Raw genomic sequence first — 72089 nt, forward strand, 5'->3', positions numbered from 1 at the left:
ATTATGACACAATGTCACAGGAAGCACAGAATTTTGTAACATTGTGTCAAAATATATCACGCCGCAAGATCTTTAAAAAAGTAAAAAATAAAGGAAGTAAAAGATGAGAATAAGCTTCCCCTGAACACTTCACTGTTACTGCTTGTCAAGTAAAAATACAGCATTAAGCATCTTTTACAAGATAAAAATACGACTGAGCCCTTGTGGGTTGCACCTGGTGTTCGCGTTGCCACAAAATGGAATTTGGTTGCTGAGAGAACACTTCTTGTCAGCCATAGAGGGCGGAATTGATTAATGGTAAATTAGATGGTGGCACAAGTTATTTTCCAAAAATTAGTCACCCTCAGACTGAACTTAACGTTTATGAGCATAATGTCTGTATTGTATCAAGTGTGAAGCAAATATTAGCAGAGAAGTAGCTAATGGCAAATGACACCAGTATGGTTATCACAAGGTCATAAGCAGCAGGATCAGGAGTAGGCCATTCGGCCCATCAAGCCTGCTTCACCGCCATTCAATCAGATCACGGCTGCTCTGACTGTGACTTGAATTCCGCTTCCCTGTCTGCCCACCACAACAGGAATTGTGGCAGGCGGGACGTGGATCATGCAAAGGTCCATTGACCTCGGGCGGGATTTTCCGACCTTGAGGGCGAGTGGGCCAGAAAATCCTGTCCCTTGACTGCCTTGTAGATCAAAAATCTGTCGAACCCATCCTTGAATACATTCAATTACCCAGCCTCCCACTGCTCTCTGAGGAAGAGAATCCCAAAGACCATTGCCCTGAAAGAAGAAATTCCTCCTCCCTTAAATGGGAGACTCCTTATTTTTAAACGGTGCACCCAAGTTCGAGATTCCCCCATAATGAAAAGCATCCTCTCGGCATTTACTCTGTCAAGCCCGCCCAGAATCTTACATGTTTTCAATGAGTTCACCTCTCAACCTTCTAAACTCCAAGGAGTCCAAATATTGTGGACCAATAGCTGTTCAGGTTTGAATCTTAGCCTTCTATTCAGTAACCTGTGTTTTGTAAGATGCTAAACCCTGACTCTGGAGTAATAATTTTTAAAAATGCCCATTTAACAAACACAGATGCATTATTAATTATGTTAGGCCTTCAATAAACAAAACGATCTGTGCAGAACACAAACCTAAATGCTGATTTAAGATGGACAGATAATTGAAGTGAGGTCAATAATAAGAACATAAGAACAAGGAGCAGGAGTAGGCCATTCGGCCCCTCGAGCCTGCTCCGCCATTCAATAAGACCATGGCTGATCTTTTCATGGACTCAGCTTCACTTACCCGCCCGCTCACCATAACCCTTAATTCCTTTACTGTTCAAAAATTTATCTATCCTTGCCTTAAAAACATTCAATGAGGTCGCCTCAACTGCTTCATTGGGCAGGAAATTCCATAGCTTCACAACCCTTTGGGTTAAGAAGTTCTTCCTCAACTCAGTCCAAAACCTGCTCCCCCTTATTTTGAGGCCATGCCCCCTAGTTCCAGTATTTAATAGTAATATAGTAATATTGAAATAAAACTTGTTATCCCTGTAAATTAGACACATTCCATGTAGCAACAACATTTGGTTATATGTGGTTCTTATTGGAGAATTGTCCCCATGTTATCCTTGATATATGGCGAGAGTTCCAAGAGTTTTGGTCAATATTCACTGATTTGCTTGAGTTGGTAAGTTTAACTGTTGTTTAACACACATTGTAAACATCTGCAGGAATCTTTTTTTTCAAAACTGCACCATAAAGTAAGAGTAAAGAGTGAATGCTGAAGAAAAGTTGCTTTTTTCAATAAAATAACCATGAAATAATTGAAAGAAGGCTTGACACTAACAACAGCTTTGGCGAAGGGTCATCCAGACCGAAAACGTTGGCTCTATTCTCTCCACAGAAGCTGTCAGACCTGCTGAGATTTTCTGTTTTTTTGCTCCAACACAAATCATCCTCCTTCCCCAAAAAGTCTGTGGCTGTTGAGAAACAACAAACTAGAGCTTTCAGGACTGAGGTTGATTTGCGTTTGCTAAGAGTATCCAGGGATATGGAGTTGTGATACAGATCACACGGGCAGCACGGTGACACAATGGTTAGCACTGCTGCCTCACAACGCAAGGGACCTGGGTTTGATTCCCGGTTTGGGTCACTGTCTGTGTGGAGTTTGCACATTCTCCTCGTGTCTGCGTGGGTTTCCTCCGGGTACTCTGGTTTCGTCCCGCAGTCTGAAAGATGTGCTGGTTAGGTGGGATTGGCCATGCTAAATTGCCTCTTAGTGTCAGGGGGGCTAGCTAGGGTAAATGCATGGGGTTATGGGGATGGGGCCTGGGTAGGGTTATGGTCAATGCAGACTTGATGGGCCGAATGGCCTCCTCCTGCACTGTAGGATTCTATGATCAGCCATGACCATGAAAGGCTGAGCAGGCTTGAGTGGCTGAATGACCTACTGTTATTCCCATGATTTTAATTGCTACTGGATAGATACTACTTTCGGGCTTTAGTTTGTGAGTCAGGCTTAAAAAGACAAAGCATTTTTCTTGATTGCTCTGTGCAGTGACAGCACAGCGCAGTGAATGCCTTTATAACCGTTTGGTACATCAAACACATGGAGCAAGCATGCACCAAAGTTTGTGTGATCAAACATGTGTGAACTCAGTCTGTTTCCTCTTTGTTGCTTTCTTATTTGAAGCCACTGAGAGTCTCCACACAGTAAAAAAAAGAGTGCTAGACTTCAACACATTTATACTTCGGGGTAGACTCCTACACTGTCATGGTGATGACTTCATGTGGGAAAATCAGCAGTCAACCAACCTGATATCATATATATGCATATAGCATGTCATCATCCTCATTCTGTGCTCAGTTCTTGATGGTGCTTATAAAGGCATCTTCATATTTGCATACAAATAAACATATCAGTTGTCAACATTATTTGTTAAAAATGTGATAGAATTTTTCAGTTCTTTTAAAATACTTAATGCATGAATGGGATATTCTAATTCATGATCCAATGAGTGCTAAGGTAATTATAATGGTTGTCATACCAAAGTCGTTATTCTTCATGGTATTTATTTTCAAATCATACAAAATTTCAAGATAAAAGCTTATCCAATCTCCAATCCTGGAAGCAGATTGTACTCGGCCACAGGGGTAGTTGAGTGCTGAAGTGGGCTGCTTAGAAGGCACAGTAAGTAGTCCCACAACACTAGGTTAAAGTCCAACAGGTTTATTTGGTAGCAAAAGCTTTCGGAGCGCTGCTCCTTCATCAGGTGAGTGGGAGTTGCGTTCACAAACATGGCATATATAGACACAAACTCAATTACAAGATAATGGTTGGAATGCGAGTCTTAACAGGTAATCAAGTCTTTACAAGTGCAGACAATGCGAGTGGAGAGAGGGATAAGCACAGGTTAAAGAGGTGTGAATTGTCTCAAGCCAGGACAGTTAGTGAGATTTTGCAAGCCCAGGCAAGTCGTGGGGGTTACAGATAGTGTGACATGAACTCAAGATCCCAGTTGAGGCCGTCCTCATGTGTGCGGAACTTGGCTATCAGTTTCTGCTCAGCGATTCTGCATTGTCGTGTGTCTTGAAGGCCGCCTTGGAGAACGCTCACCCAAAGATCAGAGGCTGAATGCCCTTGACTGTTGAAGTGTTCTCCAACAGGAAGGGAACACTCCTGCCTGGTAATTATCGAACGGTGTCCATTCGTCCGTTGTCGTAGTGTCTGCTAAGAACATAAGAACATAAGAAGTAGGAGCAGAAGTCGGCCATCCGGCCCCTCGAGCCTACCCCGCCATTCAATAAGACCATGGCTGATCTTTTTGTGGACTCAGCTCCACTTACCCGCCCGCTCACCAAAACCATTAATTCCTTCACTATTCAAAACTTTATCTATCCTTGCCTTAAAAATCGTTCAATGAGGTAGCCTCAATTGCTTCACTGGGCAGGGAATTCCACAGATTCACAACGCTTTGTGTGAAGAAGTTCCTCCTCAACCCAGTTCTAAATCTGCTCCCCCTTATTTTGAGGCCATGCCCCCAAGTTCAAGTTTCACCTGCCAGTGGAAACAACCTCCCTGCTTCTATCTTACTTATTCCCTTCATTATCTTATATGTTTCTATAAGATCTCTGCTCATTCTTCTGAATTCCAATGAGTATAGTCCCAGTCAATTCAGTCTCTCTTCATAAGCCAACTCTCTCAAGTATGGAATTAACCTAGTGAATCTCCGCTGCACCCCCTCCAGTGCCAGTATATCATTTCTCAAGTAAGGAGACCAAAACTGTATACAGATTGTTGTTTGGATTAAATAAATAAAAAAATTCTCATCTGCTTTAATATCACAACATAAAGAAGGCGGAACAGTTGTAGGATTCTAAGAACAGTTGATCTCATCAATTGGCAGGGGAGACAGAGACTAGAATGAACTCCACTAAACAGAACCACAGATACTTCAGAGTAACAGAGATGAGATTTACTCAAAGTGTTTGGAAATTGCTTTAAAATTGCAATTTGTAAAATTTAGTGCTCCGCAGCCATAGCTCTCTGGTTCAGATTTTTGGTGTTTAGATTTGGGTTTAAAGCCAGCTGCATAAAGCATGAACCTTTTCCGGAATGACATGGAATTAAATTTCACTTTGTGGCTCTCTGTATGCATTCAGGGGAATGTCTAAAATAACATGACACAGCAGCCTCAAAGCAAAATAAAGGAACAGTTGCTCAAAATCACTTAGCGCAAACCATTCACAAGTGTAATTAGTTCAATAACTTGATGATAAAATTAGCTATGATTTGGCTTAAGTTCATGAATTCCTTTGTAAGGCGGAGGTCTTTGCGGTTCATCTTTTAATAATATCTTTAATTTTAATTTCATTTCATGCCATATAATTTGCCTTTCTAAATCATTCCGAACGCATAACATGACAGTATGTAATATGCTAATAATGAATGATCCAGCATGTTTAATGCATAATATGAGCATTTAAAGCTTATTTAAATATGAGGTGCAAAGCTGTTGTGGTACCCAGATTTATTTGAAGCATAGCTCTCACTATTTTAACCAGGGCCTTCCACAATTTGAAGACTGTCATGCAGATCTGCATACCTGTACCTGGAATAGTCTCTACATAATTACTTAGCAGTCCTGTACCTCATTATTAAGAACAAAGAACAAAGAAAACTACAAACAAGAACAGGCCCTTTGGCCCTCCAAGCCTGCACTAACCAATGCTGCCGGACTTTACTAAAACCCCCTACCCTCCGGGGACCATATCCCTCTATTCCCACCCTATTCATGTATTTGCCAAGATGCCCCTTAAAAGCCACTACCGTTTCCGCTTCCACTACCTCCCCCGGCAGCGAGTTCCGGGCACCCACCACCCTCTGTGTAAAAAATCTGCCTCGTACATCTCCTTTAAACCTTGCCCCTCGCACCTTAAATCTGTGCCCCCTACTAATTGATTCTTCCACCCTGGGAAAAAGATTCTGACTGTCCATTCTGTCCATGCCTTTCATAATCTTGGAGACTTCTATCAGGTCGCCCCTCAACCTCCGTCATTCCAGTGAGAACAAACCAAGTTTCTCCAACCTCTCCTCATAGCTAATGCCCTCCAAACCAGGCAACATCCTGGTAAATCTTTTCTGTACCCTCTCCAAAGCCTCCACATCTTTCTGGTAGTGTGGCAACCAGAATTGAACACTATATTCCAAGTGCGGCCTAACTAAGGTTCTATAAAGCTGCAACATGACTTGCCAATTTTTAATCTCAATGCCCCGGCTGATGAAGGCAAGCATGCCGTATGCCTTCTTGACTATCTTCTCCACCTGCATTGCCACTTCCAGTGACCTGTGTACCTGTACACCCAGATCCCTTTGCCTATCAATACTCTGAAGGGTTCTGCCATTTACTGTATATTTCCTATCTGTATTAGACCTTCCAAAATGCATTACCTCACATTTGTCTGGATTAAACTCCATCTGCCATCTCTCCGCCCAAGTCTCCAACCGATTTATATCCTGCTGTATCCTCTGATGGTCCTCATCGCTATCCGCAAATCCACCAACCTTTGTGTCATCCGCAAACTTACTAATCAAACCAGTTACATTTTCCTCCAAATCATTTATATATATTACAAACAGCAAAGATCCCAGCACTGATCCCTGAGGAACGCCACTTGTCACAGCCCTCCATTCAGAAATGCACCCTTCCACTGCGACCCTTTGTCTTCTTTGACAGAGCCAGTTTTGTATCCACCTTGCTAGCTCACCTCTGATCCCATGCGGCTTCACCGTCTGCACCAGTCTGCATTGAGGGACCTTGTCAAAGGCCTTACTGAAGTCCATGTGGACAACATCCACTGCCCTACCCTCATCAATCATCTTCGTCCCTTCCTTGAAAAACTCGATCAAGTTAGTGAGACACGACCTCCCCTTCACAAAACCATCTTGCCTCTCACTAATACGTTCACTTATTTCTAAGTGGGAATAAATCCTGTCTCAAAGAATCCTGTCCAATAATTTCCCTACAACTGATGTAAGGCTCACCGGCCTGTAATTACCTGGATTATTCTTGCTACCCTTCTTAAACAAAGGAACAAAATTGGCTATTCTGCAATCTTCTGGGACCTCCCCTGTAGCCAGTGAGGATACAAAGATTTCTCTCAAGGCCCCAGCAATTTCCTCCCTTGCCTCTCTCAGTATTCTGGGGTATATCCCATCAGGCCCTGGGGACTTGTCTACTTTAATGTTTCTCAAGAACCCCAATACCTCCTCCTTTTTGATTTCAACATGACTCAAACTATCTACACACCCTTTCCCAGACTCATCATCCACCAAGTCCTTCTTTTTGGTGAATCCTGATGCAAAGTACTCATTTAATACCTCGCCCATTTCCTCTGGCTCCACGCATAGATTTCCTCTCTTGTCCTTGATGGGCCAACCCTCTCTCTAGCTACCCTCTTGGTCTTTTTATATGTATAAAAAGCCTTGGGATTTTCCTTAACCCTGCTGGTCAATGCTTTCTCGTGACCCCTTTTGGCCCTCCTTACTCCTTGCTTAAATTTCTTTCTACTTTCCTTGTATTCCACACTTGCTTCGTGTGTTCCCAGCCTCCCAGCTTTGACAAATGCTTCCTTTTTCTCTTTGACTTGGCTAATAATATCTCTCATTATCCAAGGTTCTCAAAACTTGCCATTCTTATCCTTCATCCTTACAGGAATGTGCCGGTCCTGAATTCCTTTCAACTTACACTTGAAAGCTTCCCACATGCCAAATGTTGACTTGCCCTCAAACATCTGTCCCTAATCTACATTCTTCAGTTCCTGCCTAATATTGTTGTAATTAGCCTCCCCCCAATTTAGCACCTTAACTTGAGGACTACATTTATCTTTATCCATCAGTACCTTGAAGCTTACTGAATTGTGGTCACTGTTTCCGAACTGCTCCCCTATTGAAACATCGACCACCTGGCTGGGCTCATTGCCCAATACCAGGTCCAGTATGGCCCCTTCCCTAGTAGGACTATCTACATACTGTTAAGTTTATTTATTAGTTGTTTATTTATTAGTGTCACAAGTAGGCTTACATTAACACTGATTAAGTTACAGTGAAAATCTCCCAGTGGCCATACTCCGGCAACTGTTTGGGTACGCTGAGGGAGAATTTAGCATGGCCAATGCACCTAATCAGCATGTCTTTCAGACAGTGGGAGGAAACCGGAGCACCCGGAGGAAACCCATGCATGCACAGGGAGAACATGCAGACTCCACACAGACAGTGACCCGAGCCGGGAATTGAAAGTCTTGCAATCCATGGGTTTCTGAACAATCTGTGTGTAAATTTGCCCAAACTCATCTCTCTCCATGCACAGAATGCTACAATATATACTGTAACTCTGACACAGATATGATTAAATTGCAATAAAGATTCATTCTGTAGAATAATGGCAAAATAATCAATAAAGGATTTTTGCATACAACTTCAAAGAAATTGAAAACAACAAATATTCTGAAAAATAATTCAAGGATATTCCACATTTAGGAAGGACACACAAAAAGGAAAAGGAGGCAAGGTCAAACTGATAATAAAGGGTGAGATCAGCGCATTAGTGGGAGAGGATCTTCCATTAGAAGAACAAGATGTAGGATCAGTTCAGGTGGAGCTAAAAAACAGTAAGGTACAGCAAGGTTTACCAGGCTGATTCCTGGGATGGCAGGTCTGTCATATGAGGAGAGATGAAGTCTGTTAGGATTATATTCATTGGAGTTTAGAAGAGTGAGAAGGAATCTCATGGAAACTTATAAAATTCTAACAGGGTTAGATAATGTCGATTCAGAAAGAATGTTCCCAATGGTGGGGGAGTCCAGAACTCGGGGACATAGTTTGAGGATAAGAACTGAGGTGAGGTGAAATTTCTTCACCCAGAGGATTGTGAATGTGTGGAATTCACTACCACAGAAAGTAGTTGAGGCCAAAATGTTGCTTGATTTCAAGAAGAAATTAGATATAGCTCTTGGGACTAAAGGGATCAAGGAATATTGGGGGGAAGGGGGATCAGGATATTGAATTTGATGATCAGCCATGATCACAATGCATGGCGGAGCAGACTCGAAGGGCTGAATGGCCTACTCCTGTTTCTAGTTTCTATGTAAACGTCAATAGGAGTTGTTTATAGATCACCAAACAGCGGTGGTAATGTAGGGTATGGTATAAATGAAGAAATTAGAGGCACATGTAAAAAAAAGCATGTAAGAGTAAGCCTAGGAGACTTCAATCTACATATAAAGTGGAGTCACAGGTGGACAGAGTGGTGAAGAAGGCATTCGGCATGTTTGGTTTCATTGGTCAGAACATTGAATACAGGAGTTGGGACGTCTTGTTGAAGTTGTACAAGACATTGGTAAGGCCACACTTGGAATACTGTGTGCAGTCACCCTATAATAGAAAGGATATTATTAAACTAGAAAGAGTGCAGAAAAGATTTACTAGAATGCCACTGGGACTTGATGGTTTGAGTTATAAGGAGAGGCTGGATAGACTGGGACATTTTTCTCTGGAGCATAGGAGGCTGAGGGGTGACCTTATAGAGGTCTATAAAATAATGAGGGGCATAGGTCAGCTAGATAGTCAATATCTTTTCCCAAAGGTAGGGGAGTCTAAAACTAGAGGGCATAGATTTAAGGTGAGAGGGGAGAGATACAAAAGTGTCCAGAGGGGCAATGTTTTCACACAGAGGGTGGTGAGCGTCTGGAACAAGCTGCCAGAGGTAGTAGTAGAGGTGGGTACAATTTTGTCTTTTAAAACGCATTTAGATAGTTACATGGGTACGATGGGTATAGAGGGATATGGGCCAAGTGCATAAGAACATAAGAACATAAGAAATAGGAGCAGGAGTAGGCCCCTCGAGCCTGCCCCTCGAGCCTGCCCCGCCATTCAATAAGATCATGGCTGATCTGAAGCGGATCAGTTCCACTTACCCGCCTGATCCCTATAACCCCTAATTCCCTTACCGATCAGGAATCCATCTACCCATGATTTAAACATATTCAACGAGGTAGTCTCCACCACTTCAGTGGGCAGAGAATTCCAGAGATTCACCACCCTCTGAGAGAAGAAGTTCCTTCTCAACTCTGTCCTAAACTGACCCCCCTTTATTTTGAGGCTGTGCCCTCTAGTTCTAGTTTCCTTTCTAAGTGGAAAGAATCTCTCCATCTCTACCCTATTCAGCCCCTTCATTATCTTATAGGTCTCTACAAGATCCCCCCCTCAGCCTTCTAAATTCCAACGAATACAAACCCAATCTCCTCAGTCTCTCCTCATAATCCAAACCCCTCATCTCCGGTATCAACCTGGTGAACCTTCTCTGCACTCCCTCCAAGGCCAATATATCCTTCCGCAAATAAGGGGACCAATACTGCACACAGTATTCCAGCTGCGGCCTCACCAATGCCCTGTACAGATGCAGCAAGACATCTCTGCTTTTATATTCTATCCCCCTTGCGATATAGGCCAACATCCCATTTGCCTTCTTGATCACCTGTTGCACCTGCAGACTGGGTTTTTGCGTCTCATGCACAAGGACCCCCAGGTCCCTTTGCACAGTAGCATGTTGTAATTTTTTTCCATTTAGATAATAATCCAATTTGCTATTTGCGGGCAATTGGGATTAGCTTAGGGGTTTGAAAAAAAAGGGCGGCATGGACAAGTTGGGCCGAAGGGTCTGTTTCCATGCTGTAAACCTCTATGACTCTATGACTCTATAAACTGGGCAAATCCAATGCGCAATAATGCTATGGAGAACATATTCCTGGAATGTGTACAAGGTTGTTTCTCTGGAGCAATATGTCGAGAAACTGATGAGGGAACAGAATATAACCGATCATAATATACCTTGTGTTATGCAACAAGGGAGGGCTAATTAATAATTTTGATGTAAAATAACCCTTAGGGAAGAGTGACCATAATATGATTGAATTTCCCATTAAGTTTGAAAAATATGTGGTTCAATCTAAAACTCAGGTCTTAAATCTAAACAAAGAATACTATGGAGGTATGTGGGGTGAGTTGCTTGTAGGAAATTGGGAAACACATGAAAAGGTAACAGCAGTCTATGACTAGTATTTTTTAAAAAAACATTGTTTACAACAAACAACATTCCTTTAAAACATAAAAACAAAACACAGGTAAAGTGAGTCCAAAGTAGCTGAGAAAAGAAATTGAGCATTGCATTAGGTCAATGTAGGAGGCATATAAAGTTGCCCAAAAAGTATTCAGCCTGGGGACTGAGGGAACTTTAGACTTCAGCAAAGGAGGGTCAATAAACTGATAAAGAAGGGAAAATAGAATGAGAGTAAATTCACAAGAAACATAATAATGGACTGTAAAAACTTCCATAAGTTTGGAAAAAGGAAGGGATTAATAAGGATAAATGTGGGTCCATTATAGACAGAGAAAAGGAAATTTAGAATGGAGAATAGTGAAGTGGCAAAGAAGCTAAATAATTACTTATGTGCCTGCCTTCATCAAGGAAGATACAAGAAATCTCCCAGAAATAATAGTGAACCAAGGGACTAGTGGGAATGAGGAACAGAAGGAGATTTATAAAGTATTATTGGAGACATTAATAGGACTGAAAGATGCCTCGGGTCTGATTATCTACAATCCAGAGTGTTGAAAGAGGTGGCTAGAGAAAGATACATTGGTGTTCATCATTCAAAATCCTATAGACTCTGGAAAGGTAGCAATGATAATCCCACTCCCAGGAGGGAGAGAGAAAACTTGGAACTACAGTCCTTATAGCCTGAAGTCAGTAGTTGGAAAAATACTAGAATCTGTTATAAATGATGTACTAACTGGACACTTGAACCAGGAGATTTGCACCCCCCCCCCTCCCCCCCCCCCCCCCCCCCCACCCCCTCCCTCCATAAACCCCTGGATGGTAGATTTTCTTGCATCGGGATGCGGTGAGCCAGTGGCTGCTGCTGGGATCTTTTGGTCTCGCCGAAGTCTATGGGATTTTTCATGGTTTGCCCACTGCACAGCCTGGGGATCCGCCACAAATGGCTGACTTTGACGGGACCCAGAAAATCCCACCGGCGACAGGGGCGGAAAATCCCACCCTTAGAAAATAATGATCTGATTGGGCAGAGTCAATATAGATTTCTGAAAGGGAGATCATGGTTGACAAACCTGTGGAGCTTTTTTTGAGGATGTTGTGAGCAAAGTAGATAAGGGGGAACCAGTGGATGTGATTTATTTGGATTTTCAGAAGGCTTTTGAAAAGGTCCCACTCAGGTGGTGAGTAAATAAAATTAGAATACATGGGATCGGGGGAAATATTCCCACGTGGATTAGTTGACAGACAGAAAACAAAGAGTGGAATCAATATGTCATTCTCAGGTTGGCAAGCCGGAACTCATGGATCAGTGCCTGGGACACAGCTGTTCACAATTTTTATCAATGATTTAGACATGGGGATGAGGTGGAATATTTCCAAGTTTGCTAATGACACAAAACTAGGTGGGAATGTGAGTTGAGGAGGATGCAAAGAGGTTTCAAGGGGATTTGGACAGGCTTAGTGAGTGGGCAAGCACGTGGCAGTTTGAATATGATGGATAAGTGTGAGCATTTTGACTTTGGTATGAAGAATGTAATATTTCTTAAATGGTGAGAGATTGGGAAGTGTTGATGTTCAAAAACCCCTGGGTTTCCTTGTTCATGAGTCACTGAAAATTAGCATGCAGGTGCAGCAAGCAATTAGAAAGGCAAATGGTATATTGGCTTTTATCACAAGAAGATTGCTTCAATTGTGTAGAACCTTGGTTAGACCTCATCTGGAATATTATGTACAGTTTAGGTCACCTTGCCTAAGGAAGGACATACTTGCCATAGAGGAAGTGCAGTGGAGGTTCACCGGACTGATTCCTGGGATGGCGGGACCGTCCTATGAAGTGACATTGAAGAGACTGGATCTGTATTCTCCAGTGTTTAGGAGAATGAGAGGTGATCGCATTCAAACTTACAAAATTCTTAAGTGGGTAGAAGGATATTTCCCCTGGCTGGGGAAGTGAGGGGTCTAGACCCAGGGTACATAGAATAAGGGACAAGCCATTTAAGACTGATATGAGGAAGAATGCCTTCACTGAGAAGGCAGTGAATCTTAGGAACTCTTTATCCTAGAGGAAGCTTAGTCATTGAATACATTCAAAATGGAGATTGAAAGATTTCTGGACACCTGTTCAGTTTTGTTCTTTTAATGATTCATGAGAATGTTAAATAAGAGATAGGCTAGAATTATAATTTCTAGATTTTATGATGGTTTATTTAAATAGAGTAAATAATACAAGAGAGATACAAGTAATAAGTCTCACTGCCTTCTGCCCGTCGGGGACCCCAGTAATGATGGCTGGTCTGGAGCTTCAGTGGTCCTGGCACTGTTCGCACTTCTGGTCCAAGGTGAAGTCCAATGTGCCTGGATCAAAGCCCCCTCTTTTACATTGTGGTACAAAAAACTTCTGTGTGAGACTTGGTATAAACATACTTGGAATACAATATACAAAGATATCACTCGAAGGTCAGCTTATTAATGTAGTGCAGCTGCATTATTAAGTTCTCACAGTATGAATATTGCTGAGTTGACTGGCAAATCTCTTAACTCTTTACTTTCCATACAACACCAAATGGCATCAAAGGATATGGAGATGGCATGGAAAAATGGCATTGAGGTAGATCAGCAATGATCTAGTTGAATGGTGGAGCAGGCTCGAGGGCCTAAATGGCCAACTACTGCTCCAATGTTCTATGCCCGATGCCATTTTTAGTAACATCATGCTGAGCATTACCAGTAATGAAAATTGCTAAAAAATGTATTTGCTACTAGGGAGAGGTTGGGTGAATTGTTTTCACAACAGTAGGACATGAAGTGACCTACCAGAGCCGATGATGGAAGCGTCATTCATAATAAATAAAAGCAAATTACTGCGGATGCTGGAATCTGAAACCAAAAGAGAAAATGCTGGAAAATCTCAGCGGGTCTGGCAGCATCTGTAAGGAGAGAAAAGAGCTGACGTTTCGAGTCCAGATGACCCTTTGTCAAAGCTAAAAAGCTTTCATTCATTATGGCTTTTCAACAACAAGTAGATAAGGATTTGAAAAAGAAGAAAGATGTAAAATGGTGTGAGGGAAAGACAAGGGAATGATGGTTAGGTGGGTGCCTCTTTCAGAGGATCAGCACGTTTGAAGCGTGGAATGGCTCCCTGTGCTCTGTAAGTTCAATGCTTCTATAAATGGATGAATCAAATTACTTTATTCATCTATATCTACCTTGTGAACTTGTAACCCAACATGTTTATGTTCTTATCATTAACAAACAATTGCAATATCAGGCGTATACCTGTACTGTAGAGTAGGTTTTCAATTTACCATCCATCATTAAAACTGGCATTCCCAATCATCCACCTGATCTTCTGTTTCCGCTGAGAAAATTCATTAGATCAACTTGTATGTTGCTTTCTTCAAATTTCTCCTGGTTCAATGCTGCAGTGGTTTGTAAAGATCATGGTTCATTTCTGCAATTGATTGTCAGGCACTTTTCTTTGTATTGGCCAAACTGCTGTGGCTGGCAGAATAATGACAGACAACTGTTTTTACTTTCTGAGGGGACTTTAACCCCAGAGGCTGATTTACATGTTAGTCTCAGTGAGTTTAAAGCTTCTTGTCATTTCCTACGTGATCTGGTTAAACTGCAGGTGTTAGAAATCTTTCTTTCCAGAGGTTTGAGCACAACAAATAGCTTTTGTAGTGAGAAAAGGGATGAGGGGAATGGAAAATTATCTTGTAAAACAGAAAATGGAGAGTGGAAATAGGTAAAACACACAAAAAAAAATCATAAACACAATTATTACTAGGCTAAGAATGCTGGCAGAACAGATAAATAATTGCACCGTTCTTTCATTCACAAATATTCTGATTTTAAAAGTTATTTGAAGTGTTCACGGAATCACAGAATACTACAGTGCATTCGGCCCATTGAGTCTGCACCCACGCATGAAAGGCCCCAACCTGCCAACCTCATCCCACCTGCCAACACTTGGTCCATAGCCTTGATTGTTATGGCGTGCCAAGTACTCATTCAGGTACTTTATAAAGAATGTATATTTTTTTATACATAGAGGTCACCACCCTCCCAGACAGCACATTCCAGACCGTCACTACCCTCTGGGTAAAAAAGCTTTTCCTCAAATCCCCCCCAACTTTTAGCTTGTGTCCCCTTGTAGCAGAGTGTTTTCATGATGAGAGCAATAACATTGAGTAAAATGATTTCACACATACAAAGCTTTGACAAAGGGTCATCTGGACTCGGAACATCAGCTCTTTTCTCTCCTTACAGATGCTGCCAGACCTGCTGAGATTTTCCAGAATTTTCTCTTTTGGTTTCACATGTACAAATATTGCTCTTAATAAGCAGTTGAAGAGTTCCTTAAAAGAGGCCCATTGAAGAACGGGTAGGCCTCAATGTTTCAGGCAGCAAAATCTGTCTGTCTTCTTGGCCTGTTGGCAAAGATCCAGAGATCAGGCACCAGGTGGGGTGCAATGCCTTATCCTGTTAGCTTGGAATCCTGTTTGTCTCTCTTGTGGGCACCATGGATTGGATTTAATTGGAATTTGGATTTGATATTTGGAGGTCTTTCTGGTCCACTCTGTGCATTGGCTTTGCAACTTTAAGAATGGAGTGAAAATTTTAAAAAAAACAATCTGTCTATCTCCTGGGGGAGGTGCAAGATGTTTTTACAGTGGAGGATAAGAATGCAGACAAGATCTTACTGCTGTTTGGCCAGGCTGTTGTGTTGGTCATAGATTGGTACAAGTTAACTTTCTTGCTGTGATTGAATGTGCAGAAGAGATGGTAGTGTGTTTCCTGAGCAAGGGGACATTTTGCCTGATGGAGATGATTATGGTTTGCTATATTCTCTTAATGAAATGTTTAAAGTTGGTGATCCGGTGCATGGATTTCTCCATTAGTGGCTGGAGATTTCTGGCTAGCTGTTGAGTACATTGAAAACTGTTTCGTGGATGTGATAGAACTTAATGGAACATCTGGTTTGTGGATTTTGGGTTGTCCTAATACAATCTGAAGAAGAAGTGGCATGAAGTTTATCACATAAGGGCTTAGATACACCATTATCTGGGAAGTTTCTTATCGGTATTGTGTTGAGGAAGTATTGAATCTTGTTAGGAAGCCTTGTGGCACAAGGCATCCCTCCTTCTGGACCAGAAGCATCAGGTTTGAGTTCATTGCTAGGACTTGTTGGCCTTGGAAGGAGGGTTCAATGTGATTCAATGGACTAATAGAAGCTCAGAAATTCTTCCACTATTCCCCCCCCCCCCCCCCCCCCCCCGCCCCCCCATTAAGCTGCAATGTGTAAAATACATTGTGGGATTGATGATATGTGAGAGAGAGAGATTGAGTATTGTTGTTATACTCTTCTTGGTTCATGATGACTCATCAGACACAATAGTCATCTTTAGACATTGGATCATTGTTCACCAGTGTACCCATCTCAGAAGCTTGCCATATCGTTAAACAGTTATTGAAACAGAACAGCAATGGGCCCATATCAAATTTACACTCTTGTACTGGTGTGCTTAAACTCAATATCATTCCAACGGGGAAGTTGGCTGTTACCATCTAATTACCAACACAAATCTCCATTGTCACCAATCTTCGCTAAAATCTTTATGTAAGGGTTCAAACAAGCATCACTTCAATCAATTTGTCTTTAACCTGGACTTTGGCTGCAATATGTCAACAACACCTTTGTCATATGGCAACATGATAGGAGAAAACGTCATAGTTTCCTACACCTTCACAATCAACATGTAATTATTAATTTTATCATGGAGTTGGAATAACAACCTCCATACCATTTATTGATGTTCTCACCATCAATTCCCACAGCGACATACCAATACATCAATTCTACTGTAAGTGCATTCACATTGACATATACCTCATCCCTCCATCCTCCAATTGATTTCGATATCCGTATTAGAGCAGTCTACTCTATCAGTGACAAGTAACATCAAGGAAAGAACTTCATATTAAGTCTACACTTCAACTCAATGGATTTCCTTCTCATAAGATTACCACAAGTCCACTGTTATTCGTTCGATAACAAACATTCCACTAAGACAAGAGTCAGTTTCCTGTACATCACTTCCATTGTGCACAGAATACAGCGTGTACTCAACTTAATGGACATGGAAGTCTGATCTAAGCTCCACTCTATCCTTAATACCCACAAAGACCAGTTCACAATAAATCAGGAATTTACAGTACACAACACAATAGCAGACACACTCACATTGGAAAAATAGGCTGCACTCAACATACGAGACTCAAGGAACATCAAACGTGTTTTGAACACAATGGGGGAAACTGTCCTGCCCTGCCCGCCACAGGAATCGTAGCAGGCGGGAGGGCAGACCATGCAAATGTCTATTGACCTCGGGCAGTATTTTCCAGTTTTTGGGGCGAGCACGGCCAAAAGTCCCACTCAATGGATGGAATTCTCCCATTTCCCCACCAATCAGTTCAATGGTGAGCAGGGTTGTGGGCGTTGGAAAAATTGTCAGGCGTGCAAATATCAGAGTGAATTTTTTGTGGTATCTTTCGCTGGTGTTTGCCATGTCAATCGAGAAACCTGCTGGAGGCCCCGGTGTGAAACTGATTTGCAGCCCACTAATGGGATGCAGATGATGGCCCCAATGGGAGCTTCCACACACACACGATTTTCCGTGACACCAGCAAGAAAACACACTGGTCCAGGACACGTCTGGAACAATGTGGCATACAGATGTTGGGACTCACCTGAATAATGTTTGGGGTTGTCCCAGAGTTTGGAATGGAGGCTGCCAGCAATTCTGGACTCCAGAACACCAGAACACCACAGCAGTGGACGGGGCAAATATCTACAGGTCATTCAGTGTCATTGAGGACATCTATCTTCCAGCCTCAGTGTTCCTGGAGATCCATCTTCATTTTCAGGAGTTCCATCTTCTTTCCTCAGTAGTGGGTCAATGATATTGGGTGCCTTTCCAATATGGCACCTAGATATGATGATGGACTAGGCACCATCATGCTTGTCCTGCCATGGAATACAACGCAGAACACTCAGTTTCGTAATGAGATTGGGGCCTGACAATATGGAATGGTTTCTCACCAGCCTCTAAAGTGGGAAACACTCCACGTTCCCACCCCCACCACGGGACTTAGTCCCGGATGAGAGAATTCCACCCAATTAATCGTCAAACATGTTCAACTTCATAACCACCACATTCACTCTAGCTTTATCTCATCCATCACTCACTGGCACACAAGATGCATGAGGGAGGCATTGGAGATATATCATCACCACATCATTCCCCAAGACAATGGCCTCTTTATCAGTGACATCTGGCTACACTTATGAAAGGAACAGGCTGCCAGATCCATTCTACACAGTCGATCAGTCAGCAGCAAGAACGCTAACATGTACTGACCTATTGCGCATCAGCAAATAAGCAGGAACATTTTGCCCATTTTTCAATCCTCCCCGAAGCATGACTACCTCTTTCGTCAGTTCCAGTCATTCCCCCAGACAATGGGCAGAGTCTGCTGCCCAGAACATCGAGTCTACCAGTGCTTCTAAGGAAAAGCATCTCTAGCAGGACAGGATTCCACACACCAGAGAGGTGTGTCCCTGTATCGACATATTTTTATATTCCTTTAAAAATTGCAGTCTCTGTCCAGAGGCCCAGCTGAAACGGACATCAGGCAAACCCGACTTCTACTTGTTAATCCAGCAATTCATTTTTCAATGCAATTTACCTTTTTTCACCTGAATGTTGAATAACTCTGATAGTAATGGCACAGTTCACAGCTTACAAAACCATCTCTGGGCTCCATCCCTGAGTTCAGAGAATGCCTGACTCTAATGGAGGTATCTTCATTTTAGCCCTCACATGACAGGGAAATTACACTCCCCAACTTATTTACATATCATTCTCAGAAGACTAAGGAAATTTGGCATGTCAGCTATGACTCTCACCAACTTTTACAGATGCACTATAGAAAGCATTCTTTCTGGTTGTATCACAGCTTGGTATGGGGCTCCTGCTCTGTCCAAGACCGCAAGAAACTACAAAGGGTGGTGAATGTAGCCCAATTCATCACGCAAACCAGCCTCCCATCCATTGACTCTGTCTACACTTCCTGCTGCCTGAGCAAAGCAGCCAGCATAATTAAGGACCCTATGCACCCCGGACATTCTCTCTTCCACCTTCTTCCGTCGGGAAAAAGAGACAGAAGTCTGAGGTCACTCAAGAACAGCTTCTTCCCTGCTGCCATCAGACTTTTGAACGGGCCTACCTTGCATTAAGTTGATCTTTCTCGACACCCTAGTTATGACTGTAACACTACATTCTGCACTCTCTTGTTTCCTTCTCTATGAACAGTATGCTTTGTCTGTATAGCGTGCAAGAAACAATACTTTTCACTGTATGCTAATACAGTGACAATATTAAATCAAATCAAATCAAATTATATCATAATTATATCATACACTTGTCCACCTCTGATCCACCGAAGCATAAACAGGAGGAAAATACTGTGGATGATAGAACTTGAAGAAGAAACTGAAAATGCTGGACAATCTCAGCAGGTCTGATAGCATCTGTGGAGCGAGAGTAGAGCCAACGTTTCAAGCCTAGATGACTCTTCATCCAGACTCGAAATGTTAGCTCTATTCTCTCTCCAGAGATGCTTTCAGACTTGCTGAGATTTCCCAGCATTTTCTGTTTTTGTCATAAGCAGGAGGAAGCTGGGGAGTTTCATCCCTGCTACATCAGTTTAGCCTTGGGTTAACAAAGTTATACTAAGTTTATGTGACACTTTGCAAATTGTGTTCCACTTCCCAGAGCAGCAATGATCATCTGAGTAAGCACAAAATCCACTCCCGACTCTCACACCCGCCACTCTCTTCCAACACCACCCCAAAACAAGTAGAACATTAAAAATATTTGCTCCCATAGATCGTGCAGTTGACACTACTGGAGGGATCTTACGGCCTCGCTTGTCCCGAAACCATAAAATCCCGCCCGAGGTCAATGAACCTTCCCATTGTCCGCCCCTCGCCCGCTCCGATTCCCGTGGCGGGTGGGGCGGTAAAATCCCAACTTCCATTTTGGAATTAATGGATGCTGGCAGTGGTTATGAGGCTGCAGTGACACCCTGGAGCTGAGATAACAATCACAAATCTTAAGCTTCGCTCATGACGTTTATGATGCCCTCAGCACTGTTCAGGGAGATTGCTCATTTGTTATTATTTATTCTGCGCACTGTGCTTTCTTGCCGTAAAAATGTATTTTATTTTTCGAAAAAAGAAAGCTGCAGCAAGGTGTCAGGCGGACGTGTGTGTGACGACGTGATTGGAATTGGAGATTCTATTGTCTGCCCTGCCTCTTTTGTCAACAGGTCAGGAATGGTCGGTGCTCAGTGTTTTAACGAATAAAATAAGTGACTCAGAGGAAAATGTGTTTGTTGAATTGCCTGACTTTGATTGAAAATTGTGTGCTTATTTTTGAAGATGTTATTCTGACCGCACTGATAGTGAATTTCTGGAATAATGCAAAAGGCAATTACATTTCTATGTATTATAAGCAGCGGTGTAAAGGAAACAAAGTAAAGGTTGATCCATTGTCACGGTTCTCTGACACAACAATTAAACTTTGAAATGTAAAACAGCTCTTTCTGAAAATTGAAATTCTAATAAACTTTTTTTTCACTGCTTTGTAGGATACTCCTACTTTCTAACAGTTACTGTTCCCCTCACTGGGTGGAATTCTCCATTCCTGCCAGCAGCGAGATGCTTGGAGGGCAGAGGAACTTAATCTCGCTTCAGGACAAAAATCATCTTCCCAAAGGAAGGATGACCGTTAGGGATTAAGTTCCCGGGACTTTAAAGGTGGGTGGAGTTTCCTGACGCACAATGTCCCTTTGCATGTGTTAGCATGCTCATTAAAAGCCCAGTTTGCTGGAATTAATTTCCCCACCCCAGCGAGAAATTAGAATGTTCACGATTACGATTACGATTACATATAGAATTCTTCTAGTGCAGAAGGAGGCCATTAGGCCCAACGAGCCTGCACCAACAACAATCCCACCCAGGCCCGACCCCCTGACATTACATCTGTATTCTGCTATACCCCCTGACACCAAGGGGCAATTTAACATGGCCAATTAACCTGACCCACACATCTTAGGAGGAAACCAGAGCACCCAGAGAAAACCCATGCAGGCACTGGGAGAACGTGCAAACTTCACACTGACAGTCACCTGAGGCAGGAATTGAACTTGAGTCCCTGGTGCTGTGAGGCAGCAGCGCTAATCGCTGTACCACCGTGCCACACATAAGTGGTGTGTACTTGCTGAGGTACATTTCTTCCATGATTAATGGTGAGTTGTCGTTGCATTATTCTCTCTGGGGAGCATCTGTAAATGCCAGCCTATACCTGAGACCAGGACGGTGGCAGTGCAGGATGACCAAGGAAGGGTTAGTGGGGAAGGGTGGAGCAGTGGGCAAGCATGGGTGGAAGGGATAGGGCAAACAGAAAATGCTGGAAAATCTCAGCAGGTCTGACAGCATCTATGGAGAGAGAATAGAGCCAACATTTCCAATCTAGATGACCCTTCAGGTCAGACCTGCTGAGATTTTCCAGCATTTTCTGTTTTTGTCTCCCACATTAAATATGGCGCCTGGACCTTCAACCCCACGTGGTAATGGGGTGGACTGTCTGCCCCTGCAACAAGAATCAGTGAGCTCCTTAAGGATGCAAATTTAATGAGCTGATCAGCACAGGATCATATGTGGTCATCACCCCACCTACCAGCCAAAATCACTCCCACCTCCATGCCTGCCATCAAACTAAGACACCAGAATGAAAGATTCCTGCCCCTGGATCAGTCTGTGTCCTTTCCTCGCGATTAAAGTTTTTTCTGCAAACTTTCTCTCTCAGCATTCTCTGCTTCTCATCTTGACTTTTCCTTTATGTTTTACATATTCTTTGTCTGTCTATTGCACATGTTTTCTATCTCTCTACATTTCTGTTTCTCATTCGCCCCCTCTTTCTCTGATGTAGACATGTCAGTAAAGCATTTAAGTGAAATCAGGTGCCTCAGAATTATAAACAGGAGGGCAAAATAAACTCATGAATGGCTCAAAAGATTCCACAAGATAAATTAATTAGCAATACTGTGCACCAAGTAACAACAATCTTTCCCTGATCGTTAAAACTAAAATGCCTGCTGGGATAGCAGCAGGTGTTTAATGTGGGAGACAAAAACAGAAAATGCTGGAAAATCTCAGCAGGTCTGACCTGAAGGGTCATCTAGATTGGAAATGTTGGCTCTATTCTCTCTCCATAGATGCTGTCAGACCTGCTGAGATTTTCCAGCATTTTCTGTTTTTGTTTCAGATTCCAGCACCCGCAGTATTTTGCTTTTCTCTCAGTGTAATGTGGGAGCTTTGGCTTCCCAATTAGTGGGTCATTACGAGGCCATGTAACTCCAAAAACTGGAGCAAAAAAAGATGCAACAAAGAATATAATAGAAATTCAATGGTGTTCTTGGCACATTTGGGAATCAGGAACAGCTGCAGGAATTCTACGGGGAAATTTGGATAATGTCCAATAACAGAAAAATTTGTGATCAATATGTGTACATTCATTGTGATAACTTGGTGCTATCATAATTTATAATATCATCATCATCATTTCAATGATACCAGTAACATACAGCCCAGGTGCTAACTGCATCTTATTTGACTGCATGCCTCAGCAGGGGGTCCAAGTTCATGCACAACTAAGACGACTTAAAGTTAGCCTGCATTACTTAAAGCCAGAATGCACTTTCTGAAAGGGAGGATTGAGCTATCTTGCTGCAGCAGGTGTCTGTATCTCCGAGAAGGAATAAGAGTGCAACAGGCCAGAGAGCATGCCCCTTGTCAGACCCCACTTGGAGTACTGTGCTCAGTTCTGGTCGCCTCATTACAGGAAGGATGTGGAAAAGATTGAAAGGGTGCAGAGGAGATTTACAAGGATGTTGCCTGGATTGAGTGGCATGCCTTATGAGGATAGGCTGAGGGAGCTCGGTCTTTTCTCCTTGGAGAGACGTAGGATGAGAGGAGACCTAATAGAGGTATATAAGATGTTGAGAGGCATAGATCGGGTGGACTCTCAGAGGCTTTTTCCCAGGGTGGAAATGGCTGCTACGAGAGGACACAGGTTTAAGGTGCTGGGGGGTAGGTACAGGGGAAATGTTAGGGGGAAGTTTTTCACACAGAGGGTGGTGGGCGAGTGGAATCGGCTGCCATCAGTGGTGGTGGAGGTGAACTCAATAGGGTCTTTTAAGAGACTCCTGGATGAGTGCATGGGACTTAATAGGATGGAGGGTAATAGGTAGGCCTAGAAGGTAGGGATATGTTCGGCACAACACCAGACAAGTGAATGTATCTTCAAAAACCATATTCTTAAAATGAACCTTTTGCCTTGCACACTGCTCAGTTCCCCTTCGCCCACCTACCAATATTCTCTCAAATGCACAATTCAATCCTCAGCTCACCCTCACACACTGAGCACTGCTGCAAACCTCACAAACACACATCACTCAGCTTGTACACACTGTTCAGCTATGACAGGCACATCAGCCAAATACATAGCACCACGCTAACTGCCATGCCTGCCTCTCCCTTGCAGAAGAAAGTGGCCTATAACTACAGACAGCAGCACCTACCTGGCAGGATCAAACACAGCTGCATGCCCTCACCCAAGTGGACAAAACATTTCTGCCAATCATCATTTTTGACCAGCAATGGGGCTGAAGCCACATTCTTACCTAACCCATCTTCCCACTTTTCCTCTTTATCCTCATCCCATGCATCTCTTACTTTCTCTCACTTCCCTCACTGCAACCATATTGCAGAATCATAGAATCAGAGAATCCCACAGTGCAGAAGGAGGCCATTCGGCCAATTGAGTCTGCACCAACCACAATCCCACCCAGCCCCTATTCCCGGAACCCCACATATTTACCCTGCTAATTCCCCTGACATTCTAGGGTCAATTTAGCACGGCCAATCAACCTAACCCGCACGTCTTTGGAACCTTTCTCCATGAACCTTTCTCCTTTTAGATATCCAAGAATTCCCACCTGGTCAAACAGTGGTACGGATCTCTGAAGTGCACGGGGATCGGGATGCTGGAAGAAATATTGTGCTGAAGCTCATAACCACAGCTCAGATAATGGTAATGTGCAAAGTTTAGACAATATCATAAAGGCAGAATCTGCATACGGTGAGGAAGCGGGCATGAGTGGCATGCAGTCAGGAAAGTGGCGAAGGTAATCCAGCTCCGAGGACGATGAGGCTGCGGGTGGGTTTCACTACAGAGGACCTGGGTGATGACTTTGATGGGGTGGCATGTAGGAAAAGGGATGATGATGGCACACTGAAATGTTTGGTGCATGGCAGACCCACCAGCGAGCCTGTAACCTTTGTCCAGGGGCAGCAAGGTATCTGGCTTCACTTGACAGAGGGCTTTGAGCTGTGCCTGGAGTCCATGTTTTCTAGTGTGGAAGTTTTGGTCAACTCTGTGTGAATGATTGCAGTTCTGACCATGATGCTGCATCTGAAGATGGCCAATATTTCAGCTTCCATTCAGCACAAGCAGAAGCCACCCAACGCCTGGGGGTTGAGGTGGAGGCACAGTCGGAGGCTCCGAAACAGCATGTTGTTATGCAAGCCCAGACTCCTGCCATCATGGCTGTGGGTACAAGTGCTCGCAGGGATTTGCAGTCCAAATTTCTGTCTTCCAAAAGATTATCAGGGTTTCTGAGGCACGGCCCTTATGGAATGGCAAAGGCTCTGTCATGCATCAACCTCTCAGGATGACAGGATTTTTCCGCCCATCTCTGCCATCCTGCCTTTGACCTGAATGTTGACTGCCAGCCAGTCAGTCCGGCTGGCAACCAGCCATGTCAAGGTGGTGCAGTCTGAAGCCGGCCTTCTAGGGCCGGAGGCTCAAAGTCACCTTACAAGGCCATCTCCAGCTTTCAGCAGTGAAAAACTTTTGCCAGCCGTGCTGCAGCCACTGGGGTTGCACTGGTAGGTGCACCAGGTCAGGCAAACACACCCATAAAACAGGCACTAAGGGAATGCACAGGAGTGAAATATTGTCTACAGACATGATCCAGTGGGCATTATAGGGGTTCTCTAGAGTGGTCGAGGCAAAGGACCAATCGCTTGTGCGCCCTAATGATCTGTTCCTTGATGTTTCATGTGGCAGAATGATGCTCATTAAATGTATGCTGGCCATATATGATTGAGTTGTGCAGTGGAGGAATGAACCATGTTCTATATAGATAGTCTTGTCTCCAAATAGCCACTCGTTAGGTTAACATGGTGGCTGAGGGAGCAATGGACTGACTCAGAATAAATATAATGCTGGTGCCAGGTTAGCAGGCACCCACCAGTGTAACGTGATCACCAATTGCATACTTGAGCCAGTGGAACCTTTATCATTTCCAGTGGTTCTCAGCATTAGATGGGATACCATACTGTGTAAAATCGATGGCATCCATGAGAGACTCAGTTAACCTGGCAAAGCCACATGCATGCTCTTCCTGGTTCTCTCTGTTTTGAGATGAGACAATGAACATGCCTACTTTAGCAGAACCCACCTCCTTTACGAAGCAGAACTGGTGGTGTAGTGGTATTGTCACTGCACCAGTAATCCAGAGACCCAGGGTAGTGTTCAGGGGACGTAGGTTCAAATTCCACCAATGGCAAAGAACAAACAAAGAACAAAGAACAAAGAACAGTACAGCACAGGAAACAGGCCCTTCGGCCCTCCAAGCCTGTGCCGCTCCTTGGTCCAACTAGACCAATCGTTTGTATCCCTCCATTCCAAGGCTGCTCATGTGACTATCCAGGTAAGTCTTAAACGATGTCAGCGTGCCTGCCTCCACCACCCTACTTGGCAGCGCATTCCAGGCCCCCACCACCCTCTGTGTAAAAAACATCCCTCTGATGTCTGAGTTATACCTCGCCCCTCTCAGCTTGAACCCGTGACCCCTCGTGATCGTCACCTCCGACCTGGGAAAAAGCTTCCCACTGTTCACCCTATCTATACCCTTCATAATCTTGTATACCTCTATTAGATCTCCCCTCATTCTCCGTCTTTCCAAGGAGAACAACCCCAGTCTACCCAATCTCTCCTCATAGCTAAGACCCTCCATACCAGGCAACATCCTGGTAAACATTCTCTGCACTCTCTCCAATGCCTCCACGTCCTTCTGGTAGTGCGGCGACCAGAACTGGACGCAGTACTCCAAATGTGGCCTAACCAGCGTTCTATACAGCTGCATCATCAGACTCCAGCTTTTATACTCTATACCCCGTCCTATAAAGGCAAGCATACCATATGCCTTCTTCACCACCTTCTCCACCTGTGTTGCCACCTTCAAGGATTTTTGGACTTGCACACCTAGGTCCCTCTGTGTTTCTATACTCCTGATGACTCTGCCATTTATTGTATAACTCCTCCCTACATTATTTCTTCCAAAATGCATCACTTCGCATTTATCTGGATTAAACTCCATCTGCCACCTCTCCGCCCAATTTTCCAGCCTATCTATATCCTGCTGTATTGCCCGACAATGCTCTTCGCTATCCGCAAGTCCAGCCATCTTCGTGTCATCCGCAAACTTACAGATGGTGAAATTTGAATTCAGTAAAAATCTGGCATTAAAAAGTCTGGTGATGGCCATGAAACCATTGACGGTTGTCATAAAAACCCATCTGGTTCACTAATGCCCTTTCGGAAAGGAAATCTGCCGCCCTTACCTGGTCTGGCCTACATATGACTCCAGATCTATCTGAGGCTCCCAAATACCCTCTGAAATGGAGGGCAATTAGAGATGGACAATAAATGCTGGTCCAGCCAGTGACGCCCACACCTGTAAAATGAATTAAAAAAAATATTACAGATGCTTTGACAAAGAGTCATCTGGACTCGAAACATCAGCTCTTTTCTCTCCTTACAGATGCTGCCAGACCTGCTGAGATTTTCCAGCGTTTTCTCTTTTGGTTTCAGATTCCAGCATCTGCAGTAATTTGCTTTTGTATTACAGATGTTGTTTACTCCAGCTTGGAAGGATCTTAACATGCAGAAATGTAACCTCCACAGTCACTGGCCATACTGTTCTTTCCTGGCTCTGAGATTGCAGATCTGCTGCAAAAAAGCTGCCACTCATTAAACGGAGTTGAAGTGCTTGGCTTAGTTTTCGGTCAGAAAGATGCTTTGTAAGATATTGGCCGGCGACTTCCCACTGGGGGCCCTCCCCTTTCCTCCTCCCTCTGTGAGCAGCTTGTCCTTTTCCGTCCCATCTCCTCGTCATTCTGCAGGCTAAGCGAGCTGGTAACTAGAGCACGCCTGACCAGGGGCAAGTGGTCTGATCAGAACCTTTGAAGTCAAAACCAAGGCCTGCTCCACATGCGGCACAATTCCCTGCAAATTTCAGCCACTTCAAACAACTCTTCAAATCACCAAGAATGTCTACAAACTCAGACAGAGCCAGTAAAAATTAATTGGCAAGTAACCTGAGAATGGTTGGTGATCCCTTTCATTAGTACTGTTGGTGGAGCAGTCACTGCTGAACAAAATGCTGGTTAAAAAAAAGGGTGTTGAAAATAGAGCATTGGTGTTAAGCCAGCACGACATGATTCCCTTACTCTACATACACCCAACACACATTCCAACAACTTGTCCTGGTCCCTCGATGCGGAAGCTATAGTTGGGAAAGTCCACCAACGCCGCTACTTTCTCAGGAGACTAAGGAAATTTGGCATGTCTGCTACAGCTCTCACCAACATCTACAGATGCACCGTAGAAAGCATTCTTTCTGGTTGTATCACAGTTTGGTACGGTTCCTGCCCTGTCCAAGACCGCAAGAAACTACAAAGGGTTATGAATGAAGCCCAGTCCATCACTCAAACCAGCCTCCCATCCATTGACTCTGTCTACACTTCCCGCTGCCTTGGAAAAGCAGCCAGCATAATTAAGGACCCCACACACTCGAACATTCTTCCACCTTCTTCCGCCAGGAAAAAGATACAAAAATCTGAGATCACATACCAACCGACAAAAAACAACTTCTTCCCTGCTACCATCAGACTTTTGAATGGACCTACATCGCATTAAGTTGATCTTTCTCTAAACCCTAGCTATGACTGTAACACTACATTCTGCACTCTCTCGTTTCCTTCTCTATGAACGGTATGCTTTGTCTGTATAGCGCGCAAGAAACAATACTTTTCACTGTATACTAATACATGTGACAATAATAAACCAAAATTAAATTACAGGAGCTATAGAGCCATATGTTGTGGCCTTAAAATCTTTGGAGGTTATCAGTGGGCATGTTTTATCTTTGTAGGCTGTTCAATTCATAGAGCGATTGCAGCACAGAAGGAGCCTATTCAGCCCATCATTGCAATATGGCTTTCTGCAAAAGCAGCTCAAGGGTAATCGTTTGCACCCCTTTGGAGCCCTACTAATGTTTCTCCTTAGACAGTCACTCAGTTCCCTTTTGTAAGTCACGATTGTACCTCTCTCCACCACATCCTCAGACAACACATCCCAGAACAGAAACGCTCACTGTGTAAAAACGTTTTTCTTTTTGTCACCTTTGCCATACACCTGAAATTGAAGTCTTCTGGATATTGACTTTCCGCTATTGGCAACATTTTCTCTCAATTTACCCTGTGCAGACCTGCCGTGATTTTGATCATCTCTATTAAATCTCTGATCAACCTTGTCTCCAGTCAGACGGACAGATCCAACTTCTCCACTCTTTCCCCCTAACTGAAGTGGCACATCCCTGGGACCATTCTCGTGAATCTTTTCTGCATCCTCTCTAATGCCTTCACATCCTTCCTGAAGTGCAGTGACCAGAATCAGACACAATGGGTGGGATTTCCTCTCCCCGTGGTGTGGTTTGCAGCGGCAGAGGGGCAGCCCACCATTGGCTGGCAGCAGGATCATCTGGTCCAGCCACTATCAGTGGGGTTACCCATTGTTCGCATACTCTACTGCCGAGGAATGCACAGCGAGGCGCGGTGGGGTGGGGGTGGCGGGGGGGGGGGGGGGGGGGGGGTCGGTGGCGGTTGCCATCGGCAGGACCGTAAGACCTTGCTGGCAGAAATGGCTGGAAAACTCTGCCTAATAAAGTTTAGTTATTTATTCGTCACAAATAAGGCTCACATTAACACTGCAATGAAGTTACTGTGAAATTCCCCTAGTCGCCACACTTTGGCATCTGTTCGGGTCAATGACCAGCACGTCTTTCAGACTGTGGGAGGAAACTGGAGCACCCGGAGGAAACCCACACAGACACGGGGAGAACGTCCAAACTCCACACAGACAGTGACCCAAGCCGGGAATCGAACCCGGGTCCCTGGCGCTGTGATGCAACAGTGCTAACCACTGTGCCACTGTGCCACCTCCAGGCTTGTGTAAGATTTTACATGATGGCTGAAGAGTACTTTTCTCAATATCTGTTCAGCATCATAAAAAAACAAGACTACTGCACCTGTGTCTAACTTAAAGTGTAGATTTCTGGATAGTCCAGATTATACTGGATTAATGTTCTATAAAGATCACCAGAATCTCCTTGCTTTTGTAGTCTGCCTCTATCTATAAAGTAAGGACTCTAACAACACCAGGTTTAAGTCCAACAGGTTTATTTGGTGGCAAACGCCACTAGCTTTCGGAGCGCTGCTCCTTCGTCCGGTGACCCCAGTCCAACGCCGGCAACTCCACATCATGTCTATCTATAAAGCCCAGGATGCTCTATGCTTTTTAATTACTTTCTCAACCTGCGCTGCCATTTTCAATGGTTTGTGCACATAACCACCCAGGTCCCTCTGTTCCTGTACCCACTTTAGAATTGTATCCTTTATTTTATATTGCCTCTTCTTGCTGTTCTTCCCCAAATGCATGATTACATCACCCTTCTCTACATTAAATTTCAACTCCCTCTTGTCTGCTCATCCGACCAGAATGTACTCATCCTGAGAGCAGATGGCTAAATTCAATATAGGTTCCAACACTATTGAACCTGGAGGTCAGAAAGAGGCTTTGCTTTTCAAATGCAAGTGAACATTGTTAGAAACAGATTTAAAGTCCTTCATAGAAATCGTAGACTCCCTGCAGTGCAGAAGGAGGCCATTTGGCCCATCAAGTCTGCACTGACAACAATCCGACCTAGGCCTTATCTCCATAACCCCACATATTTACCCCACTAATCCCTCCAACCTATCCATGCTGGGACACTAAGGGGCAATTTAGCATGGTCAATACACCTAACCTGCACATCTTTAGACTGTGGAAGGAAACTGGAGCAACCAGAGGAAATCCACACAGACACGGGGAGAACGTGCAAACTCCACACAGACAGTGAACCAAGCTGGGAATCGAACCTAGGTCCCTGGAGCTGTGAGGCAGCAGTGCTAACCACTTGGTTGTCATTTATTACACTTGTTCATGGGATGAGACATCGCTGGCAAGACTAGCATTTGTTACCAATCCCTGTATTTTTTTAATATGGAATCCCCACAGTGTAGGAGAAGCCCATTCAGCCCATCAAGTCTGCACCAACTCTCCAACAGAGCATCTTACCCAGGCCAGATCCCCATCACTCCACATATTCACCCCACTAATCTCCCCAACCAACACATCCTGGGGCACTAAGGAACAATTTAGTATGGCCAGTCCACTTAACCAGCCCATCTTTGGACTGTGGAAACCAAAGCACCCAGAGGAAACCCACACAGACATGGGGAGAATGTGCAAACTCCACACAGACAGTGACCCAAGGCCGAATGGAACCCAGGTTCCTGGCGCTGAGGCAACAGTGCTAACCACTGTGCTCCTTTAGACTTTTAATTCAATTAGATTTTTTTTATTGAATTCTAATTTCACCATCCTCCATGGTGGGATTCAAACCCCAGTCCCTGGAGCATTTCCCTGGGTCTCAGAATTATTAGTCCAGTCACCACTACGCCACTGCCTCACCTTGAGAAGGTAATGTTGAGCCACATTCTTGACCTCGTTGCTGATTGAGCAGCCATTTTGATGTGGGTTGGTCAGTCACTGGCAGCTGGGATTAATTCCATTCACTTTCATCTAACCGTGCAAGTTGCATTCAGGTGGTAGAATTGCTCTAACTGGACAAACAGCAAGACGATTGCCGATACTGTGGTTAACCACCAGCAGAGCAGTGCCCGTTTGTACATTTAGGGTGTATAGTGGATGCCAGTCTTCATATCAGCTCTTTGGACAAGTGAATTGTGTCCTTACGGGGAAAAAATATGCTCTTCATATCGGGCAAACAAAAATGTGGCATACACAGGTCTCCCAGCAGCTTGGCTTGCTGCCTCTTAAATATGGATTTGGGAGGGAGATCATAAAACCATAAAATATAGGAGCAAAATTAGGCCATTCGGCCCATCGAGACTGCTTTGCCATTCGATCATGGCTGATATGTATCTCAACCCCATTCTCCCTCCCTTTCCCTGTCAGCTTTGATCCCCTTACCAATCAAGAACTTATCAATCTCTGTCTTAATTGTGGGGTTTGGGGTCACAGTTGGGTAACTAACTTAACTGAAACTGTTAGCATGCCTTCATCACCTGCTCTTTTAATTCTTGATCCATCCTCGTCATTCTTTACTGAACTGGCTCCCATAAGTCAACACTATGGAGCTCCTTTTGTCCTGTGAAAGGCTCTCCAGCTGAAAATAATAACATATAAATTCTGAAGGATTAAACTAACCTGTTTCAACTTGTAATTAAATGTGCTTTATGTGCAGCCCAGTCTTTATTAGAACGCCTTGCAAAGGCTTTGATGTTTCAAGTGAATGGTCATTAATTTTATTGATTTTTTAAATATCGAATCATAGAATCACAGAATCCTACAGTGCAGAAGGAGGTCTATGTTTCACTATTTATCAGTAAACACCCATGTTTCATTCATTATTGTGAATTAACTCACATCAGCCACTTTGGATTCTATTTCCCATTCCTTAACCTATCTACAAGGGTGGCACGGTGGCACAGTGGCTAGGACTGAGGCCTTGCAGTGCCAGGGATTTGTGTTCAATTCCGGCCTCGGGTCACTGCCTGTGTGGAGTTTGCATGTTCTCTCTGTGTCTGCGTGGGTTTCCTCCGGGTGCTCTGGTTTCTTCCCACATTCCAAAGACGTGCGGGTTAGGTTGATTAGCCATGCTAAATTGACCTTTAGTGTCAGGGGGATTAGCAGGGTAAATACGTGTGGTAATGGGGATAGGACCTGGGTGGGATTGCTGCTGATGCATCCTTGATGGGCCAAAAAGCTTCTTCTGTAGTGATTCCATAATTTGCCAGTCAGACTTAAGGCCTGATTTTACCAAAACTTCGCGCCCGTTTTCGGACGCGAAATCGCAGTAAAGTTGGGCGTCGGACCTATACCGTGATCTGCACCCGATTCCGAGCAGATCGCGGCTTTACCGACACCTGATTCAGGCGCGGGTCCGGCCCACGGCAAGCGGCATGCATTTAAATCGACTTAATGAACCGCGCGCTCAGCTCTACCGCCAAATCCCACTTTACCGTCTTCTGGCCCGTTCCGCATCTGCGCTGTAAGCGACCTGCAAAATAAAAGTCTCAATTCGTCGCTGCAGCTTCCGAAGAATGGGGTCAGAGCCTGCAACGGCTCTCTCACCCAGGTCATCCTCTGGTTGGGCGGGTTGGGGGGGAGGGGGGGGGGGGAGGATGGGGGGCGGGACCCAGATCATCCTCTGGTTGATGGGGGGGGCGGGGGGTGGGGGGGGGTGGGGGGGTCCGTTGCCAGTCTGCGGCCAATCGGTGGGGAGGGAGGGGGCAGGGGTTCCGCCGCCACTCTGCGGGTGATCCCTTCTCCCCACCGGAGGAACGAATCGCTCATGCCGGAGTGGACGTGCGGCCATGCCATCCCACAAAACCTTCACGATGAAGCGATTCCTCGCTAAGATGATGAAGCAGAACCGGCCGATTCCACAGTGGATCCGCATGAAAACCGGCTACAAGATCAGTACAAGTCCAAGAGGAGACACTGGAGAAGGACCAAGCTGGGTCTGTAAAGGGATACACCATCACTGGTACACTACCAGCCACAGCCATCTCTCCCACTCTCTTGCCCCTGCAGGGAAGAGTAATCTGTGGCTGGTAGTGTACCAGTGATGGTGTATCCTTTTACAGGCCCAGCTTGGTCCTTCTCCAGTGTCTCCTCTTGGACTTGTACTGATCTTGTAGCCGGTTTTCATGCGGATCCACTGTGGAATCGGCCGGTTCTGCTTCATCTTCTTAGCGAGGAATCGCTTCATCGTGAAGGTTTTGTGGGATGGCATGGCCGCACGTCCACTCCAGCAGGAGGGATTCGTTCCTCCGGTGGGGAGGAGGGATTGCCCGCAGAGTGGCGGCGTAACCCCCTGCCCTCTCCCTCCCCACCGATTGGCCGCAGACTGGCAGTGCCCCCCCCCCCCGACCAGAGGATGATCTGGGCCCCCCCCCCCCCCCCCTCCTCCTCCCAACCCACCCCCCAACCCCCGACCAGAGGATGACCGTCAGAGAGCCGCTCTCTCCGCTTTCTGCTTTTGTTTTCTTTCGCGCCCGGGCGCGCTCTGTCAGATTTTTTTTGAACTGCACCTGTGCAGTTCAGAGCTCCGATTGGTCTGCCAGCGCTAAGCCCCGCCCACAGCGCGAATCGGACTGGAGCCGGCAAAACGCGTATGCGCGCGCTGGAAAGAGGATTCCAGGCGCGGATCTATTTGACGCCCAGATTCGGCACTTAGACTCAAAATGGTAAAATCAGGCCCTTACATTAGTCATGTGATTGCATAACTTGGTGTCATCAATAACTATTTAAATGAGAATTATTGTCCTTCAAGAATAGTAGAATGGGCAGCATGGTGGCAGCGTGGTTAGCACTGCTGCCTCACAGCGCAAATGACCCGGGTTCAATTCCAGCCTCGGGTGACTGTCTGTGTGGAGTTTGCACATTCTCCCTGTATCTGTGTGTGTTTCCTCTGGGTGCTCCGATTTCCTCCCACAGTCCGAAAGACGTGCTGGCTAGGTGCATTGACCATGCTAAATTCTCCCTCAGTGTACCCAAACAGCGCTGGTGTGTGGTGATTAGGGGATTTTCACAGTAACTTCATTGCAGTGTTAATGCAAGCCTACTTATGACAATAATTTTTTAAAAACTGCAACTGAATAAAGGATCTGGACAAGTTTCTGTTCTTTATTTGCCTGTTTCCTAGTTACCTGTAATCCACAATTTAGCTGGCACATTTGCCATGGGTTCATCATTTTAAAGTTTTACCGAAGATTAAGCAAACATGTTCTGAAAATCTAAGGATGTGAAATGGATTGGATGTCCCAAATGAACTAATTCAATAGCCTTCCTTAAGAATTTTAGTAGACCGTGTGTGGGGCCTGACTCGTTTGCCGCTGCTGAAACTACGATGTTGCCATCCGCATCATCATTGGAGTCATGTGACTGCCTTCCACAACTCTGACAAATGCAAAAGCTAACTGTTCCTAATTTCTTTGTTCTTTAAGTGAAAATTGATATCATGCTGTAAAATGCTGTGGAGCATTTTTCTCTTCAGCAATGTCCGACTGGCCGATTAATAATTCCATGATTTATAGCCTGGCTCACCTTTTTGAATACTGGGATTATATGAACCATCCTCCAGTCTTGTGCACGGTCCCTGTGCTTAGGGAACTGGTACTCATAACAAACAGAGCTTCACTTATTTTCTTGATGATTCGAGGGTGTATCCAATCTGGTCCAGGTGCCTCTTTGACATCTAATGCTTTGAGTTTCTTTACAGCACATGCTTTAATGACCTTTGCATATGTTATTGATTCTCAAGCCTGTTCGCCTGGATCTGGAATTTGCCCAAAGTCTTTATTTGTGAAGACTGATGTAAGAATTAATTTAATACATCTGCCATTTCCTGAGAGTTTGTGTGATATTTCTATCTAACGTATCCCTGAGTGTGAATGCCTGGCCCCGCACTCCAGCTCTTTTATGCGCAGCACTGTGCAATTTTGTGATTCCTTTTGCTGGCGATCTGTTTCTATGTTTCACTCTTGTTTGAGCTGTCTTCGCCTGACCTTCCGAAGATGGCCTCTCCTCATTACTCTTTGGTTCAAAGGGAGAAATCAGATGGACCAGATTGGAACGGTGGAAAAGTAAATCAGGCGAGGTGTGAAACACGTTGAAGGTTCCGCTACTGTATTTCCCTCACCTGACGACAACAAAAGAAATTGGGCGAGGTGTAAAATGCGTTGCTGATTCGCTCTCATTCATAGAATCCATAGAAATCCATAGAAACCCTACAGTGCAGAAAGAGGCCATTCGGCCCATCGAGTCTGCACCGACAACAATCCCACCCGGGCCCCATCCCCACATATTTACCTGCTAATCCCGCTAAACCTCATATTTACCCACTAATCTACACATCCCGGGACACTAAGTGGCAATTTAGCTTGGCCAATCAACCTAACCCGCACATCTTTGGACTGTAGGAGGAAACTGGAGCACCCGGAGGAAACCCACGCAGACACGGGGAGAATGTGCAAACTCCGCACAAACAGTGACCCGAGCCGGGAATCGAGCCCAGGTCCCTGGAGCTGTGAAGCAGCAGTGCTAACCACTGTGCTACCGTGTCGCACAACATCATCCTGTGTTTGAAGTGAGAGTTATTCCCCCTTTTTGGCATATTTTGTTCGCTGACAGATATTTGATTTGGGGCGGCACGGTGGCACAGTCGTTAGCACTGCTGCCTCACAGTGCCAGGGACCCGGGTTCAATTCCCGGCTTGGGTCACTGTCTGTGTGGAGTCTGCACGTTCACGCCGTGTCTGCGTTGGTTTCCTCCGGGTGCTCCAGTTTCCTCCCACAGTCCGAAAGATGTGTGGGTTAGGTGCATTGGCCATGCTAAATTCTCCCTCAGTGTAACTGAACACCGGAGTGTGGCGACTAGGGGATTTTCACAGTAACAGTGTGAATGTAAGCCTACTTGTGACTGATAAATAAATTTTAACTTTAACTTTTGATTTGATTTATTATTGTCACGTGCTGATGTACAGTGAAAAGTATTGTTTCTTGTGCGCTAATCAAGGACACAGTGGTTAGCACTCAGTGACAGTGGTTGCTTGTTGCAGCTCTCTGATTGATGGAGGCTCACCCATCGCTTCTACCACTGAGTACAGTCAGATCGCCTGGAGTGCATTAGCTGCCATTGTAAATTCATAGTTGAGGAGTTGTTGGCAATGATCTTCCCAGCACTGATGAATCACTTAAAGTTTACTTATTAGTGTCACAACTAGGCTTACATTAACACTGCAATGAAGTTACTGTGAAAATCCCCTAGTCCTCACACTCCGGCGCCTGTTCGGGTGCACTGAGGGAGAATTTAGCATGGCCAATGCACCTAACCAGCACATCTTTTGGACTGTGGGAGGAAACTGGAGCACCCGGGGAAAACCCATGCAGACACGGGGAGAACGTGCAGACTCCACACAGACAGTGACCCAAGCCGGGAATCGAACCCAGGTCCCTGGCGCTGTGAGGCAGCAGTGCTAACCACTGCGTTCCTGTGCCACCCCACATCGGGCGGCACGGTAGCACAGTGGCTAGCACTGCTGCTTCACAGCTCCAGGGTCCCGGGTTCGATTCCCGGCTCGGGTCACTGTCTGTGTGGAGTTTGCACATTCTCCTCGTGTCTGCGTGGGTTTCCTCCGGGTGCTCCGGTTTCCTCCCACAGTCCAAAGATGTGCGGGTTAGGTTGATTGGCCAGGTTAAAAAAATTGCCCCTGAGAGTCCTGGGATGCGTAGGTTAGAGGGATTAGTGGGTAAAATATGTGGGGGTAGGGCCAGGGTGGGATTGTGGTCGGTGCAGACTCGATGGGCCGAATGGCCTCCTTCTGCACTGTAGGGTTTCTATGATTCTATGATAATCTATCATTGTCATCCTTAAGAAGAGAAAGACCATGTTGTGTCAAAGAGGATTTTGCCATTTTGACCTTGGCCATTGATGGCTTTAGTGGCTTGAAAATAGCTGCACATCATGATGGTCAGCGTATTGTTGAATCGCTCGAGTTTTCCCGAGTGATTCAACACTGGCATTAAAACTCCCAAAAAGATGACTTATTTTTCTTCTGGGATAACAGTGAGGACTTTATCAAGGTCAAGATAGAACATTTCCTTAACATCTTCATTGGAATCAAGGGTCAGGGCATAAACACTGATGGTGGTGATATATTGGTTATGGGTGAGCTTTAGTTGAATTAGCCTGAGCCTTTCATTTAGACAACTGGGAAGTTCTGGTCGTGCATCCAAGATCCTATTCCACATGGCAAAAATTACTCCATGGACATAAGGGTTACCCTCCATGGATTACCACCTTGACATGGTGGGAAGCCTTGTGTGCTCTGACAATCCTTTGAGCAATGCCATTGAGCATTCCTTGCCATCAGTAGGGCTGGAAGAGGTGCCAGACAAAGTGTGGCCCAAAAAGTCCTCAATAGCAAAGCAGACAATGGAAACTGTGCATCTCCCAGGCTGCGAATGTGAAAGAAGGTTGCAGTGATAAGGCGAACCTGGCCATCATAATCGGACTCGACACCTAAACCTGAACACCAACCTCAGGATGGTATGGACCATCACGGCATCCCAAGGTCCCAGCGGTATAAGGTGCTGGTGAGGCCACACCTGGAGCACTGTGTACAGTTTTGGTCTCCTTATTCAGAAAGGATATCCTGGCACTGCAAGGGGTGCAGGGGAGATTCACTGGGTTCATTCTGGAGTTGAGAGGGTTGGTTTATGAGGAGAGACTGAGTAGACTGGGGCTATACTCATTGGAATTCAGAAGAATGAGAGGAGATCTCATAGAATCATATAAGATTATGAGGGAAATAGATAAGATAGAAATAGGGAGGTTGTTTCCACTGGCAAGTGAAACTAGAACTAGGGGGCCTGGTCTCAAAATAAGGGGGAGCAGATAAAGGACTGAGTTGAAGAGCAACCTTTTCACCCAAAAGGTTGTGAATCTGTGGAATTCCCTGCCCAGTGAAGCAGTTGAGGTTACCTCATTGAATGTTTTTAAGGCAAGGATTGATAAGTTTTTGAACAGTAAAGGAATTAAGGGTTATGATGAGCGGGCAGGTAAGTGGAACTGAGGCCACAAAAAGATCAGCCATGATCTTATTGAATGGCAGAGCAGACTCGAGGGGCCAGTTGGCCTACTCCTGCTCCTAGTTCTTATGTTTTTATGTTTCCACATCTGCTCTGTCCAGTGGTGATGGAGAATTGGTGGCAGGGACAGGGCCAGGGAACTAGGGAGACCCCCAATCAAGAATTTGCACATAGGCCACACATGCATGAATGTCACTGGATATCTGCATTGGGACAGAGATGTTTTTGGGCAGCAGCATTGTGACTGAGTAACCCTCTTCAAGATAAACTCTGTGGCCCCATGGGGAAGGGCAAGGAAAGGTGCCTTGTAAGTGTCCCACTTTCTCCTGGCTGGTGATCCACACCTTGCAAAATCATCACCTTTATGTTCAAAGAAAGAAAACTTTACATTTTGCAACTTTGAATGTTAGAGTACTCATGGATAATCTCAAGAGTCGTTGTCTAGAAACAAGAACTGCAATCATATCGCATGTATTGACATTGCCCCCAGTGAGAGCCGCTTTCCTGGCAGCTGAAGGAACAAGCAGGAGTATACACTTTCTATTCCCATAAAACCGCTGATCTCACAACTCCCCTCCTTGCCTCTCAAGTTGACTAATATTGTGACTTTTCGCTCTTCTCGGTTACTGTCCTACTCTCATTCAGATTTGCTGTCATCACTTCTCCACTTAAAAAAACCCTAACTCACCCCCAATGAGTTTTCCATCCCTGCCATAGTAATAAAACTTATTCTTATCCATCCAGCCTTAGACAAAGAATCACCCACAATAGTTTCTCTTCCCCCTCCCACACCCTGTTCCTCCAGGATCTATCCTTAGCCCCATGGAACCATAGAATCCCTCTACAGTGCAGAAAGAGGCCATCCAGCCCATTGAGTCTGCACCAACTCTTTGAAAGAACATTCCAGCCCGGCCCTATCCTCCACCCTATCCCCGTAAACCCGCGCAGTTACCATGGCTAATCCACCTAACCTGCACATCTTTGGACACTAAGAGGCAATTTATCATGGTCAATCCACATAACCTGCACATCTTTGGACACTAAAGGGCAATTTAGCATGGCCAATCCACCTAACCTGTATATATTTGGACTATTTCCCCTATTCCTCATATGTGTGCTCTCACTGTATCCTCCAAAAACTCAATGTCAGTTTCCATGTATAAGCTGATGACATTCCCTTCTACCTCATCACCATCCATCCCTCTTGACTCTTCCACTGTTGCTATATCATCAGACTGCTTATCCAGCCTCCATTCCTGGATGATCAGAAATTTCCTCCAATTAAATATTTGGAAGTCCATGACTTTATATATTGGGATTACTGAAGCCATTGACTCCTTTCCCAATCACAAACACCATTCGTTATCTATCAGCTCCATTGCTTTGCCTGAGGCTGGAGCAGAATTTTTGCAACCTTGCTGTCATACTTGACACCAAGATGAGCCTCTGATTACATATTAATTTCATTACAACGCCCGATTATTTCTATGTCCGTAAGTTCACCCGACTGTGCCCTGCCTCAGCTCGAGATTCGATTATTCGAACAAACTCCTGGTCACCCTCCTACATTCGAACATCCACAAACTCTAACCAAATTCCATTTGCCCATCACCCCTATTAAGGTCTATATTGGCTTTCTGTTAAAATGTTCACCTTTGCTTTCAAATCTTTCCATGGCCTCACTCCTCCTATCTCTATTCGTCTCCACCATCCCTACAATTCTCCGAGGCATCTACGTTCCTCTAGTTCTGGTCTCTTAAGCAGCCCTGATTACAGGATAAGTTTCCCGTGAAGCGTTTTAGAACATAGAACATAGAACGTTACAGCGCAGTACAGGCCCTTCGGCCATCGATGTTGCGCCGACCAGTGGTACCAATCTAAAGCCCCTCTAATCTACACTATTCCAATATCATCCATATGTTTATCCAATAACCACTTGAATGCTCTCAACGTTGACGAGTCCACCACTGCTGCAGGCAGGGCATTCCATGCCCTTACTACTCTCTGAGTAAAGAACCTACCTCTAGCATCTGTCCTATATCTCTCACCCCTCAATTTAAAGCTATGCCCCTCATGCTAGCCAACACCATCTGAGGAAAAAGGCTCTCACTATCCACCCTATCTAATCCTCTGATCATCTTGTATGCCTCTATTAAGTCACCTCTTAACCTTCTTCTCTCTAACGAAAACAACCTCAAGCCCCTCAGCCCTTCCTCATACGATTTTCCCACCATACCAGGCAACATCCTGGTAAATCTCCTCTGCACCCTTTCCAACACTTCCACATCTTTCCTATAATACGGCGACCAGAACTGTACGCAATACTCCAAATGCGGCCACACCAGAGTTTTGTACAGTTGCAGCATGACCTCCTGGCTCCGAAACTCAATACCTCTACCAATAAAAGCTAACACACCGTACGCCTTCTTAACAACCCTATCAACCTGGGTGTCAACTTTCAGGGATCTATGTACATGGACACCCAGATCCCTCTGTTCATCCACACTACCAAGTATCTTACCATTAGCCCAGTACTCTGTATTCCTGTTACTCCTTCCAAAGTGAATCACCTCACACTTTTCCGCATTAAACTCCATTTGCCACCTCTCAGCCCAGATCTGCAGCTTATCTATGTCCCTCTGTAACCTGCCACTTCCCTCCGCACTGTCTACAACTCCACCGACTTTAGTGTCATCCGCAAATTTACTAATCCATCCTTCCACGCCCTCATCCAAGTCATTAATAAAAATGACAAACAGCAGTGGTCCCAAAACAGATCCTTGCGGTACACCACTAGTAACTGAACTCCAGGATGAATATTTCCCATCAACCACCACCCTTTGTTTTCTTACAGCTGGCCAATTCCTGGGCCATAATGTGCCATAACTTCCTCATAGTGGAATTCAGTGTGGGATTGCTATTCCGTACCTACTTACCTGCACTAAATTTCTTCAGTGTCTGTCTCGCCCGACCTTCCTGACTCAGGCCGGATGACATTCAGACAGGGCAATATGTCCCCGGGTCAGCATCAAAGTCTAAAGAATCAGACTAAAGGAGAACACAGCCGCAGGCCAGGGAGAAGGTGAGTTTCTAAGGTGAGTGGTTGGAATTTGGGGGGTGGGTTTGGGGAGATTGGACATGGTGAGGTGGGGGAAGTTGAACAACAAGGTTGGATATCAGAGGGATGAGGGTTTGAACATGGGGTGCCTTGGACATCAGTGGGGTGGAGGGTCGGACATCACGTCAGGCATCAGAGGAGGGGATGGATAGGTTTTGATTTTGATTTGATTTGATTTATTATTGTCACATGTACCAGTATACAGTGAAAAGTATTGTTTCTGGTGCACTATTCAGACAAAGCAAAGCGTGCATACAGAAGGAAAGGAGAGAGTGCAGAATGTAGTGTTACAGTCATAGCTAGGGTGTAGAGAAAGATCAACTTAGCGTGAGGTAGGTCCATTCAAAAGTCTGATGGCAGCAGGGAAGAAGCTGTTCTTCAGTCGGTTGGTACGTGACCTCAGACTTTTATATCTTTTTCCTGATGGAAGAGGTGAAAAAGTGTATGTCCCGAGTGCGCGGGGTCCTTAATTATGCTGCCTGCATTTCCGAGGCAGCGGGAAGTGTAGACAGAGTCAATGTATGGGAGGCTGGTTTGCGTGATAGACTGGGCTTCGTTCACGACCCTTTGTAGTTTCTTGCGGCTTTGGGCAGAGTAGGAGCCATATCAAGTTTTGATACAACCAGAAAGAATGCTTTCTATGGTGCACCTGTAAAAATTAGTGAGGGTCGTAGTGGACATGCCAAATTTCCTTTATCTTCTGAGAAAGTAGCGGTGTTGGTAGGCTATCTTAACTATAACATCGGCATAGAGGACCAGGACAGGTTATTGGTGATCTGGACACCTAGAAACTTGAAGCTTTCAACCATTTCTACTTTGTCCCCATTGATGCAGACAGGGGCATGTTCTCCACTAGATTCCTGAAGTCGATGACAATCTCCTTCGTTTTGTTGACATTGAGGGAGAGATTATTGTTGTCACACCAGTTCACCAGATTCTCTATCTCATTCCTGTACTGTGGGATAGTAGTTTGGACATCAGGGCATTGGCGGGGGAGGATTGGCGGTGAGGGGAGTGGGGGGGGAGGGTGCTGCTGAACATTGGGTAGGGTAGAAAATCAACGGGTGGAATATCAGACATTGAGAGATCGGGGCGGGGGCTAGATATTGGGAGGTGAGAGTTGTTCAACATTCGGGGGGTGGAGGGATTAGACGCTGTGGGTGGCATCGGGTTGGGCTGGTCAGGTCTGGTTGGTGGGGGTGGTCCAGTCAGATTGAGGCTGGTCGGGGGGGGGGGGGGGGGGGGGGGCGGGTGTTAGTCAGTCAGTTGTGGTCGAGGGGTCAGGTTGGGGGGGTGTGCCCAGCTGGGTCATGTTGGGTTTGGAATGAGGGGTCAGGTTGGGGTCAGGTAGGATCGAATCGGGTCGGTGGTGGGAGATTTAACTGGGTCAGGAGTTTAGGTTGGGGGTGGGTGTGGCTGGCAGTTCAGTAGTGGGATATATATCATGGGGAAATGTTTTTGACGGGGGGCAGTCCCCTGTGATGTCGGGAATATGGGGGAAAGTTCCATGTGGGGAACAGTTAAGATATTTAAAATAGTCATGCTGAAGTTCGATGTGGTTTATTTCCTCTAACCTTTCCAGAATGTCTATTAATGTAACAACGCAATTGTCCAGGGGAGGTTTCTGGACAACTGCCACATAAACATTTACCTGGGAACTTCTAAGAGGAGACCCCAGTGCATCTTTGGGGTACCTCCAAAATCAAACACTGGGGAGCCAGGAAGTTGTGAGCCAAAATGACGTTAAATATGCGATATGAATATAAACTGTTACAGTCACTTATTGATTTTATTACATGTGGGATTTCTGATGTGATGCTGTCTTAACTGAAGCAATGTTGGAAATAACATTTCTCATGCTACATGTGAACTATGGTGGTGATGGTGATTGATACAAATATGATTCAAGGATAAATTTGATATGAATATTGAGCTCCAATTTATCAAACTATTTCAAAATCACTCCAGTGAAATTTCCCATCAAATTATCATACTTCAATACAAGCAAACTGATTAAAGCAGAAAGCACTGCCCATTATTTGACTTTCAATGATCAGTAAAAGTACCTGAAGTCAATTACATTTGATACAGCCACAATTTCTAAAGAGTCCATTACTTAAAATAATATTAGAAGCAAAATATTGCAGATGCTGGAGATCTGAAATGAAAATAGAAAGCTCCGGAAAAATTCAGCAGGTCAGGCAGCATCTGTAGGGAGAGAAACAGAGGCGAGGATTTTCCATCCAACACCCCCAACCCCCACCCCTGCCCCCACCCCCGCACCGCAGGGCGTGGCTTCCCAGCGGCGTAGACAGGTCGCCATTAGTTAACAGCCATTGACGTGGCTGACAAGTAACGCAAGTGGCCATTGACTTCAGCGGGACTGGAGGATCCCAATGACGAGCTGCCCCCGTTGCTGGAAAACCCAGCAGGGGCGGAGCCGGAAACTCCCAGCCCGAGTTAAATTTTCCAGTCCAAAATAACTCTTCTCCAGAGCTGAAGAAAGGCAGAAATATATGCTGTTGCAAACGGGGGAGAGTCAGGTGTTTGAAAACAGAGAAGGTCAGAGGGTGGATGAGATTAAATTGCAAAGATGTCATGGAACAAAAGACGATGAGCAAAGTGAGGGAGCTAAACATCCATCCAAAGTAGGTGTTAACAGCGGAACAACATGTATAGATAATTTTTTTATCAGTTTTGTTTGAAATGGAATGTAAAATGACTGATTAAATCGGTTGTAAGATGTATAATTAACTGTTCCTATTTGCGTAATTTATAAAATTCATTAATTGTTCTCACATATACTTTTGCAGAAATTAAGAGTGCACACTCTGAGCGTGCCCATACTCATGAGGGCGAGCATGTATGCAGGACAACAGATGGTTAGCCGTTTTCAGGTGTGCTGCACTCGAGGTAAGCCTGTATTTTATTTCCCCAAGCAGCCATTATTTTTGTTTTATGTACACAAATTACTTTATCTCATGGTTTCCAACTAATTTTATCCCACGGTTTCCCTGAGCGGAGCGCAGTTGTCACCAGGTTTTGATGGGTTGACAGCACAGGTAGAGGGACTGTCAGTAATGAAGAGGAATGGCCGTGTATGTCAGGTACGCCGCATCACAATGGATGATTGTTGTCAACAGTGCAAAATTATAGGGAAGCGGCCGGCATGTTCTGATGCACGAATGTACAAATTGGAAATAAATTGTTTTCAGAAAATGCTAGGGCATGAAATAATTTGCATGTTGACATATTTCCTGTGCATTGTTATTTCATTTCTTACATATACAAACACATGCAAAACCAGCTACTCTACAAGAAGATCTGAGTTCATAAATTCATAGCAAAAAAAAAACGTAGCCGGGTGATTGAAACAGTTTGATGTTTCATTCTTATTTATACACCGAGTCTTTGAAAGTAATGAAAAGGAAAGTTATGAAAACAGACAGCAGGGGAAACGTGGAAGTGTCATTTCTGTTTCAAATATGCATTGTTTAGGAATTGATGGCAACGGAAATGTTGACACAAAATGGCACATTACCTATTCCAGTATTATTTATCCAAATTGTAAAACTGTAAATTAGAATCACGCTGGGAAATAAGCCTTCAGCATCCATGCCTTACAGCGGGCAAGCGTGCCTCTGGTCTTTGAGGGAGGCCAGAAATCAAGCCCATCTGGAGGACTCTGTTGTATACGGGGTGGCACGGTGGGCACAGTGGTTAGCACTGCTGCCTCACAGCGCCGGGGACCCGGGTTCAATTCCCTGTGGCTTGGGTCATTGTCTGTGCGGAGTCTCTTTGTGTCTGCATGGGTTTCCTCCGGGTGTTCCGGTTTCTTCCCACACTCCAAAGATGTGCTGGTTGGGTTGGTTGGCCATGAAAAGTTGCCCCTTAGTGTAGGGGGGACTAGCTAGGGTAGATATGTGGGGTTAGGGCAATAGGGTCTCGGTGGGATTGTGGCCGGTGCAGATTTGAAGGGCCAAGTGGCCTCCTTCTGCAGTGCAGGGATTCTATGATTCTATGCTGTGACTTCCACCTTGGTGTTGTAAGAAGACTCTTTGCTTTCCTTAAAAGATGGAGTAGCCAAATCGGAACAAAATTTATATTTCAGCTGAAACAAAAAGCTGTGATGTCGATTTTTGTCAGATCGCAAAATATTTGAGTGCAGGGAATCATTAAATTTTTAAATTCATATTTTTGTTGTACTTTTTGCATGGCAATATTTTTGTTCTCGTGTTAGACATTAATTAGAGGTGAATGCCTGAAGAGTGATGCGCTATTTTCCTTTTGCTTCATTCATTTCCTGGCACCGCAATTCTAATTGCATTTACTCTGGGCATGATACTTTTGAATGGAGGGTCTGTCATTTCAAAGTTTAACTCTCTGGGGCATATTTGCCATGTTGATAGCTCAGTGAGTGATGCATGGCCACATCACTATGGTTGTGATTCTAGTTGAGCCCCTACATATCACCTGTAGAAAGGTAAGGCATCAGGGAATCACATCTAAGAAAGGCATTGGAAAACCACCTTTGTATTTTGCCTTGATAATTATTTTAACATTGAGCTGGCTGGGCAACCTATCTGCAAACCATGTGTTCAGCACTGATGAGAACAGGGATAGAATTATCAGCTTGAGGTGGAATTTATTCAAAATGTCGCAAATAAATTAAAGCCATCAGAACTGTGGCACTGTACATGACCACATGTCTTAATTAGTGACTGATCTAAGGAATATTACATGTATAGACACTGCTAAACATACTCATCAATGCAAAACTAATTCACACTGAACATATAACTTGCTGAGCTGATTTTTATTATACGTTTCCAATTTACAAAGTAGTGTGGCTCACATCTTCTGGCACAATGGTGAGCACTGCTGCCTCACAGCGCCAGGGATCCCGGTTTGATCTCTGACTTGGATTATTGTGCGGAACCTTCAAATTCTCCCTGTGTCTGCGTGGGTTTCCTCCGGGTGCTCCGGTTTCCTCCCACAGTCCAAAAGACGTGCTGGTTAGGTGCATCAGCCATGCTAAATTCTCCCTCAGTGTACCCGAACAGGCGCTGGAGTGTGGCGGCGACTGGGGGATTTTCACAGCAACTTCATTGCAGCATTAATGTGGACCTACTTGTGGCTCAAATAAATAGCTAAAAATAAATAAAACAGATTATTCATCGATTGAGATACACATTTCTTGCCCATGTGGGGTCCACTTGTCTGTGTGGAGTTTGCACATTCTCCCCATGTCTGTGTGGGTTTCCTCCGGGTGCTCCGGTTTCCTCCCACAATCCAAAGATGTGCGGGTTCGGTTGATTGGTCATGCTAAATTACCCCTTTGGGTTAGTGGGCCTAGCAGGGTAAATAGTTGGGGTTAAGGGGATAAGGCCTGGGTGGGAATGTGGTCGGTGCAGATGTGATGGGCCAAATGGCCTCCTTCTGCACTGTAGGGATTCTATGGTTCATTTGAATGATTTCCTATGATTCTTTGAAATGTAATTGTGTTCTATGGAGATGTCATGAAGTTTTGAGTTTTTATCGAGACTCTCTGGGGCACATTTGCCATGTTGATAGTTCAGTGAGTGATGCATGGCCACATCACTATGGTTGTGATTCTAGTTGAGCCCCTACATATCACCTATAGAAAGGTAAGGCATCAGGGAATCACATCAAAGAAAGGCATTGGAAAACCACCTTTGTATTTTGCCTTGATAATTATTTTAAAAAGTGAAATATAAGAAGTTTGACAAGTCATGCTTTTGCTTTTTAACAAGATATTTTTTGGGATTCTCCCCCAAAAATTCTGAGTGTCGAATTTGCTCAAAAACTGGAGTAAATCCAGCGTAAATCAGTCCAAAAATCAATGGGCAGGGCCCATTCCCTCTGGAGAGGCCACCAGCATTGTGCTGAGTGGGCCACTGAGCATGTGCTGATCTGTCAGAGCAGAGATTGGCACATGTGCAGTAGCCCCGCACTGCTCCCAATCACTTGCCAACCCCGCGACACTGCATCACTGGCACATAGACCAACCCCCCCCCCGCGATCGCTGGCCCCCCCCGACGCGTCCAGGCCAGCCTCGACCACCCACCCCCCAGCCCGCCTCGCTCCCCAACCTCCGCCGCCCCAGCAGCCAATCTCCCACACCCCTGCCGTGGCCCTGACCACCCCCACAGCAGGCCGACTCCCCCCCGCCCAATGGCCAGCCCTGATCACTGCCCCCCCCCTCCCTTTATCACTGCCAAGGCACCAGGCTGGCACTGACATGTTGGCAATGGTCAAGAAGCATGACCTCTTACCCCCGACCTTCTGGGGAGCCTCCATGACCCCCCTTCACTCCAGTGGGGTCGGGCCACCAGCTCCCCGCAAGTGTGGAGTGATAGTGAACCTCGCTGGAGTGAAACACTCCTGACAGGGAGGGAGAGGCTAGCGGGCCAGAAGATATCAGTCTTGGGCCTGCTAATTACAGTGAAATGAGCATCTGAATACATTATACAGCTCCGCACCTATTTCTGGCATGAAGGTGATGTGCCGGAAATCCGGCTGCTGGAGATGCGCGGAGGCTGTGGCACCCAGCGGGAAGCTCGCTACACTGGCCACCGCTTCAGTCTCCCGGGCAATTGCGCTGCAAGAGCAGTGCAGTGGGCCGGGGGAATCGCCCCCTATGTGTTAATTTATGTTTGTAAAAATCATTCCATTTTAACTTCTAAAATGCATTGGCCTCCTAATTAAGCATTCATGAATTAAGAGACAGTTCCCTCACAAGGTGTACACGATATAGGTGTAAAATGTAAATGTGCAATCAATTTGAAATCAGTCCAAGGTTTGGACTGGTTCCTCATTTGGGCATTTGGAATAGCAAACCCTCCAGAATCACACTGTTTCGCCTATTGCAGCTTTGAGATGAATGTGCGCAATTCCAGAGTTTGCATGAACTGTGCAACATCCGTGAATGGCGAATGTTGAATGCATCGCTACTAGGGGCGGCACGGTGGCACAGTGGTTAGCACTGCTGCCTGACGGTGCCAGGGACCCGGGTTCAATTCCAGCCTTGGGTCACTGTCTGTGTGGAGTTCGCACATTCTCCCATTGTCTGCATGGGTTTCCTCCGAATGCTCCGGTTTTCTCCCACAGTCCAAAGATGTGCGGGTTAGGTGGATTAGGAGCCATGTTAAATTGTCCCTTGTGTGTAGGCTAGGTGGATTAGTGGGATAAATGTGTGGGGTTATGGGGATGAGCAAGGGTGGACCTCGGTAAGACACTCTGTCAGAGGGTTTGTGCAGACTCATGGCATAATCATAGAATCCTTACAGTCCAGAAGAGAACATTTGGTCCATTGAGTTGGCACTGACTCTCTGTGTCTTACCCAGAACACATATAGGGTGGGATTTTATGTCTTCGCTTGTCCTAATACCGCAAAATCCTGCCTGAGGTCAACGGACCTTTCCATGGTCTGCCCCTCGCCCAATCCTAATCCTGTGGTGGGCGGGATGATAAAATTCCAGCCATAGGGATGGAATTTTAAACCTACCTGAACCCTGCTCCACTCTCACTCCCCCACCCCTTCCATCCTCGGGTCAAAGAAATGGAATCTGAGGAGCACCTTAAAGTAAAAAAAACATTTGTATTCATAAAGCGAATAAATGCATATTGCAAAGCAGTTAACACATGGTACACCACCTCCCCGCATTGCAGGATTCCCGGCAGCAAGGGATACATTCAATGGGAAACCCTGTTGACAATGGCAGGACCAGAAGATATGGCAGATTGTACGGAAAATCCCATCCAATGTGATTACACAACCAGATCTATCTTTGTGATGTTGATTAAGGGATGAACGTTGGTCAGGAATCAGGGGTTAACTACCTTGCTCTTTGAAATGTTGTCATGAGATCTTTTGTGTCCATTGGAGAGAGCAGACGAGGCCTCAATTTAACGTTTCATCTGAAAATCAGCACATCCAACAGTGCAGCACTCCCTCAGCACTACACTGGAGTGTCAGCCTAGATTATATAAGCAGCATCGTGGCACGGTGGTGAGCACTGCTGCCTCACAGCGCCAAAGACCTGGGTTCAATTCCGGCCTCAGGTGATTGTCTGTATGGAGTTTGTACATTCCCCCCGTGTCTGCGTGGGTTTCCTCTGGGCGCTCCGATTTCCTCCCACACTCCAAAGATCTGTGGGTTACGTTGATTGGTCATGCTAAATTGTTTAAATTTCAGGTTTATTTATTAGTGTCACAAGCAGGCTTACATTAACACTGCAACGGAGTTGCTGTGAAAATACGCTGGTCGCCATATTCCGGCGCCTGTTCAGGTACATTGAGGGAGAATTTAGCCATGGCCAATGCACCTAACCAGCACATCTTTCAGACTGCGGAAGGAATCCAGAGCACGTGGAGGAAACCCACGCAGATTAGGGGAGAACGTGCAGACTCCGTACAGAGAGCAACCCAAGCCAGAAATGGAACTAGGTCGCCGATGCTGTGAGGCAGCAGTACTAAGCACTGTGCCACCATGCCACCACCCCCCCCCCCCCCCCCCCCCCCCGGAACCCCCCCCCCTCCCCCCCACGCCCTGTCTTAATTGTCCCAAGATGTGTCAGTTCGGGGAATTAGCCATGGTAAATGTGTGGGGTTATGGGATAGGGCGGGGTGGCCCTGGGTAAGATGCTCAGTGCAGATTCGATGGACTGAATCGCCTCCTTCTGCACTATAGGGATTCTATGATTCTATGATTATTGTGCTCGACTCCTAGAGAGGTACTTGAACATGTAACATTTTGACTTGAGGACAAGAATGTTACCAACTGAGTCATGTGGAGAGGTTTAGGGAGAGAATTCCAGAGCTTAGGGCATGGCAGATGATGGCAAGACTGCCAATGGCTGAATATCAGGGATCTGCAAGAGGGCAGGATTGGAGGCATACAGAGATCTCAGAATGTAATGGGCTGAAGGAGGTTAGAGAGATAGGGAAGGATAAGGAAAGTTCCAGGCCCCACAATGAAACCTAAGGTCTTTCGTGCCCAGCCACACCCTCTCTTCACTGCTGTCCCACCTGACCTCATCTCCCTTCCCTCAAAATCACAGTCCCAATTCCCCACCCTCATCACTTTAGCTCAGCCGTCACCAACGAAGGCCTGAAGTTCAGCTCCTGCACACTTGAGTTTGGCAGAGGTTTGACCTCCAATGTGAACACCTATTATTAATTCTACTTCCTTTCACAACTGTTTTTTTTGATGACATGCTATAACCTGACAATCCTGCTGAAGTTTTTGTTCTTTTTAAAATTCATTTGTGGGACATGAGCGTCGCTGGCTGGGCCAGCATTTATTGCCCATCCCTAGTTGCCCGAGGGCAGTTGAGAGTCAACCACATTGCTGTGGCTCTGGAGTCACATGTAGGCCAGACCAGGTAAGGACGGCAGATTTCCTTCCCTGAAGGACATTAGTGAACCAGCTGGGTTTTTCCGATAATCAATAATCGGTCATCATTAGATTCTTTATTGACTCTTTTGTTCTTACATCTTGTGAAAATTTAACACATGCCATTTAATTACTGACCAATAATTTACTCATTTCCCTTTCAAAATGCTTCATGATTTTCCACACTTCTTGTGACAGAACCCGTACTTTTATCAAATGATAGAAAGATTTGTTTTTGTTGCAGTGTTTATCACATGACAGGAAGAGATGACACAACTGAGATTTTTGGGTAAATACACATTACATGAGAAAGGCATGTGATATAAAGGTTTCCTTGCGAGATGTTGCCAAGATATTGTTTTGTATAACATCATTACCCATTTTTCTATTGAGGTTACAACCATTCTTCTAAAGATTAAAAGCTTCTAGTCAGCATTCAAACAATTCAACTTAATTTTATTTTACTATTTTGATATTGCTGCTTGACATTTTGATTCCTTCAAAGCAGTTACATGGATATAGTGTTTCTTTTCAAATCTCTGTTAGATTTATATTCAGTCTCAAATTTTAAACATAAGATACATAAAGGCAGCAAGATTTCCTTGCCGTTATTTCCTTTGTATTTCTAGACAGCCTTCATGCGAGTACAATGTCTTTAATATCAAACATTTTAAATGATGCTTGAAATATCAGTCACTTGACTTTGATGTCACACACAATTAAATTCAACCCATCTTCTCTCAGTTAATAACAGCAATCTCACCAAGTCTAGTGCCTAATTAATACATGCTATTTGTCACATAGCAGTGACACATGCATTTCAGAGTGCCTGAAATGTTGTTTGGTACTGAGGTGCGGCTAGCCAGCCCTGCGACAGTGAATCTGTCTTATGTTTGATTGGCTTTAATGATATCAAAAGGCTCCAGAGTCTTGTGTGTTCAAGCTGGGACGCGACAGTGCATAGAAGGTGTTACTGATGCGTTGGTTCCCTTTAGGCTGCTAAATGGTGAGGTATTTAGGAAGAGATGCAGCTCGAACTGAAAGGTTCATACTCACTAATTCATTAAGGTGGACGACAGAAGGAGAAAAGATCATTCCTACGGTGATTTGTTTAACCTTGTCGGAGTTCTGCTGTTTTAAAGCTACGTGGTACAATACACAGTCATAAATTTTCTTATTTCGCCTTATCCGTTTCATAAGTCTTAATGCAGAGCTTTACATAAAAAAAGAAAAATATTAGAAATTGCTGAAGGTAGATTGTAAACACCAGTTAAAATTGACAGAATAAGTGCTGGAGACATTTTCCCATCAGAACATCAAAAAAAATAATAACAGTATTTTTCTCTCATTACTCTTCCTTTATGCATCACCATTATAGATTCAAAGGATTTTTTTTTTTTACCAAATATGTGTTAGCAATAGCCACAAAAGCTACAAAAGTGATTTGTAGAAAATTGCTGAATACAATCGTATTTACGTTAGGTGAATGCAGAATGTTAATAGCTTGGTGTTTTCTCAGGAGGAGAATATGAATGAAGCTGATTATAAGGGTAAGATTACAATTGGAGGGTATCTTACATGGAGCTCGGAGAAATGAGTTTTTGTTTTTCAAGAAGAATGTATCAGCTGGGAAAGGTGACTTTATCCTGTGGCGCTTAACGCAATGGATTCCTTCCTCACTTTTTTTTTAAACAAAGACATTAACCCGTTTATCTTGCGTGCATTAAAATGAAATAGCGGAGGGTGGAATTTTGTTTTAAGTATGTTCATCCACTGTGCAATAATCACATCACTTTTAGCCTTTTATAGCACGATTCATTAATAATTAACATATATTAATCTCATTATTTCACACATTTTTCTAAGGCATTAATACATTGACATGTATGCAAATTGTCAGCATTGAAGGTACCACAACAAGCTTGACATTGTTTGTGTAGGGGACTAACATACTGCCTGAGCAGAGATGTGCACAGTTTACTGAGCTGCATTACCCATCTCAGATGACTGGCAAATAAACCAGCCAACTCCCTCATCATCACCAATTTAGCTAGTATTGTTCCAAAATAGCGTTGTTGCTTCTGTAGCAGGTATCAACCTTACCTGATTTTGCAGCATATTTGTACATGAGTTGACACAGCAACAAACATTAGCCGCACCAGATGCGAGCTGGCGTGGATGCATTCGAGGGAATACAAATCTCCAGCTGGGTATGATTTGTGTTGTTGGGTTTGTCCTCCTAGCAAGTGGTTTATGGAAATGGGGGTCAGGTTGTAGGGATGCTGCATCCCACAGCGGTTTTATCTTTATTCTGGCACAGATTCAATTAACTTATTGAAGTCCTGGGGTCATTTTCTCATATACGTGTGTTATGATGGAAAATAGCTGGTGAGCGTGAGGGAACGGGGGGGAAAAAAAATTAGCAAAAGTGAGTTCAAGAGGTCTGTGAAGAAGAGAATTAATAGAAAGGAAAAGACTGAAGTGCAGAAGGGCCAATATTAGCAAGTACATTTGAAGAGTGTTCGCTTATCACTTAGTTAGCTGCACAACATTTTGGAGGAGACTTTCAACTCATTGCCTGGGCATAAAGGTGGTGCTGTTGGTTGGTCATGTGTTACTGGTGCTGCCAGATTTTCATTCCATCAGAAATCGGACAGCTTCGGCCCAAATGCAAAGCCAATTTTACTCCCAAGCATTAAGTTGAAAAGCTTAGGGTGGCACAGTGGTACAGTGGTTAGCACTGCTGCTTCACAGTGCCAGGGACCTGGGTTCAATTCCAACCTTGGGTCACTGCCTGTGTGGAGCTTGTACATTCTCCCCCTGTCTGTGTGGGTTTCCTCCGGGTGCTCCGGTTTTCTCCCACAGTCCAAAGATGCGCGGGTTATGTTGATTGGCCATGCTAAAGGACCTGGGCGTCCTTGTGCACCAGTCGCTAAAGGTAAGCATGCAAGTGGAGCAGGCGGTAAAGAAGGCACTGGATAAAAGCAAATTACTGTGGGATGCTGGAATCTGAAACCAAAAGAGAAAATGCTGGAAAAGCTCAGCAGGTCTGGCAGCATCTGTCAGGTGAGAAAAGAGCTGACGTTTCGATCAATTAATCTGCAGTTAGTGTTGTACCTTGTCAATACTGTCTTTAGAATTAAAGTTATTCCCTAAAGTAGCAATTTTAAGGTAGTGGCTAGCTGCACGCATAGAATGGTTTGGAATATTTCAGATTTTTGCAATAACTGAATGGCAATGACAGTTTATTACATAGAATTCCTCAACAGTTGATAGTGTCAGATAAATCTGTCCCCATTTAAAACTTTTATCATTAATCTTTCGAAGTTATATTGCAGTTCATTTCGTTTGAATAAAATTCAATACCAATAGATTTGTAAATTGAATAATTGTTTAGGCCTACAGTGACTTCTGGTGCAGGAGATTTTTCAGTCGTGCTAGGAGGTTTAGACTGCAAAATTTGATTTCATAGTGCCCATAGTTTCTGTAGGACACGGATATTCCAAAATGGCATTCCCACCAGATGGCCACACCTTTTTCCATAAGATAACATCTTCATTCCAGGAATCAGCTGAGTGAGACTTCTCTGAATTGCTTCCAGTGCAAGTATATCCCTCCTTAAGCAAGGAAAACAAATCTGTGTAGGTGTGGCCTCAAAGGTGCCCTGCAGAGTTGTAGCAAGACTTCCCTACTTTTATACTTCATTCCTCTTGCAATAAATGCTAACATTCAATCCGTGTGCTAACGTTTTGTGATTTGTGGTTGCATGGCCCCTTTGACATGTGGCCCATCTGGGGCCTATTGCATGGAAGCATGCAAACCTCGACCAATAGGGAGAAAGTGGGAGGGCCCTGCGGAGTGGGGGATCCTCAGTGTGAGTTCGGGAGTCAAGGAGTGAAGACCTGTGTTGTAGTTGCAATGCCTGTGTATAATTTTACTTTGTGTCTGTTAAATCACTTTGTGATTCAAGCAGCCTCCTCTTTGATACCTTAAGCTATTACACTGGAGACAAGGATGACATTGGATGACAGTTGGGAGCTTCAGAATTCGAGGGGGACGGGCGTGCCATTGAAGATCTCCAGAGAAGAAAAGGGAAGGTATCTCTGCAGTGACAGAGAGAAGAATACCACCAATAACAAAACGCGATGCTTTGACCAGGGGATTGAAGACTAGTGCCAGTACATTAAGAGGCTTCAGTTCTTTTTCACTGCTTATGAGATTACTGGGGAAGACAAACAAAAAGTCATCTGGCTTACAGAATGCAGTTCTGGACTTATAACCTCAATAGACGTTTAACCTCTCCAGAGGCTCAGGACACCAAGTTGTTTGATCAGTTAGTGGTGAAAGTGAAAGAGCATTACAATCCCAGGCCCTCTATTACATTGCAATGCTATAAATAAAATTTGGCCATCAGGGATCCAGGGGAAATAATTTCTGCACTTGTAGCAAGACTTCTTCAAATGGCTGAGCACTGTGAATTTGGCTCTTGATTAAATGACATGTTATGGGATCGCTTGGTTTGCGGTGTTTACAACCTGAAGGAAACAATTAGCAGAAACAAAAATCTCCCTGGACAAAGCAATAGAATTAGCTCAAGCCACTGAAAGTGCCAAAAAGAGGCACTTTTGAACTACAGTGCATGCAACAAGGTGAGGCGAAGCAACTTTGGAAGGAAACGATTGCTAGTTGAGGACCTCAAGAGACAGGCACAGAGGAGGTTGAACACAGATTTCAGGAACTGGATTGTGGATAGAAAAAAAAGGGAAAAAAGCAGGCTGTCATCCCAGGAATTTTGAGGAGTGTTATTGGTGTGGGGTAAATCACCCCCAGGACACGTGCAATTGCAAAGATTTAGTTTGTTTCAATTGTAACAGGAAGGGCCACATTCAAGTGCGGTGCCAAACCAGGCAGAGTGCAACCAGTCTTAAAAAAGGCACCCTACTCCAGTGAATAACATAGAGGAAAATTGAGAAGATGAATCTGAGGCCTTTAAGTTTAACATGGTTACGTTGAACAAGATGGCTCTCACTTATGGTGAATGGGCGATCACTGAGTATGAAAGTTAACATTGGTGCTTCCGCCACGGTGGTGGGTGAACAGACCTACAAGTACTTATGCGAAGGAGTGCAGTCCCTAAGGTTCAGCAGTACGGCTGTCAGGTTAGCCGCTTATAATGTGGAAACCCTAAAGATATAGGCACCACAACTGTACCAGTTTCATATCAACACCAAATGCTCAATTACCCATGATGCTCGTGAAAGGTCAGAGGCCAAGCGTCATGGGGCAGGATTGGTTATGACAGATAAAGCTAAATTGACTGGATTCAAATTTCCAATGACGCCTTTCAACGAATTCAGACAAGACATTTTTCAAAATGAACTCAGTGGGATACAAGTGGTCAAGGCCAAAATTTATGTGAACCCCAAGTCCACACCTACATTTTTTAGAGCTCGGCCCATTCCATAAACTATACTCCACAAAGTCAAGGCTGAGTTGAAGCGTTTAGAGTAATGAAGAATTTTAAGGCCAGTCACAGTTCTCCGAATGGGCAGCCCACGTGCTAAAAACAAACCGCACCGTCATAATTTGTGGTGATTGCCATAAACCAAGTGACCCAACTTGGCAGTTATTCAATACCTAAGATAAAAGATATTTACACAAAGCTAGCGGTGGGTGGCGAGGCGGTGAGGCGGGGGCGGGGGGACTCACATATGCAGAGCTTGATTTAACCCATGCTTATCTACAACTTGAACGAGACTCCAGAAAATATGCAACAATCAACACACACAAGGTGCTATTTCAGTATACAAGGTTACCTTTTGGCATATTATCTGCATGTGTAATTTCCCAATGAACAATGGATAATTTACTACGAGGAATCCCGAATGCCGTAATGTATTTAGACGATGTCCTGATGACGGGGATTTCATCTGGCTGATTTGGAGGAAGCCCTTAAGAGATTTAGAGATGCTGGAATAAGACTGGAAAGAGACAAGTGCATTTTTCAGGCCGGTGAAGTCACATGTTTGGGGTTTAAAGTTGACGCCAAAGCCCTAGACCTTTTAGAAGACAAGGTGAAAGCAATCAGAGACATTCCTACATTGAGAAACATCACAGAATTAAAAGCATTTCTGGGTATTGTCAACTATTACGGCCATTTTATGCCAAACCCAGCAATAATATTAGCACTATCTATGTGGGTCTACCCCCAGTGCCACAAGTGATTGCCCTAGCTTTAAATTTCCCAGATACCTGGCGATTGTCATCGAATCACATCAAGAATTGGACTGGGAGGTACCCTGTCCTGTCCAAGTTAAGAGGATGCTTATATTTTTAAAGTTTAAAGTTCAATTATTAGTGTCACAAGCTAGGCTTACATTAACACTGCAATGAAGTTACTGTGAAAATTCCCTAGTTGCCACACTCCGGTGCCTGTTTGGGTACACCAGAGTGTACATGGGGTAGCATGGTCAATGTACCTAACTAACATGTCTTTCGGACTGTGGGAGGAAACTGGAGCACCCAGAGGAAACCCACGCAAACATCAGGAGAATGTGCAGACTCCACACAGGCATTGACCCAAATCGGGAATCGAACCTGGATCCCTGGCGTTGTGACGGCAGCAGTGCGAACCACTGTGCCACCGTGCCATGACACTGGCTGGTATTTTGACCAAATGAGGAAAGGTAGATGGGCCAAGTAAAATTCCTTTCAATTTGCCCCGTAATAGGCTAAATTGTTGGTGGGCATGCTTCAGACTCCCGTGCGCACCCATCGACTGAAATATTGCACATTGATGTAGGATGCATGCCTACATCAATCTTATGTGATTTCACATGCTTCCAGATTGGGTGCATGGCCACCCGAGCAATATAAAATTCTGGCCTCTGACTCTGTCCTGAGAAGGCAACCATGTACATTAGTCATAGTAGGGGATAGACTACTGCCCCTTCACATGATTGACCAAATATATCACTCATAAGACATCTCGATAACGACCATTTTCAGCTCCACAATATTTCTGACAATAAAAGGATATAAATTGAACGTTGAAAGATTCTTACTGGTGAAAATTGTGTACTTAATGTTGAAGATATGAATAAGAAATCCCATCTTGAGTGTTAATTGGGGGACCCCAGTGGAAATTTTATATTCCCATTTATCAAAGCTGCATCGGTATTGATGGAAAATCCATTGGTATTTGAGGAATTGTCCTGATTAAGAAACACATACTGTCCTCCCATTAACTGCAATCAATTCTGTAATAGTATATTGTTACAGCATGAATCCAGAGATTAAGTGGCACTTCATTTCTGTAAATGTGAAATTTTCTTAATTATGAACCTTTTGTAATTTGCAAATTATTTAATCAAAAAATTTAATTAGTTGCTCCGAAAATAAAGGCCATGGGATTGGGAAGAGATGTTATTAACCATGCTCGAATATATTCCCAAATAAAAGGAAACTTTGTTCTCTGAGCGAGATAGGTTGGTAATTAATTGTACAAAGGCAAGATGGGTTTGTTCCTCATTGTCAGGGCAAATTACTAACACGTTTAGGAAATCTCTGTGTTAAGTAAAAAGATATTGAATGAATATCTTATCCCACACAAAACCATCTTTTTTTTCTAATTGCCTCATAGAATTGAAATACAGAAAGAAACTATTCAGTCCATCAGAGCAATACCACTGCTAACTCTGCACCAACAGTCATCCCATTCCCACAATCTTCTCAGCTTCCTTTTATATTCATGCTTTACAGATGGCTCCAGCTCTGCCCAAGACTGCAAGGAACTACAGAGGATTGTGAACAAAGCCCAGTCCATCACGCAAACCAGCCTCCCATCCATTGACTCTGTCTACACTTCCCACTGCCTCGTAAAAGCAGCCAGCATAATTAAGGACCCCACGCACCCGGACACATTCTCTCCCACCTTCCTCTGTCAGGAAAAAGACACAAAAGCCTCAGGTCATGTACCAACTGACTCAAGAACAGCTTCTTCCCTGCTGCCATCAGACTTTGATTGGAACTAACTCGCATTAAGTTGATCTTTCTCTATACCTTAGCTATGACTGTAACACTACATTCTTCACCCTTTCTTTTTCTTCTTTATGAACGGTATGCTTTGTCTGTATAGCACGCAAGAAACAATACTTTCACTGTATGCTAACACATGTGACAATAATAAATCAACTCAAATCAAATACTTATCTAATTCCATTTTAAAAAAACTTTGCTTGAAAAGTCATTTGTGAGTGAGGCATTCTGGGGATGGGGTGAAAATGGTCTTTGCCAATAGGTCAAAGAGATTGAAAATGAATTAGCAACCTGTTTTACACCCTGCCTCATGTCCATTTCCTGCACCGATGCATCTCCCCTCACCCATGTTCAAATAATTCTCCTTGTGAGAGTAAAAATTATCTTCAACTTTTTGCTCTGTTCCTTAGGGGATACCCTGACACAATGCCCCCGTGCTACTGATTTGTCATCTTTTTTTAATTCATTCGTGGGACATGGGTGGCGTTGCCCAGCATTTATTGCCCACCGCTAGTTGCCCGAGGGCAGTTGAGAGTCAACCGCATTGCTCTGGCTCTGGAGTCACATGTAAGCCAGGCCAGGGAAGGATGGCAGATTTCCTTTCCTAAAGGACATCAGTGAACCAGATGGGTTTTTCTGACAATCGACAATGGTTTCATGGTCATCAATAGATTCTTAATTTCAGATTTTTGTTGTTGAATTCAACTTCCACCACTGCCATGGCGGATTTCGAACTCGGATCCCCAGAACATTAGATGAGCTTCTGGATCAATAGTCTAGCAATAATACCAGTGGGCCATCGCTTCCCCAATGGGAACAATCACTCATGGGACTAATGATAAACATTTCCATTCCCTTCCCTGGATATCGTGCTGCTCCAGGAGAAAAAAATCATTCATCTTTTGAATCATACTTCATAATTAGAGCTTATTATTTTTGCTGTACTCAAATAACTTGTACTACTCCATTGTATGATATAACGATGGTCTGAAATTTTAGGATGGTGAGGGATAAAAGAGAGAGAGCAGCCTTCAGGCTGTTTCCTCTGCTGAAGACTCTCTTGACACTGCCTGTGTCACTTGCAATCTCTCTCTAGTGTCAGGGCAGCCTTGCCTTGAAATACTTCACCCATTGTGTATTTCGAGCGGTTTTGGGTGTGTCTGCCTGTGGTGGCCATTGCTTCAAGATCCAGCACTTTGCATTTTTAATGTCTCTTCCTGAGACATGTATGTGTTTTGATGGATGCTCAGATTACAGGAAATATCTCTCTCTTCACAGTTGCCTGAGGGTGATTTGTTCACCTTCATCGAGGAATGAGCCCTTCCATTTTTATGCTCTGTTTCAGTTCAAGTGGCAAAATTTCCAGTCAGCTGAAAGTGGAAAATTCATATTTTCAGAAGTAAAGGGGCATAGCCTTGTGATGTGTGTAATTTGTAACTTGTTTTCTTTCAGCACTGCTTTAAACTGAATAAGTCAGCACTAAGCACTGAGCCACTGTAGCTCACTTTAAACATTGTAGCTCACAAGTCATTTTTGTTAATCATTAAGTATGGGGAGAAGGCGGGATCAGGATTTTGGACTCGATGAACAGCCATGATCAAAATGAATGGCGGTGCAGGCTCAAAGGGCCGAATGGCCCACCCCTGCTCCTATTTTCTATGATTCTATGTTAAAAACAGGTCCTTTTATATATCATACTTTAGGATGTTTATTATTCATTACCATTTAAGATAGCCACTGACCTGATGATGGGGCAGCGCTCCGAAAGCTCGTGCTACCAAATAAACCTGTTGGGCTTTAACCTGGTGTTGTGAGACTTCTTACTCTTTAAGATACTGACATTCAAAACTCACCTTTGTATGTATTGGTTTGGTTATTTGCCATTAAACTGAGGTAGGTTGGTGCAGATGGTGGAACTTACGATGTGAAGTATGTTTACTTTAATTTATTGAATAAATCTCTGACAGTAATGGATGGCTAGTTGTGCGTATGCCAGGAATTTTACCACACTGTTGACTACTTTGACATAACATGATACCATGTGATATAGTCAATCCTAGCATTGCTTAAACTCCTTTATAATTATTAGTTAGGAAGTTTTATTTTTTAATGTCACAAGAAGGCTTACATTAACACTGCAATGAAGTTACTGTGAAAATCCCCAAGTCGCCACATTCCAGTGCCTGTTCGGGTACACTGAGGGAGAATTTAGCATGGCCAATCCACCGAGCCAGCACGTCTTTCGGACTGTGGTAGGAAACCGGAGCACCCGGAGGAACGTGGAGACTCCGCGCAGACAGTGACCCAAGCTGGAAATCGGACCCGGGTCCCTGGCCCTATTAGGCAGCAGTGCTAACCACTGTGCCACCGTGCCGCCCACATTGAATATCATATTTCAAAAGGCTATTTTTTTCTACCAAAAGCAAGTGAAGACTTATGCCAAGTTATGCCATGATATATAGCGAGGAAAAATCTTGCACAGGCACAATGCACTGAATGGTCTCCTTTGCACGCATGATTCTATGATACAAAGAAAATATAGATATTGTGTATTAACTATAGACATAGTGAGAACAACAAACAGAAATGGAGCCAGAGAAAAAAACATGCTTTTATAGCATTTTGATCACCGATCTCAGCATTTGTATTGTTTAAACGAAGATCCATTAATGGTTAAGTTCTCATTACCTTTATTGTTCGGAAACACATTTCTAAAGTAATAATAATCCATTTTGGTTCTCGCAAGCTAATTTTGCTGCCATGTGTGCACTGGATGGAATTGTATAATAACGTGTAACAAGCATTCTTTGTTGTGCTTAATTAAGAATCATTAAAACATATGCACTGAGAGAGAGAAAAGTATTTTTGATGTAAAGTGCTCATCCCAAACAGTTTATTCAAAGATAATATTATTTTGCCTTACTGTATCGGATCACTCGCACAGCACTAACCTGCTGGAGGCCATCAGCCAAAAGGAAGTCAACTAGGTAACACATCCCATAGGAGTGGCACAGTAGCACAGTGGTTAGCACCACTGCCTCACAGCACCAGGGACCCAGGCTCAATTTCAGCCTCGGGTCACTGTCTGTGTGGAGTTTGCATGTTCTCCCCGTGTCTGCGTGGGTTTCCTCCGGGTGCTCCGGTTTCCTCCAAAGATGTGCGGATTGGGTTGATTGGCCATGCTAAATTGCCCCTTAGTGTCAGGGGGAAAAGTGGTAAATATGTGGGTTTATGGGGATAGGGCTGGGTGGGATTGTTGTCGGTGCAGGCTTGATGGACCAAATGGCCTCCTTCTGCACTGTATGGATTCTATTCCAGACTCTGTGGGTGATCTCAGAGCTCCAAAGCAATTAAATGTGCAGCTGGGAGTCAGCACCTTATTTAAATTGCTTTAGAGATAAATCAAATCCGGACCAGTACTGACTCCTGTTCTGAATCAACATCCAATGACTGAAAAGGATGCCAATCGTTGTTTGTAGAATAGGCGGCACAGTGGCTAGAACTGCTGTCTCACAGCGCCAGGGACCCGGGTTCAATTCGAACCTTGGGTCACTGTCTGTGTGAAAGTTTGCACTTTCTCCCCGTATCCACGTGTGTTTCCTCCATGTGCCCCGGTTTCCTCCCACAGCCCAAAGATGTGCAGATTAAGTGGATTGGCCATGCTAAATTGTCCCTTTAGTGTGTGGGGGATTAGCAGGGTATATTTGTGGGGCTACAGGGATAGGGCCTGGGTGGCATTTTTACCTTTGCGGGTTGATTGGGCCGAATGGCCTTCTTCTGCACTGTAGGGATTCTATGATTCTATCAGAGTGGATGATACAATGTTAGGTGGGAAGGTAAGCTGTGGGGAGGACACAAAGCGACATCAACAGATTAAATGAATGGGAAACAAGATGGCAGCTGCAGTATAATCAGGGGAAATATGAGGTTATTCACTTTGATAGCAAGAATAAAGAAGTGTAAGACTTATGACAGCAACTATTCAGTAAGACCTGGGTGTGCTCTTTCAAGGAAGACATAAATTTAGCCTTCAGGTGAAGCAATCAATTAGGAAGGCAACTGAAATGGTGGCCTTTGTTGCAAGGGGCTTGTTGCACAAGAATATAAATATCTTGCAACAATCGTATAAGGTTTTGTCCTGACCACACCTGGAGGATGATGCACAGTTTTGGTCTCCATACTTGAGGAAGGATATACATACAATAGAGAAAGTTCAGTAGATTGATTCCTGGGATGAGAGGCTTGTCCTGTGATGAGAGAATGTGTAAATCAGGCCTCTCTGGGGTTTAGAAGAATGAGTGGTTATGTTATTGAAACATGAATTATTCTTAAGGGGCTTGACAGGTATTATAATTCAGGTCAGAAACTCCAAGGTGTTTTGTGAAGTCTGCCTGGATCATAAGTTTTGCACTTTGAATTTGGCTAGGGTGAGCATGAGATGTTTCATTTCAGGTATGATTCAACTGACCCACGAAGGAGCTTTTTTGAACAAAGTTTATTTAAGTATACAGTTAGCATGTATAGAAAGAAAGTTAGCAATAACTGTTACCAATTACAAATAAGAAACAAAAAGCAATCATGATATTGCATAAGCTTCAACAGCGAAACACCATTCCAATGAAACAAATCCCACAAACAAAAACCTTTGCCACAGGTTTAACACAGCAAAGACTAATGCTCATGTGATACTGGAATTTAATCCTTTGGTTGAATGCTACAGTTCTCTTGAGGCACAGATAAGCTTGAAGTCAGAACAGCTTCCCAAAATACCAGGGAGACTCGAGTCAAGCCAACCACCAACTACTCCAGGAAGACCACAAACTTTGCTTCCAGCTAACAGCAGAATTTCCAAAACTAGGGAGCGAGAGAGAGAGAAAGAGAGGAACACTGCTTTCCAGCTTGATGTCCACCCCCTTCTAAATTAAAACTGAAAATGAATCCTTAGATTTTTTTCCTGGAGAGGAACCACTGACTTTGACTTGTCAATCAATCTTCCCCTTCACAATGCAAGGTCATAAAAGATCCCAGAGTAAAAATAAACAAAACCCCATTTAAGCCATTGAAGTAGTAATAAAAGTACTTCGAGCAGATGGCCTGGCAACAATGAGAAAAAATGAAATGTTCTGCTTACAACTGCAGAGAACATGATTTAAAAAAAACATTTCTTAAAGGTACACTGACATCACACAGGATAGACATGAAAAGTTATTTCCCCATTTGGGGACAGAAGTGATGATGATGGTTTGCATCTTGAAGGTTAACTCCATGTTAGACATCACCTGGTGCCTGTCATGGCAGTCTGTGCCGCATTTATTGCAGATGAAGAGAGTGGGTTGAGAAGGTGGAGGATTCACTTGGCCACTGTTTCCACTGGGTCTTCTTCTCAGTCAGCTGAGTTCTCTGCTTCATCTCATCTCTTCTAATGCCCACCCCCCAAGAAAAAAATTAGCCCCTAGAGGTCACAGTCATTGGTAGCTGTCTCCCAGTATTTAGTGTCAATGTCCACCGTCTTCATATTTGGCTTGCACATGTCCTGGTAGTGAGGGTATGGATGGCCAACAGGGCATGACCCAATGGCCAGTTCACCAGACAGAAAGTCTTTGGGTATGTGGTTGTCAAGCATGCGGCTGAACCAGCGCAGACACCATTGGCTGAGCAATGAATATATGCTGGTGTAATTGGCGCTTGTCAGGACAGCTGAGTTGGTGACCTTGACCTGCCAAGAGATAGTGAGGATGCATCTGTGATATCAAAATTGAAAACTGTCCAGCCTTTTCTCCTGTTCAGCCTATATTGTCTGATCTCACGATTGTAAGGGAGCATTGGGGATAGAGGCTTGGTAGACTCACAGTTTGACGTTTCAGTCAGCTTGCTGTTATTCCACACTCCCTTGCTCAGTTTGGACATAACAATTACAGCTTTTGCAATGTGTGTGTTGATTTCTGTATCAAGGCTTGCACTCTCAGGATAAGGGGCCGATCGTTTAGGGCAGGCGAGGGAAGTCTTTGCACTCAAAGGGTAATAGATTTTTGAACTCTCCACTCCAGAGAGTTGTGGATGCTCCATTGGTGAATATATTTAAGGCTGAGATAGACAAGAGTTTTGATCTCAATGTGGGGAACGAGTGGGAACGTGGAGTTTCATGCAGAAGATCAACCGTGATCAGAAGTTCACCAAAGATCCTTAGACAGCACCTTCCAAACCCACGAGCACTTCACTCTAGAAAGACAAAGGCAACAGATACATGGGAACGCCACCACCTGCAGATTCCCTTCCAAGCCATTCATTATCCTGAGTTGGAAATATATCATCGGCCATTCGCAGTGGCTGGGTCAAAATCCGAGAATTCCCTCCCTAACAGCATTGTGGGTCAACCCACAGCACATGGACTGCAACATTTCAAGAAGGCAGCTCTCAAGGGTAACTAGGGATGGGTAATAAATGCTGGTCAGCCAGCAATGCCCATGTCCCATGATTGAATTTTAAAAAATATATCGAACTGAACGTCAGAGCAGATTCGAGGGGTTGTATGGTCTCCTCATGATCCGATATCTTATGTTCTGATGAACCATTTCACACACACACTTCATCTTTTATCAAAGTAGATTTATTTTGTAGATCAGAAGGTTAACTCTAATATTAACTACTGAGCATATGTATCAGGAGCCTCATGTATTGCCTACATGAGGAAAGGAAGGAAGGAAGGGGGGCATTTAATTTGGAGGGTGCCCTCTGTGCATAGGGGGCACCCTCCCCAAATATAATTTTTAAAAGATTTTTTATTAGTCACAAGTAGGCTTAGATTAACACTGCGATTAAGTTACTGCGAAAATCCCCTCGTCGCCACACTCCAGTGCCTGTTCGGATACACTGAGGGAGAATTTAGAATGGCCAATGCACCTAACCAGCACGTCTATTGGACTGTGGGAGAAACCGGAGCACCCAGAGGAAACCCACACAGACATGAGGAGAATAAGCAAACTCCACACAGACAGTGACCCAAGCTGAGAATTGAACCCGGCGCTGTGAGGCAGCAGTGCTAACCACTGTGCCACCATGCTAAATTTAATCTAGCCTGCCCGGTGGGAATGCTGTAGGTGAGGGTTAACTTGCGGTGATTCTCTCCTTGACTCCCACTATTTTAACTTGCCTTCATTCAGTTATATGAAGTCCATTTAGGTCAGGAGCAAGAGGCTTAATTTCAATGATAAATCATGTCCCAGTGACATTATCGGGATGTGCTGCCATTTTAACTGCAGGCCTGATCAAGGTCCTTAAAGTCTCCAACACATCAGCGAAAGGTGGCGGCAGCAAGGAGTTATTTGCAATTCTTGGCGTCAAACGGCGAAGCCGGCATTCGTTTCCCAAACCTAATTGCCCATTTCAGAAGGCGGTTCAATCAACCACATTGCTGTGGGTCTGGAGTCACATGTAGACCAGGCTGAGTAAGGACGGCAGATTTCCTTCCCTACGAGGCATTAATGAACCAGATGGGTTTTTACAAAAATCAATGATAGTTTCATTATTGAAATTAGCTTTATCTTCCAGATTTTTAAAGAAATTAATTGAATTTAAATTCCATGATCTGCTGGGGCATCTGCCTGAACCTCTGAGTTACGAGACAAATGACATTACTACTTCAGTTTATCAGTCAAGAATAAATTTAATGGTTCATAGAATTCCGGCAGTGCAGAAAGAGGCCATTCGGCCCATCGATTAAAGACTGACTCTCTGACAGAGTATCTTACCCAGGCCCTCTCCCCTGTCCTATCCCTGTCAGCCCACACATTTAGCATGGCCAATGAACTTAACCTGCACATCTTTGGAGTGTGGGAAGAAATTGGAGCATCTAGAAGAAACCCATGCAGACATGGGGAGAACGTACAAACTCCACAGAGTCACTCAAGGCCGGAATTGAACCTGGGTCCCTAGTGCTGCGAGGCAGCCATGCTGACCACTGTGCCACCGTGCCGTGAATGGTTGCGGTCACTAGCCAGAGAACCGATTGCGGGGAGGTTGTGGGGGGAGGGGTGGGGGTGGGGGGGGGGGGGGGTGGGGGGGGGGGGGGGGGGGGGGAGGTGGTGGGGGGGCTGGTGGTGGAGGAGGTAGCCCTCAATCCTTAGCGTCCAAGACTTAATCAGGGAGTTGTGATGGCAATGACCTCTCCACCCCGTGGTTTCCTACCTAAGTAAACAGGCCAGCCACCGAGCCCACTCCCATGGTGTGGTAGGGTGGAGTTGGGGGGACGGGGGGGCTTTAAATTCCACTCATCAATTGGGGTGAGGCATTGGAGAGAACTGGCATTTTAAATTTAATGAAGTGGGCATGAGGTTGCAATGTAAATCAGTGGGGACAAGAGTGCAAGCAGCGCTAGGTGCAGGGAAGAATGAAATAGTGCAAAACAATATGAAATGTAGTTCACATTGAGCTGTACAGTGCCACTCGTGTCAGAAACTGCATGGTGCTCCTCTGGGTTCCTTCAACTACATTGTTATTAAATTTCTCTTTGCTGAAGAGATGGTAATCCAACAGAGCAGAAAACTTCTTTCATATTCAAGTTGCGTACAGGGATTAGCTCATCAGAACTGTTGGTTTCCATGAATTGTATTTTCTTTTAATTTATGACTGAAAAAAAATAATTCTCTCATGGAGAAGTGGGCAAAATAATTACATCCTCTTTACCTACCAGAACAGCTATCAGCAGGAACTATCTATTCTTAAAGACGTTGCTGCCTCACACTACAATAAAGGACAAATATAATATTTTGGATCAGGAACAAGGTTATGGGTGAATGAAGCATGTAAATAGAGCAAAGAACAAAGAAAAGTACAGCACAGGAATGAGCCCTTTGGCCCTCCAAGCCTGTGCCGGTCATGATGCCCGAACGAAACTAAAAAAAAACCCTCTGTCCTTCCTCAGCCCATATCCCTCTATTCCCTCCCTATTTATGTATCTATCCAAATGCTTCTTAAATGTTGCTAATGTGCCTACTTCCACCATCTTCTCTGGCAGCGTGTTTTCTGCATGAAAAACTTCCTCCGCACATCTCCCTTAAACTTTCCCCCTCTCACCTTGAACCTGTGCCCTCTTGTAATTGACACTGCCACCCTTGGAAAAGCATCTGACTATCCACCCTATCTATGCCTCTCATAATTTTATCAGATCTCCCCACAACCTCCGCCTTTCCAGTGCAAACAATCCTAGTTTATTCAACCTCTCCTCATAGTCAACACCCTCGAGACCAGGCAACATCCTGGTGAACCTTCTTCACACTCTCTCCAAAGCTTCCACATTCTTCCGGTGTGGCGACCAGAACTGCATGCAATACTCCACATGCAGCCAAACCAATGTTTTATATAGCTGCAACATGATTTCCCAACTCTTGTACTCAGTGCCCCAGCTGATGAAGGCGAGCATGCCATATGCCTTCTTAATCGCCTTAGCCATCTGCATTGCCACTTTAAGGGAACTGTGGACCTGCACACCCAGATCCCTCTGCACGTTAATGTTCCTGAGGGTTCTGCCATTTACAGTATAATTCACACCTACATTTGATCTTGCAAAATGCAACACAGTCACAGTGAGTGAGTGAGATGAGTCACAGAAAGCTAGCATACTGGTTCAGCAGATAATAAAGAAAGTGAATAGAATGTTGGCATTTATAGCTAAAGGAATAGAATATAAGGATAAGGAACTTCTATTGCAACTATTCAAGGCATTGGTGAGACCGTATCCGGAGTATTTTGCACAGTTTTGGTCCCCTTATTTGAGGAAAGATGTAGTGGCATTGGAGGCAGTTCAGAGGAAGTTCACTAGATTGATTCCAGAGATGAGGGTGTTTGTTGTATGAAGAGAGATTGAACAGTTTAGGCCTATACTCTCTGGAATTTAGAAGAATGAGGGGAGATCAAATTGAGGTATACAAGATGATAAAAGGTGTGGATAAAGGAAATGTGGAGGGGCATGGTGGGGCATTCTAGGACGAGAGGTCATAGTCTAGTCTTCGGATAAGGAGTAGCAAATTTAAAACAGAGTTGAGGAGAAACTACTTCTCCCAAAGGGTTGTGAATCTGTGGAATCCATTGCCCCAAAGTGTGGTGGATGCTGGGACAGTGAGTAAATTTAAGGAGGAGTTAGACAGATTTTTAATTGGTAATGGGGTTGAAGGGTCATGGGGAGAAGGCAGGAAATGGGGATGAGGAGCATATCAGCCATGATCGAATGGTGGAGCAGACTCGATGAGCCGAATGATCTAATTCTGCTCCTATATCTTATGAACTTATCAACTTCTGAACCCCTCGCAGTTGTCCTGATTAAACTCCATCTGCCATTTCTGTGCCCAAGTCTACAATCCACCTATATCTTGTTGTATCCTCTGACAATCCCGGCACTATCAGCAACTCTACCAATCTACATATCATCCGCAAACTTACTAATCAGACCACCCACATCTTCCTTCAGATCATTTGTATCTACTACAAACAACAAATGACTGATCCCTGTGGAACACCACTGGCTACAGGTCTCCATTCTGAAAAACACCCTTCCACCGCTATTCCCTGTCTTCTATAACCAAGCCAGTTCTGTATCCATCTAGCCAGCCCACCCCGAATCCCATATGATTTTAATATTTGTATTAGTCTGCCATGTGGGAACTGGTCAAATGCCTTACTAAAGTCCATATAAACTACATCCACAACCCTTCCCTCATCAATTATCTTTGAACTGCATTACTCAGCCGCAGAATGTTTTTCTTGAAATTTCATTTTTGTGACCACTTGTTTTCTTTAGTTTGGAGGCAATCTGGTCATTTAGATCATAGGTCGTTCCATGGGATTTTTAAAATTCCGCTTTATGGAATCATAGGGCTGGATTTTCGGGCTGCATACGCCCCAAGGCCAGAAATTCCTACCCGAGGTCAATGGACCTTTGAATGGTCTGTGTCCCACCTGCTATGATTCCACCCTCAGAATCCCTTCAGTGCAGAAGAAGGCCATTTGGCCCATCGAGTCTGCACCAACAACAATTCCATCCAGGCCCTATCCCTGTAACCCCACGTATTTACCCTACTAATTCCCCTGGCGCTCAGGGTCAATTTACCATGGCCAATCCACCTAACCCGCACATCATTGGACTGTGGCAGGAAACTGGAGCACCCGGAGGAAACCCCCGCAGACACGGGGAGAATGTGCCAACTCCACAGTCACCCGAGACTGGAATTGAATTTGGGTCCTTGGTGCTGTGAGGCAGCAGTGCTAACCACTGTGCCACCGTGCCGCCCATCCATTATGGCAGGCATTGGTGCCCCATGGCAGCCTTTGCGAATTTTACTCCCAGTCCACAGTGCAGCAATCCACAAAAGACCAAAGCTTCAAACTGAGGAGCGATGGGATGACTTGCGTGATAGGCAGACCAGGAATTCAAACTTCAAATCCTTTGATGATGAGACTTCCTGCCATCTGTGTTATTACACCACCTTGGGCGAACAGTAAATTGCAGCAGTTTGAACTTGGAATCATTTCCCAACAGCAATGCAGGTTTTCTTTTCATTTTTTAAGCTATTTCCTGCACAGATTAACAGGGTGTTTGAATGGAATTTAACTCTGGTTTCAGTGAAAACAAATACCACTGATGCCATCACCAACCGGCCTATGATTTGAGGATGACATCTACTCAAGTGTTTCCGCCATCATTTGATCGAATGGATCCACAAACCTCCTCCCAGTCATGACTTCTAATGCTGCTGTGCTTCAAGGAGAGCTTCAGAATGTCTTCCAAGTGTCTTCAATGTTCCCCCATGGAAGGTTGGTCCTTTGAGAGTTGAGAAAGCAGGACCTGGCTGGGGAGATGATTTATAGTCACCCGACCACAGTGTCTACTCAATTGAAAGTGATATTTCGTGAATTATTTTTGAAAGTTTATTTATTAGTGTCACTAGTAGGCTTACATTAACACTGCAATGAAGTTACTGTGAAAATCCCCCAGTCGCCACACTCCGGCGCCTGTTTGGGTAAGCAAAATGTTTGGGTGGGATTTTCCGGCCCTCCCCACCAGCAGGATCTTCCAGTCCCACTGAAGGCAACCCACCAACGGTGTGATGGGCAAGCCACACAAAACGCCGTAGAAGGGCAGCATGGTGGCACAGTGGTTAACACTGCTGCCTCACAGCGCCAGGGTCCCGGGTTCAATTCCGGCCTCGGGTCATTGTCTGTGTGGAGTTTGCACATTCTCTCCATGTGTGCATGGGTTTCCTCTGGGTCCTCCAGTCTCCTTTCACAGTCCAAAGATGTGCTGGTTAGGTGGATTGGACATGATAAATTGACCCTTAGTGTCAGGGGGATTAGCAGGGTAAATATGTGGGGTTACAAGGATGGGGCCTGGGTGGAATTGTGGTTGGTGCAGTCTCGATGGGCCAACTGGCCTCCTTCTGCACCTAAGGGATTCTATGATTCTATGAGGGCCTGGGTGACATTGTTGTCGGTGCAGGCTCAATGAGCCAAATGGCCTCCTTCTGCACTGTGTGGATTCTATGAATTTCTTCATTCTTAGGGTGTTGAGTCAATTGGAATTCTATGTCCCAGAGGGCTGAGGAACCTCAGACATTGAGTATGTTCAAGATGGGAATTAATGGATTACGAGATATCAAAGATATCAAGGGGTATGGGGATAGTGTGTGAAAATGGTGTTGATGGAGAAGATCAGCCCATGATCTAGTTGAATGGTTGAGCAGGCTTGAGGGGCCGAATGGCATATTCCTGTTCCTATTTCCTATATCCCTATGTTCCTGAAGGATAAGCTCTCTCAAACTGTTGGAACACCAATGCCAAGATTTTCATGGCAAGTTGTTGCTGGCGTCTGCAGCCTCTCAGAACCAGGCTGCCTACTCAGTGGGTCATGTGGGCATCTATTGCTGGTGGCCATCAAAGTGCCTGTCGTTGGAGGGCCACCACAACCCCAACAGGATCTCCCACTGACATGATGGTCCTCTTTTCCTGCAAGGAGATAAAGCAGAGAGGTGAGGTGCCTGAAGATTGGAGGGTGGCAAACGTTGTACCTTTGTTTAAAAAGGGCTGCAGGGAAAAGCCTGGGAACTACAGGCCAGTGAGCCTACATCTGTGGTGGGTAAGTTGTTGGAAGGCATTTTGAGAGACAGGATCTATAGGCATTTAGAGAAGCAAGGACTGATTAGGGACAGTGAGCATGGCTTTGTGAGTGGAAAATCATGTCTCACAAATTTGATTGAGTTTTTTGAAGGTGTAACTAAGAAGGTAGATGAGGGCAGTGCAGTTGATGTTGTCTACATGGACTTTAACAAGGCCTTTGACAAGGTACCGCATGGTAGGTTGTTGCATAAAGTTAAATCTCACGGGATCCAGGGTGAGGTAGCTAAATGGATACAAAATTGGTTTGATGACAGAAGCCAGAGGGTGGTTGTAGAGGGTTGTTTTTCAAACTGGAGGCTGTGACCAGCGGTGATCAGGGATCAGTGCTGGGTCCACTGTTATTTGTCATTTATATTAATGATTTGGATGAAAATATAGGAGGCACGGTTAGTAAGCTTGCAGATGACACCAAGATTGGTGGCATAGTGGACAGTGAAGAAGGTTACCTCGGATTGCAACGGGATCTTGATCAATTG

This window comes from Mustelus asterias, chromosome 3, assembly GCF_964213995.1.
Source record: "Mustelus asterias chromosome 3, sMusAst1.hap1.1, whole genome shotgun sequence".
NCBI lineage: Eukaryota > Metazoa > Chordata > Chondrichthyes > Carcharhiniformes > Triakidae > Mustelus > Mustelus asterias.